The 63498-nt window shown below is 56.7% G+C and overlaps 2 protein-coding genes across 2 annotated transcripts; both read right to left on the reverse strand.

Moving 5' to 3' along the window:
- Positions 1-6253: 6253 nt before the first annotated feature.
- On the reverse strand, positions 6254-54958 carry LOC119094240 (histone-lysine N-methyltransferase 2A). The gene is made up of 27 exons (XM_037217315.1): positions 54232-54958; positions 53735-53896; positions 52197-53405; positions 51737-51902; positions 51147-51300; positions 50571-50726; positions 49996-50238; positions 42968-43129; positions 41858-42208; positions 41404-41650; positions 41168-41265; positions 40910-41020; positions 40397-40576; positions 39115-39303; positions 38750-39021; positions 38470-38590; positions 37915-38253; positions 37447-37752; positions 36832-36936; positions 34792-35067; positions 28643-28783; positions 26721-26876; positions 26281-26459; positions 14203-14376; positions 13361-13523; positions 9262-9408; positions 6254-7363 (listed from the first exon to the last, which is right to left on the reverse strand). The coding sequence occupies exons 1-27, from the start codon at positions 54776-54778 to the stop codon at positions 7190-7192; spliced, it is 6528 nt and encodes a 2175-aa protein (XP_037073210.1). The 5' UTR covers positions 54779-54958; the 3' UTR covers positions 6254-7189.
- LOC119093121 (uncharacterized) lies at positions 45319-47972 on the reverse strand. The gene is made up of 2 exons (XM_037216025.1): positions 47848-47972; positions 45319-47546 (listed from the first exon to the last, which is right to left on the reverse strand). The coding sequence occupies exons 1-2, from the start codon at positions 47953-47955 to the stop codon at positions 46512-46514; spliced, it is 1143 nt and encodes a 380-aa protein (XP_037071920.1). The 5' UTR covers positions 47956-47972; the 3' UTR covers positions 45319-46511.
- Positions 54959-63498: the final 8540 nt, after the last annotated feature.

Raw genomic sequence — 63498 nt, forward strand, 5'->3', positions numbered from 1 at the left:
GCTCATTCACTTTTGTAATTCGCTGAAATGCAGACATCTCATAATTCTCGACATTGTTCCGCTACTCGTAGATAAAAATAGTATGCGGTTTCCTGCACTACGCATGAAAGCAATATGCACTTTAGCAACAAAATCTCCCTAAAATAGTTGGCTTGATCCTTACCCTAAGCTGTGCACTATATAAACTTCTATCATGCATGTCCGTGTCATAGCAAAAAAAAAAAACAACAAAAACACATCGTGAAATCCCGTCACGCGTGGGAAAGAGGGTGGTCTTCATAGCGACCCGCCTGCTTTATCCACCACAGTTCTCACTGTCTGCGATGCCCATTACGGTACAACTGTACGAAATAAAGTTACAATAATTTGCTCATAAATGCGTACTCATCCAGCCCTTGATATGATGGCATTGCTTCAAAGCTCGGCAAGTTCTCACCGCAGGGTGATTCTCAGTCTAAATGGCCTGCTCCTTCGCCCCTGCATGGCCGTGCGCCGGCTCCTCTGTGATCACCACTGATGTCTTGTCACGACGGGCCAGAGCATCGTTTGGCTTTCCTTCAGTTCCGGAGTGAATGTATACGCGGGCAAATTACCTGCTTTAGTGAAACCCGATGGATGCCTGGTGAAGTACGGAGTAGCTCTTCATAACAGATCTCCCTTATATAGCAGAATTTTGCAGGGGTTGAGGTAAATGGTCACCATTTACTACGTGCAACCGGATTCGAGGTAAGAGCTTAAGAATTTACTCCAACCGCCACAACTGTACGCCATTCTCTCTTTATGGACCTGGTTACATCTTTACACCGCCTTGTTTGAGGCCACTGCCCCCCCCCCCCCCTCCCCCGGATTACCTGTAGGCAAGTAGATGATCCAGTGCTCACCCTGAATCATGCCCACGGTTCTTTAAAATACACGCATTCTTTAGGAATGATTTTGAATGTTCTGAGCTCCCACGCCACGGTGTTCGTGCGTACATGAGGTATTGCCACTAGTATCTGACGAACCATGAAAAGCGGCGCAGATGTGCACCAAGCGACACCAAGGCGAGAGCATCACAAGTGATCACAAGGCGCAGATTGTGTGCGGCTTTCCCAGGCATACCGATATTACATGGGACACCGATTCTCACGCACTTCTGAATGTGTAACACGTATAACGATTACGGCCTCAGCAACTCTTGAAACACACTCTCAAAACACCTGCTCCATCCACGAACCACTTCCACAGCGCACAAAATGGCGACCTAAAACGGGACGACGCAGTTTTTGGGCGGCGAGCTTACCCCTGAGCCGCGGGTAGGCTTTAGATAGCGCGGTTTAACGATCCAGTGAGCGTGGATGCAGGCGACATTTTATCGTTGCCTATGCTCATCCACGCGCGGTTCGGACAGATGCTCTTCCGAGGGGAGAGAACCAAGCACGCGCCCGCGGTCCTGGATTAAAGCGGTTGTGAAGCGGTTTCACTGAAACAAGCACCACACTCTCTTAAAATCAATATGCCCGAGGAGTAATTAAACACAATTTTTCTCCCGAAAAGATCCATAGACATCATTGAATAGCCGTTACTGAGCGGTAAACCATGATGAAAATCCTTGGCGAGCGAGTAAATAATGCATTACACAGCAGCGATAAGCAAATTTGAGGACATACTCGTAAATCTGCTTCATTATATATGTTGACCTGTCGGGACGCCCCCGATCGTTCAGGAGCTCACCGCACTGGTCGTGGGTTCTTCTCGTTCGCTCGCAGGTCATCGCACTGTGGATTACAGCCGCTTCGTTGACCTGCCGTGGCACCCCCGATCGCTGGACCGCTCAGTTGCCGTCCCTATTGCACTTGGGCTACCCATTTTATCGAATGGCCCACGCTATTGAAGGGACCTACATGTCATTCGGTAGAGGCACTCTCCGCCATTCCGGGGGCCTGCATATTGGTCTTGGGCTCTTCCGACGAGGTCAGGATCTTATTCAGTCACCGCAAGTCCGACATATCGGAAGTGCTGACTATACGGAATATACGGAAGTACTGGCTATACTGGCATATACGGAAGTGCTACGCCCGTTGGTGAGCACAGTCCTGGCTGGATTGTCTTCCACGCATGTTCGAGATCTACACAATGACGGTTTCTCTTGGAGCCTCAGCCGTAGGGAGTAGCAGGCGCACATGTCCGGATGAATTCTTACATGTACTCGAAATAATAATACGCGTCAGCCACCTCATTTATGCCATTCCGTTGCTTATTGAACTTGTGCCACTCGTCATGCTTAGGCATGACGGTCTTAGCGCACTTTGAATGCCAGCAAATTTTGCACCACTTCATTGCATTTACAACCAAAACAAACCCTGCATCAGTCATGAGCCATCAGCTGATATATCTACTTCAGGCTAGCCGTCGAAACCCCGGTATCAAGCGTCGTGCTTAATTTCGATGGTAATTTATGGGCAAATGTACCACATCTTGTACCTTCTCCGAAGTGATTAACCATAAAATGGCAGAATCTACCACGAGCTGGAGAAAGTATTCGCACACATTCACGTACATACTGAAGTACCGATAATATTTTGACGGAGAGGGACTGAAACTAGAGAAGCCTTCAATGATGTTGCGTGCCCACCGCCCCCCCCCCCCCTTCCCCACCGCTCGATGAAATCCTGGTTCCAGCACTGGAGGAACAACGCCCTTTTAATTCTAAACACCCCGGGACATTATCCGTTTCACCTAAGAATGCGTCGCTCATTTTTAAAGTTTTAGTGCAACTACATGTCTCACATCGAAGTGTCTTTTTATGGGGCGCATCAAATGAATCAGATGTGACCATTAGAGCAGAGTTTAGCCGTTGTAATATTTGTTGTAATATTTGCCATTTGCAACGACTGTACTCACCACATGAAACATACTGAGGCTCCCAAGTGCCAGCGACACAAAAGCTTTTTTAGCACACGATAGTTTTCCACGGGATGTCACCATTGTGAAACACAACTAGTCGTTTACTTTATCGTACGCATCAGTCAAATAAGGAAATTATGCGTAGCATTACATATAATTCGCATTTTTATTTGCCTTTATCAGGCCGTGTCGTTAGATTATCTTATTGTACAAAAGAAATGATGAAAGACGTTATCGAGAGAGAGAGAGAGAGAGAGAGAGAGAGAGAGAGAGAGAGAGAGAGAGAGAGAGAGAGAGAGAGAGAGAGAGAGAGAGAGAGAAGAGAGAGAGAGAGAGAGAGAGAGAGAGAGAGAAGAGAGAGAGAGAGAGAGAGGAGGAGAGAGAGAGAGAGAGAGAGAGAGAGAGAGAGATGAGAGAGAAGAGAGAGAGAGAGAGAGGAGAGAGAGAGAGAGAGAGAGGAGAGAGAGAGAGAGAGGAGAGCGAGAGAGAGAGGAAGAGAGAGAGGAGAGAAGAGAGAGAGAGAGAGAGAGAGAGAGAGAGAGGAGAGAGAGAGAGAGAGAGAGAGAGAGAGAGGAGAGAGAGAGAGAGGAGAGAGCGAGAGATGAGAGAGAGAGCGAGAGAGAGAGAGAGAGAGAGAGGAGAGGAGAGAGAGAGAGAGAGAGAGAGAGAGAGAGAGAGAGATATCTTATGTGCACGATATAATATATATATATATATATATATATATATATATATATATATATATATATATATATATATATATATATATATGTTAATAGGTGGGGCCCGCCAAGAACATAGGGTCATCCTTTCAAATAGGAAATGCGACACAATGTGCAGGGCTCTGGACGATCGAGTGCGCCCGAGCAGGTTAGCACATCGGGCCCCCATGAAGAGCGTAGGGCCCTCCATTTAAACAGGAAGTACCCAAGATCCAATGTACAGGGTTCTCAAATGATCCAGTGTGCCCGAGCAGGTTAACAAATAGGGCTCCCAAGGAGAGGAGCGTGGGCGCTCCATTCGAACGGGAAGCACCGAAGACCCTATGTAAGTTGCTCCGGAATGATAGAATGTGCTCAAGCAGCTTATCAGAAAGGGCCCGATGAGAGCGCAGAGCCTTCCATTGAAATAAGAAGTACTCATAATCCAGTACGGAGGGCCCCGAAAGATGGAGTATATCCGAGCAGATCATCAGGTGACCCAGGCAGGAGTGTGTGGCTCTAAATTCAAACACTGAGACCCAATATATAGGGTCCCTGACAAGTGCGTAGAGTCCTCAGTTCAGATAGGAAGTACCCAAGACACAATGTTGAGGGTCACGGATATCCGAGTGTGCCCGAGCAGGTTAACAGATGGGGCCCCAGCCAAGAGTGTAGGGCCTTCCGTTCAAGTACGAAATACCCACGACACGATGTAGAGGGCCCCGAATAATCGAGTGCGCAAGTTAGGGCAGACAGGGCCCCTGAAAAGAGCGGAGGGCCTTCCATTCAAAAAGGGGGTACCCAAAACCAGGTGTAGAGATCCCCACGATCGAATGGGCCCGAGCATCTTATCAGAAGGGGCCCCGAGAAGAGCGTAAGGCCCTCTGTTTCAATGAGAAGTACACAAAGCCCGATGACGACGGCACCCGACAAATGGGGTGTACCCGAACAGGTTATCGGATGACCCCGATAGGAGCAGAGGACTCCAAAATTCAAACATCAAGAACCAATGGCAGGGCCCCCCGAGCAATCCAGTGTGGCGAAGGAGACGAACAGAGGGGCCCCCGACAAGTGTGTAGAGCCCCATTCAAATAACACGTGCCCAAGGCCCAATGTAGAGGGCCCCCAAAGGATTGAATGTGGCCGAGCAGGTCATCAGATAGACCCCAAAGGAGCGTACGGCCCCTCATTCAGAAAAGAAGTATCCAAGGCCCAATGTGAAGGGTCCCCGAACGCCTGAATGTGCCCAAGCAGGCCATCAGATGGGCCCCCGACAAGAGTGACAGATGGGCCCCTCGGAGCCAATGGGCTCCTTCGGGACCCAGGTGGGGGGGGGGGGGGGGCATGGCCCGTGGCTCCCCTCTGCATCCGCCCCTGATTATATTCTTATTGTCAACTTGTCTGTTAACAAAAACCATTTTCGTAGTTACTCTTGGTTGTCCAATGAGATGTTTCATTTGTATGGTCGATGTATGCTTCGCCTGCTCGCCCCCTGGAGGCCACGCGGGCGTTTACTCCTAAGGGTGTAACATTTTCGGCACAAGTTCTGCAACGAGTTAGGAATCCGACGCCAATAATTTGCAATGGCTGGAGGGTCGATAGCTGATAACACTGGCAGATAACGTCGGTAAGAGCCGGCCGCTGGAGATAAATGTTGGTAAGAACCGGCCACCGGAGAACGGACAAATGACGTCAGTGAGGACCGGCCATTGGGGACCAGACAAACAATGTCGGAAGAGCCGGCCGTTGGGGACCAGGCAAATAACGTCGGAAGAGCCGGCCGTTGGGGACCAGGCACATAACGTCGGAAGAACCGGCCGCTGGGGACCAGGCAAATAACGTCGGTAAGAGCCGGCCGCTGGAGATCAATGTCGGTAAGAACCGGCCACCGGAGAACGGACAAATGACATCAGTGAGAACCGGCCGTTGGGAACCAGGCACATAACGTCGGTAAGAGCCTGGCCGTTGGGGACCAGGCAAATAATGCCGGTAAGAGCCGGCCGTTGGGAACCAAGCACATAAGGACCGGCCGTTAGGGACCAGACAAATAACGTCGGTAAGAGCCGGCCGTTGGGGACCAGGCAAATAACGTCCGTAAGAGCCGGCCGTTGAGGACCAGGCAAATAACGTCGGTTAGAACCGGCCGTTGGGGACCCGACAAATAACGTCGGAAAGAGCCGGCCGTTGAGGACCGGGCAAATAACGTCGGTAAGAGCCGGCCGTTAGAGATTTGCGGAGAATCGCAGCGAATAGCAGCCTTGTCGGGGGGAACCCGTCCGAGAACTGCAGCGCATGGAAGCCTCGGTCCCGAGGGTCCTTCGTTTGTAGTGTTTACTCAGGTTCCGTGCAAAAGTGAGGCAGATATCTGTCCTTTTGGAGCAGAGCGTTGTCGTGAAGAGTCCAAACGATATGTTGCGATGAGCAGGCACCGTCGGCCTAAACCTGTGAGTGGACTGGTTTGAGTTCGAAGTGATTCAGATACGTCTCTCTCCATTTTACTGAGCTGTGCGTGGGCGTGACAAGTGGCGTCCACACAGAACGCCCCTTCGTCTGCTAAAAGCGCACCACTACCGCGCAGCAGCTATTTGGAGCCGCTTGCATACCTCCGGTGCTGCTTCTTACACCACTATAATGCCGTTGCAAAACGCAGGCCATCAAACAGCGTCGGTTTGTCTTACCTACGGTATCACATTTTATTCAGGTCTCCCTTGGAAAGGCACGGACGCGCTCGCCTCGTTCTCGCTGCCCCACCCGGCTGAGTATACGCCTGGACGGCCGGCCGCAACAGCAGCACTAGCAGCTACTTGACGAAAGACAGCTCCGGCAGCTCCAGCCCACAGACACTGCCCGGGAGCGCGTGCCGCGCCGCCCACACCGGGCGCCAGCTCGCCACGCGTGCATGGCGGGTCTACTCTATTCGGCGCGTGGTCGCGCAGCCAGCGCCGGGCCGCTAGCCGCAGCCCGGCGCTGGAAGGTGGCGCACGCACCGGGCCGGCGCAGCACGGCCCCGGCCAAAAGCCACCTCCGGATCGGCCACGCAGCTTCGCACGCACGCAGCACTAAATGGGCGTCTAAAAACGGGGACACGGTGCGTGGACGACTAAACGAGCCGTAAAATTCATTTTCGCCAGACGCACGAACAATCACAGCGCGCGCGCCATAATCAGTTTCCGGATTTGCTTACCCATATAATTCGTCTAAACTCTGGGGCAACGCGTCGCCCTCGCCGGCGCACGCGACCTATCACCAAGCGTCTCTCGAGTCATGCGTAACACTACACACGCCTTTCACGGCAATCACGCCCGGCGCAGTCTACGGAGGCGCGCCGATCGGCCAGCCTCACGTACCGGCCCGCTCACGTCGTGCGGTCACAGACGCGGCGCCCTCCCGCGCGACACCGCGCGCACACACAGTCACACCACAGAGGCGAAGCGGCAGAAAGCACGGACTTGTAAAAATCACAGAGAGGTGGGGCCGGCGCGACGGCGGCGGCGGCGGCAGGCGCCGCGCGCTCGGCCGGCCCGCACCGCGCGCGCGCGACAGGTACGGTACCCTGGCGGCGCCCGGGCCGCCCTCACAGCCGGACCGCGGCCGCCACGCGCTCAGTTCAGATACTTGCGGCAGCGCCGCGCGCCGCACGTGCACGGGATCTTGTCCTCCTCGATGGGAAACTTGTAGTCGTAGGTGAGCTCCTCGCCGCGGCTGATCTTGCGCAGCGCGAAGATGATGATGTGTTTCTTGCCGAGGATATCCACCACCCGCGAATAGCAGTTGGGCTGTGGAGTGGTTGGCAAGTCAGGCCACCAGCACACGAGACCCAGACTAAATACACTCGCAGCGTTATTGACGGCACGCTTTAAATACCAGCGTCTCTCGCATGGACTTCTGCTCCCAACCACTAACACAGCTCCTGGCATTACACCACCGGTTCCCTCAGTGCCAGCGGCGGCGACATCTCCGACGCGCTGCCGCGGCCACGGCGACACATTTCTGGTCGACGGGGTAGTTACGAGAAACGTTCTGAACACGACACAAAGGGGCACCCTTTGAATGTGACCAGGATGGGGAAGTTTATTTCCAGATTTTGTGGCCAGCGTAACTCGCTGGAGCGCTGACGTCGCGACCACAAGAGCACTTCGTCTAGCATGTCTCAACAACAGTGAGCGCCGTCTGACTAATAGAAATACATCGACTGTTGCGGTTGGTAGTAATTGCGGCTTTACGGCGCCACGGTTGCAGGGTCATATAACGCCAATAACATATGTCCTAATCAAAGCTAACCGAAAATTTCAAAGTGACCTTTCGTGTGCCGGGAACGATCTGGGTGGTGTATACATAGGGCAGAAGTTAACGCGCGACAGACATTTAAGGAGATGTTCGATGGTCATTGCTGAGTTAACCAGAGAGCGTGAGAGACGGCGCAGTGGAGCCGAAGTACCGCAGACGTTCAACATGCAATGCGGGACAAGAAACGAGCGCATGCCTCACACTAAGCGTTGCATTTTACTGGCGGTACAGGGGCGGTTCATCGCGACACAGAAGGTGGCTTTGGTGGCTAAGCATGTCTGATCCAAATTGGCTGTTTCAACCCTCCCATCACGTCCTACGGATGACATTGGGTTCAATCGACGATTGATTGATTATTGGGGTTTTCGGGCGCGTTGACTGCTGGGGTCATTTTGCGCCCACGTCATCTGAGATGGCTTTGGGGTCAGAATAGACACTGTCAAGCATAGCCTTTTGCGACGACCCCCTGACAACCCCAAATGACCAATTACAGCTCAACGAAACGTTTTCTGTCTTGGCCTGTTGCCTGGGCACCCAAAAATATTTACCAAGCCATGCAATGTCGAACCCGACGGCCTGTGCCAGCCTAATCCTGCCACGCCCATTTACCAGCTGGCCGGCATCAAAGAGACAAATATTGAGGGCTGCGTCCAGAGAGCAAAATTCCCCTAACCTGCCGGCCAGGCCGTCAGGCGTCGACGCCTTGTGAACTGAGCTGCAGGGGAGGCGCTGCAGACTGAATCCAAGACAAAACGGCACACCCTGCTATGACAATACCGGGCCAGGATGCCAATGACGCCTTTGCGTCTAACGCCTTTGATTACAGCTACAGCGTCCATACAGCTTCATTATCCCATTAAGCAGCAATGTATGCTGCCGTGAACGAATGATACTCCGAAGCGCACCTAGCCACGATTCTGACAGGTGGGGCCCACAGTCTGTCCGAGTACTGAAGAAAAAAAAAACAGACGACTGAAGCCACTGACCCCGCTAACCAAGCGGCACGAGCCTTTTGAGCCATTTCTCCTTTCATCACAGCATGGTCGAGTCTGCTCGCCGTTGAAAGGAACCAGGCCGCCCGGAGGCGAGCCCGCCTCCACATCCGGCGGGGCGTGCTCGCCTCGCCGGCAACTTATAACCGGCTCCTTATCAGCCTTACTCAGGCAGCCGACGGGTCCGTGTCACGACACCCGCCGCCTGGGACTGCCCGCCGTGCGGCGAGACCGCCAGTCGTGCGGCGGGACTGCCGGCCGTGCGGCGGGACTGTCGACCGTGCGGCGGGACTATCGGCCGTGCGGCGGGACTGCCAGCCGTCCGGGACTGCCGGCAGTGCGGTGGGAATGGCCGCCGAGCCGTCGCTCGGGCGGGGACGTTGGCTGCCACTCACGTTGCAGGAGTGGTTAATGAAGCGAGCGGCGTTGCCCTTCATCGTGGCGTCCACCACGAAGTCGTCGTCAATCTTGAACATGTAGCAGCCGATGCCACGCGACGAGTAGTAGCGCTCGCGAATGTCGGTTAGGCTGGACCGGATCACCTGTCATAAGAGACGGCAGGGTCAGGCTGGAGCTGGCAGATCCTGCAGAACACCAGTACATCAAAACACTAGATCGGAGCACATTCTTGGAATACGCCAGTTGCTCTGCAGCGGTCGCCACAGGCTCTGGCGCCCGGAGGAGGGCTCCGTGATGGCGGCGCGCATGTGCGTGATATATGGGGCAAGGGCGCGGTTATTCAGCGTCGACTCCACGCAGTCGACTCAGTGCACTGCTGAACGGTGGACTATCAACTGGTCGAAAGCCTGCAGTGGCCAGACGCCTCGAAACATCTGTTGGCATCGATCAGACGGAGGAGTGGCTCCTCTCCTACTGATTAACGAGAGGTTGGGATCGGCTAAGCCGATCGGCGCAGCGCTCATCGAGCGACGAGGCTGAATCAAGCAGAACACAGGATTGTTCCGCGAAAAATGGGCGGGGAGTTGATGCCGTACGATTCACTCCAACCCAGACGCATGGCGGAAACATGGAGAACAAAAACCATTCAGGAGACCGGTGACATGGCTTCCCGAAATTCGACGGTCCTCCATTTTTTTTTTTTGCAAGTTCTCACTGCGTGATACATGGTTTGAACCAGACTAGGCTTCTTCAGCAACAATGTGGACAAAGCCTGCAATAAACAACCGCCGAGAAAAGCCAAAGACGAATCATCGAATTCTCCATCTTGTTGAATTGCAAAGGCATTTTCAGTGCCAAGCTAGAGATTATGTTGAGGGCTATTGTGTAAAAACTAGGCAACAGAACAAGATGAAACGAGAGGAGTCCCTCTCTTTCTGAGCGGACGATACGAGGAAATCCTTCCACTTCCTTCCGCCGTCTTTGCACTAAGTATCCTTCCGCCGAGATAAGCACACAGCCGTCTGTCGGTGCAGTAGCGTGACCGTAACAGTTCGGTCGGCCGAGCCTGACGACCTCAAGAGGACGCGCTCAGGTCTGGCTGGAGGGACGGGGGAGGGCAGGGGGAGGGAGCGGCACGAGCTGAATCGGTCGCCGGGCGGCTGCTGCACGGCAGCGCTAGGTGCCGCCGCTGCCTACAGAACTACCAGCCCCCTGAAAACAAGTCACCTGCGGTGTCGCCACAATGCAGTGTCATTATAGCCTGATGACAGCACAGCTATTTCAGACCGATTATTTCCGATGGCGGTTGGTTTCATTACACGCATGATGCAGACAAGCTTCGGTAGTCATTCAATGGAGTGTCACCTTTATGTTGGCGGCTCACCAGCACAAGCATGTATTTCCAGAGGTGCATCCGATGTAAACCACTAGTTCTGTTTTCTCTAAGGTCAAGCCACCCCCTTAAAAAATACTTCGCTTGTTCCAAAGATTCCGTACGCACCGATCGACAGGTTTTTCGTTGGATTTAATTTAATTACGATGACATCAATTTATAACAGCAGCCACATGCGTTCTATAATGCGGCTGCTTATTTAGAGTCGAAAGCGCATCTCATTATCGTAGGGTCATTCAAATTCAGCCCAATACTCAGCGCGCGTCACATTACACAAGCAATAAATGGTCTTAAGGCTTTCGCTTTGATGTTAAACGCATACGTCCGAAATGTTCGTAACTAAGGGTTGAATTCGTGATGAAACATTTCGTAGTGAATTGTATGACATACAACAGCTTAATTCAATCAAAATGCAGTACTCAAATTTGTATGAATAAATTAATCTGATAGACCAAGGCTTGAATGTCAACTCCTGAACTATCAGCTACCTCTTCCCGTTCCGCTGCCACGTAGAGGAACGACCTTTGATGCATGACTGCCTACGTTTATGAAAATGTCGGACGGGAAAAACAGTCTCGGAAATGCGGGGGGGGGGGACATGAAGGACAGAACAGGGACAGCGTCGACCGTGAGAGGAAGCGACCCCAGTCAGGTTCTCTCGCTCCACCGTTTCCGCTGAGTCGTTGGCGCAGGCCCGCCGACTACAGTGATTGATGCGCCGGAGTCCCGCTCGCGCGAGCGCGTTGGCCTCCTCCGCCGCAGCTGCTCCTGCTCCCAACCAACGCCGCGACGCGACCAGGCGCCCGGGAGGCCACACCTCACACCATTTTGCGACGCCGCTTCCACGATTCAGCAACATGGCGTTGAGAATGCAACGCAACACACACGTCCGTCTTCACAATTCCCGCCTACCGTAAAGCGTTCTTTCAGCATCTTAAGCCTTGCGCTGTAACCTTTTCCAACCTGCCTTCTAGCACGACGACCGCCACAAAACCTATTCGATTACCGCCTAATCTGCTTTGCCGCTGAGGTCTATCGCAAGCTGTTGCCCTTGAATGCCAACTGAAGAGGTGAGCCGTACTGCACGCCGCACTGTGTTTTGTATGGTCAAAGTCGCCAAAGCACACTCTTCTCTTAAAGCTCACCGACATTCTCCGCCACGTTCCACTACGTCAGACAGCCAGTAGTTACGGCGCAGTTGCTCTTTGTAAAGGCTTCGTTCGCGGCCGGCATATATGAAATGGGACGACGCTTTAGAAAACCTGCGTTGTGGGTCTTTAGCTATTATAAGATGCACGTGGTGCCAGTTTCCGACTGCATTTAAAAAATGGTACGAATGAAGACGCATCACCGTGTCGTTTTCGGGCAAACGACCCCATCAAAGCGGGAATCATCACGGAAGTCTGTTGAGACCGGACCGTCCCCAGCAGATGGACTCCGCCGTGTGCGACTACGGCCAGGCCCAGCTCGCACCATCAGCTAGTCAGCACGTGTGGAGCGGCGTCGCTGCGCCGCCGGCGGGCAGGCCGCCGGCGTCGGCTGATCGGCCGCGCCCAGTGACCGGCGCCACTCCGCCCAGCCAGACAAACCCGATTAGCGGCCGACGCCGCGGCCCGGCTCGGTGCCCATCGATGTCACGGTTACGCACAGCAGATACGGCGCGGGCGTCGGAGCGCCCGGTCCGCGCGCTGAGTGGACCACGCACAGGCTCAACGACTCGGCAGGCCGGCAGCCAGCCGCGGCGGCCAGCGGACATGACGGGCCGACGGCCATCTCCAGCGGCCGGCAGTCAGCCGCGGCGGACAGCGGACACGACGGGCCGACGGCCATCTCCAGCGGCCGGCCGTCTTTGCCGCCAGCCACGCCGGCCGTGCGTATCATTAGCGATAGAAGTGCAACAGACGAGAGGACGCCACCTAGGCGCATACATATCCAGATACCCGGCGGCGCGCGCCCGGCAGCCCTCACCGCAACCGGCAGGAGAACCAATGCCGCACTTGGCAACGTACATGATGCCTCCGTCTACAGGCAAGCTGCTGCGCAGCGAACAAGGGCGTTACCATAGTTTGTGAGCCCATTATTATAGTAAGCCATGACCTGCGGGCTTCTGGATTGACGCCACGTCGGGCGGGTTTGGAAATACCAACTCCACTTTTCATTTATCCTTATGCTTTTCAACATCACTAATTTTCCTTTCCACTCCGTCTATGGACATGCGGGCTAGGATATGGTGGATGTATCAACCGTTTATGTTGTGTCACTCAGCGCTCTTTTTCAGATTCAGTCCCAATCTTTTCCTGGGATGGATTTCAGGGATCACGGGCAACGCCAAACAGGCGCTGTTTACGAGCCTTGCCTGCGCTCTCCCTCCCCCATACACACCCCCGATGGCGAAATTCCAGGTCACCGGCAGAATTTGACGTCGAAAGTTTGCCGTACCGCACTACTCAGCACGATTAGGCCCCCCCCCCCCCTGGTGTTACCTGCCATTCAGCGGCGGCCGCCACCACCGGATGCAAGCCGTCCCAGGCAGGTGCAAATAGCGAGCGCTGAAAGCAAACTAACCCAACCACCCCGCAACGAGTGGCTGAATCCGACAACAGGCGGTCTAACCGAGAAACATGGACATCTCGCCCACCTCTCGCCTCTCTCCATCCTCTCACCCGGCCTTCCCCGCCGGTTCCCCTCGTCCCTGGTCTCACCTGGCCAGCGTACTCGATCACCATCTGACCGGCTTCCACTGTGCGCTTGCAGAAGAGGCCGCGGCCCGAGATGCTCGAGCGGTAGACGCCGACCAGGTCCCGGGTGGACTCGCACAGCTGGCGGTAGCGCATGGCCATGGGCAGCTCCAGGCTGCTGCCGCGCCTGCCGCACCGACGGGCCGACCGGGTCAACGTCATGCCGCACACACCCACACCGCCAGATGCTAGCTGACGCGCGGCCGCCCACATGCCGCCCGGCAGACGCACGCCAGTGCAGCAACACGGCAGTTGTACACAATCATAATACGGAAATCAGTTGGTTTAAATGCGCCACCAGGGCTAAGTGCCGCTGACATTTCTCCAGCAGCAGAACACGAAACAACTTACTTGCAAGCGCGTAACGCGACGGTGGATACAACCATGTTCAGATCTCGAAAAAAGCCACGGATTACCATATCGCGCAGTGTCTGGGTGCGGACGGCTGAGGGTGCGGGCGGGGATTACCATATCGTGCAGTGTCCGGGTGCGGGCGGCTGAGGGTGCGGGCGGCTGAGGGTGCGGGCGGCTGAGGCAGCGGGCGGCTGAGGCAGCGGGCGGCTGAGGCAGCGGGCGGCTGAGGGTGCAGGCGACTGAGGCAGCGGGCGGCTGAGGGTGCGGGTGGCTGAGGCAGCGGGCGGCTGAGGGTGCGGGTGGCTGAGGCAGCGGGCGGCTGAGGGTGCGGGTGGCTGAGGCAGCGGGCGGCTGAAGGTGCGGGCGGCTGAGGGTGCGGGCGGCTGAGGCAGCGGGCGGCTGAAGGTGCGGGCGGCTGAGGGTGCGGGCGGCTGAGGGTGCGGGCGGCGCACCTGGACAGCTTGGTGGGCGGCGGCGGCTGGCTGGCGCCGCTCGGCTCCGGCAGCTGCCGGTGCTTGGACGCCAACCACGAGAACATGTCGATCGGCTTGCGCTGCTTGAAGCCCTCGGCGCGCGCGCAGCCGAACGGGTTCTCTCGCAGCGGGCCGAACTCCGGTTTGTGGAACCTGTGACAGGAATGAGGCGCCGTCACACGAGGCTCGGACACACGGTCACACCAGGCGACGTCACACGAGGCTCGGACACACGGTCACACCAGGAGACGTCACAAAACCGCACTTGCCCCGGACATACGGCGACACGAGGCCCGAACATGCGGTCACACGAGGCTACGACACACGGTCACACAAGCCCCGGACACAAGTTCACACGAGGCCCGTTCACACCGTCACACCAGGCCTGAACGGTAGGCAGCGGGCGCCCGCCTGCAGCGGGTAACGCAGGCCGCGCAACCAGGCCGCCAACACTCGATATACGTCAATATATACATAGTCAGTTGATGGATGTCGATAGGCGCACGAGTCCATACCCGACAACCTCGACATCATTTTGGATTTGGCACTGTTCTCTGTCAAAAATCAGCCGTGCAAGCGCCCCAGGGGACTTGACACGCGTCCGGGTGGACGGTTCGATACCCTTCGCTCGGGTGCGGGGTCGATTTGACCCCATGAAATCTCAAATTAAGAAAGCTAGACACCAAATTCACAGTGTGTATTAGCCTGTACGTGAACTCACTTTGGTCAACGTTTGAGGTTCCTAGGTCGTGGCCTTCGGGTCAAATAAGGTTAAACGAGGTTACACTCCATGTCGGCGTCCAAAAAGCCTCCAGAACCCAGGCATCCGTTCTCAGCAAAATGTCACGTGCTCATTTAAGGTCAGTGATCTTGTCTGAACTTTCGGAGGTCATGGTAACCAATGCTGTACAACTGTTTCGAGTTCTGCATTTAAATAAGTGACAAAGATTACACTTGACGGCACGTTCCTAAAACAAAACGTTGAACTCGATCATTATAGTTCAGTGACCTATTCCGCCGTTGTATAAGTCAATGGAAGATGTATATTGCAGTTCCTATTATAAATAAATTTAAAATGAACACCAAAAACTACCCCATACAGTAATAAAATAGGTTGGTTTACTACCCCTACAGCAATAAAATAGATTGGTTTTGACCTTGGTCCGAGCTTCACACCTAGCCCTATCTCCATACTGGGATTTGTTCATTTAACTGTTTTATTGCCTGAGAAAGTATCTAAGAGATGTATAACCTCGCCAAAAACTTCGTTGTAGCATCAGATTGAACGGTTTCCTGGAAGTAAACTCCGCTGAATCCATGGAGTGACTGAACTGCCGTAGGTCAGCGTCCTTACAAGGTACATCTAAATTTTTAACACCAAACGATCCGCTATTCAATTTCTAGCTATCCGAAATTTGGCGCGACTACGCCGCGCCCTTCGGAAACCATTCCAGAAAAACCTTTGGGGGGGGGGGGGACTGACCCGCCACCCGACCTTGTTCAAGGAATATACCACATCTTTTCGGACTTCTTATTCTTTGTTAGAAAGGATGCGTCCGATTTAATCGCTAACACCAGTTAACTCAAAATCCTGAATAATTCAAAATTTCGATTTTAAATGGTCACGCCGAAGGGAGGAATCTCATTGCCCACACCGCTTATCACTATGAGGGTAACACATTTCATTTGCCTTGCCTTTCCAACGTATGTGCTGTGTAATGCTTACACCATGCTGCGCCAAAATGTTTGAGTAGTAAATGCACGAAAGGTTGAAACATTAACAAAAAACGAACATGGCGTAATTATCTCGCGAACTCTGGCGCTCACCCCAGTGTCTCTTTTCGTAACGCAATTTGGCTTTGGGAACGAGAGTACCACATGATCCATGACGCAATGATGCGCGCACAATAATTGTCATCACAACGGTGGTCGTGACAGCAGGGAAGAAGCGTAGTGCTGTTACAAAGCGCAATTCGGGCTATACAATAATTTACTGTCATTGGACGTAACCGGTCCTGAGTTTTCTCTGAAGCATGTGCTACAGCGTGTTCATGTTTCACCAGAGCATTCACTCAGCGAACTCTTCCTGTCCACGCGGGTTTACACAGACCTGGGCCACCCATCGTTACCGTCACACTGCAAGGACAGAACATGATTTGGTTTGGGAGAGGGAGGGGTAGGGGTGTGGCGTGCCGACCGTTTGGTGACATGGCGCCCACGGAAGGGCGGCCGTGTCAGACGGTTCTGCGGAGTGAACCCGACTCGGAGCTGACGGGGAGGGTCTGGCCGCCGCCCACGGAGTGCCGGCCCTCACGTCTCTCCCAGCTCCGATCACATGCTGACAGACCGCGACGACGCCCCGGGGCGGATCGGTCGCCGGCCGCGGCGATGTCGGAAAGCATAATGGAACACTAGTGGAAAAGGAAAATAAATGATGGAACTCTGCATTCCATGCTAGATAGGAAAGCACATTCAATGGCCTTGAAACCAAATTGCGTTTAGGCCTAGTATATGCATTTTCACAGCAGGTTATATACATATTTCGGCAGTTCGTGCGTTGAGGAACTTTACTACCAAGTGTTCCGATCCCATCCTACCGAAAGCTATGACATTATGTCATAATGCTATGACGTCCGAAGGCTGGAGATAAGGAACTCACCGAATAGACATGAAAATGCTTTGCACATACACTAATAGTTGCATTGTCGCCCTGGTTATTGTTTACGCTTATTTCCATGGTTTCATTGTTTCAGCGACAAACGAGTCGTACGGATCAGCCGAGGGCCCGGATCCAAAGAACTGGATAAGCGTAAGATACCTCTCATTCGCGGATCCGCAGAGACGGGCAGGTCGTGCAGGCCACCAAAAACCACCCACATATGCGAGCCACATTGCCGCAGGCGACGACAAAAAGCCTCGGCCGATCGGCCATTTTCAACTCGCTCCCAAATGTTGGTCGCTGTGGCCTACAAAATGATACATTTCTCCCGGAGTGTTATGAAGGTGGAGATCATATTACGTAGTAAAGAAACATTTCGATCATTCATTAAAAACTGCGGGATGATTTGTAATGGGGTCGGCCAGCCTGGTTGTCTCGATTGGGCTCAAAAGCGACGTACGCTTTCCTTCCTTGGGACAGAGGTCCCCCGACAAAAACACATAGACGGGCTGTCGCTTGTGCGGTGGGAGACGCCCGCTGTCAACCAGGCCGGGGCCAAAGATATCTCCGAGCCATCTGTCGTCTCCCCCCCCCCCCCCCCCCACACGCAGCCGTCACGGAGCCGCATGTGGCGGCGCACACCGCGGCCTACAGCACAGCCGTCCGTGCCTACGCGAACGTCACTTACACGCGCGCATAATTCATGCGCGTAGTTCACAACATGGTAAAGCGTTGTTCGCAGTGCTTACGCACGTGAAAACACGACCCCCCAAATAAGTACAAACTAATGCTTGGCCACGAGTAAGTTCGGAGGATGAAATGGTCCTGATGCCGACCAGTTTGAAATGCTGTCGCCTCAGCTGCTCAGCCCTTGAGGCAACCACTGGATGTCGTACCCTGTGGTTTTTAGCAACAAAAAGGTACCATGGTTTTGGTTTAAAATCTCCAAACTAAATTCACGCACGCTTTTTGGTGACAAAAGACATTCCTGCACCCTTGCAATACTAACTAAATGCTAAGTTAACTTAGCCATCCCTCTAATAAATCCACATGGGAAATATGAAACTTGCACCCGTAAAAAACTGCCAAACACGAATGGAACGAGGGCCGAGATGTAAAGGACGCAATGTCCCAACGACAACACCAATACCTTTTGAAGGGGATGATGATGATGATGATTGGGGTTTTAGGGCGCGTCGACTTCTAGGGTCATTTTGCGCCCATAACAGCTAAGTGTTTAGCGTGGTGTGTAAATGGCTGTGAATCCCACATTTCTCAAAAATGAAAACAGCTGTCCGGTGCCAAGCATGCGAGAATCGTCACCAATAAGGTCTGAAAAGGTAAGACCTGACGCATCTCGTCCGAGGTAAAGTGCCCGCTCTTCTCTGAACTGTGGGCAAGAGTGAATAACGTGGCGAACCGTAAGTGGCGCGTCACAGCGAGGACATTTAGGGTGTTCTTCACCGCACAAAAGGTAGCTATGTGTTGCGTGCGTGTGGCCAATTCGTAATCTGCTGAGGGTTACTTCTTCGCGTCTCAACTTACGTGAGCTTGAAGACCATGGACCCAGTGGTGGCTTGATCATCTTTAACTTATTGTTTACAATGGCGTCCCAGCAGCGTTGCCATTTCCCCTTCACAAAGGTCGCGATTGCAGGGCTAAAGTCCCTTGCCGGCAAGGGCAAAGAACGGGTGCAAGGTGCACGCGCTGCCCGTTTTGCGGCCGTTACCAACACGCTCGTTACCTGCGATACCCACATGACTGGGGAGATAATGGGCGGTAGTGCTGATTAAAGCGTGCCTCAATTTGTGCACCGGCCAAGCGCACTCGAGCGCCAGACACGCGTAGCGGATTCGGGGTGTTCATAACCACTAGTGTTAGACCGCGGCGACCAAAGCAAAGCAACCACTAATTGCAACAATTTGTTCGCTGCGATGTGCGTACAGCACATCGACGCTCATCACCTGACAGGTAGCGTGCGTCGTGAAACGACCATCATCACACATTGCACACTGCCAGAGTGCGACCCTCCCCATCGCCCCGCACCCAACGGCCTGCTGGACGGGCGCAGACGCACACAGAACCGCCGGGGATATATACGACACATCACAGGACGCACGTGGCCCGCCCCACATGTCAAGCGCATTTTCCCGCAACTGGTGCCCCACAGGAACCCGATAGCAGATATCCGTTCGTTGGTCATTACGGACTCGACAACCCACGCAGCTGCCCGAGTGGACGCCGAACGCCGATACTGTAGGCTTCTGCGCCGGGCTGCAGCGCTGCGACGGCACGACGTATGCCCCTGATCACCGGTCGTCAGTGCTCGTCAGGTCCACGACCAGAGCGAGCAGTGTCACGACAGGACAGACAGCTGAATCGACAGGACAATTGGCGCTGTCACCCGACCTCAGCCAATCTGGCCGCGTCGTAGGTCACCGAAGCGCGCTGCGGGGCCGGCGTGCTGGCAGCCCTGATCAGTAGCAGGGGTATCGCCGCTCCACGCGCCGACCGCTGGTCAGCCCCCGGGTGACAGCACGCCCCGCTGCAGAGACACACCGACCGGCCCCCGCGTCATCAGCCACCGCGCCGACGTGTTCCGTTCCAGGCGCGCCCTGGCAGAGCGTCCGCTCCTCTCCCGGCCGTCGGCCTGCTGCGCGCCGCTCACACGGCACACTAGCATACTAGCAGACTGCACGTGTCCCTGGCGTCACGTAGCGTGTGCTTGCTGTTGCCCAGACGTGGAATGGCGCGCTTCGTTTCGGTGCCGTCACGCGGCGCGTTCTGTTTCGCGGGCACGCTGACTGATGACTAAAAGGATGAAATCCTCTTGTTTTGTATTTACCCCACCACGTTCTGCTGCAGGCGTATAATCGCGCTCTGTTCTTTATTTGCACTACGATTCATCTGCATGGAATCGAAGAACAGCCGGAGCAGAACCGTCGAGCCCACAGCAAACATGTTTGCCGTGAAACTGTCTGTGGGAGGAGTTCTTCCCTGACGGAGATGTTTCTCCAATAGGAACGATACAACTGCTGCACAATGCAATGCATTCAGTGGCTCGCAAGAAGCTTGCGGCGGCCCAGAGCACACTTACACAAATGCAAACTCTCCCTCATTGTTACTAGCAAAGCTAGTAAACGTAGCACCACAGGAAATACCACCCAAATAACAACACCGTACGACAAACAACAAACGAACGACAACGCCACGGGCATTAATGTACATGTGTACCATGTGCATTAATTAAAGCTTTCTCCATGGCAAAAGGAAGCAAATTCTGAAACCCATGAAAATTGGCCCCACGTTATATAATGCGGCCCTAACTATCAACCACTGGCTTTTCCGGATCCACCCCTGGTGCACGTCATACAGAGACCTCCGCGGATGTAGCCCGATGCGCTTTCAAATGAGTCTGAGCAATGCACTGGAAAGGCCGTCTTTCATGGCGATTAAACAGGCGGACGTTCACTGATGTAGTTCCCGCAAGCCCATTTCCGAATTGCAGTCGCTGAAATTGGATGTCTGCCGGTCTGGCCATGCCTGAATGCATAAAATAATATATATCATCGACACACATTCCTGCCCACCAGATTGTTGGTTTTCCCATATGTCACGACGCATTTGTTTTATGTCACTGCGAAGCCAAGTCGCCTAGATCGAGACCGGCCTTGACCCGGCTTGCTCAGTTTCTTCTTTGGTATTACCGCAATTTTAAGTTTCTCGCGTTGATCCAAAAGCGAGGGTTCCATTCTGTTCAAATAGCCATGGTGCAGATGTCCCGCCCGATCAAACAACTCGCTTGCAAATACCGTGGAACTTCTTCAGCACAGCTGTTAAAGAGTCGCGTTTCCCGTCACTGAAACTGCGTGAATCTGCCATCAGTCGTCGGTAATAAGTACAGCTTGTAGACGATCCACACGCTGCCGGGCCAGGTTACAGAAGCCGAAAATTGGGTCACGTTTCAAGTAAGATTGATGATGCACGGCGATGTTGGGAGCGCATTGGCTACCGGGACTACATCGCGCTCACAGCTCCGGTCAGAGTCGCCCCGCCCCGCTTATGGTCACGCTCCAAATAGTCTTTCGACATGAGTCACTTTACATCGTCCGCAGCGCAGGAGCATAGCTCAGATGTGGGGTTGGCCCTCCTTCGTAAGACACCCAAAATGAAAGCGCAATGCTCGAATCTAGCGTGGAAGCTTCACGTTCAGGTGACGTGGTGATCTGAAGGGGTCAAATTCTGGTGCAAAATGAGCTATACGCGATGATATCTGCATTGAGTCCCAACGCGCTCTATTTTGTGGGTGTCAGGGCAACTTGTGTTGAGTTATTTCGCGCATGGAAACAGCGATTACCACACACAACTTAAAGTCACCTGCGGAATACATTGAGTGAAGCTACAGAAGAAATTTTACGTCGACTTTACCAATTCGCATCCGATTTTTCTTTTCCCTCTGGGGTGAATACTCCAATATGCTGACTGGTTTACGAAAACAACGCGTCTACGACAATGCGCCACTTACGTCCGCGTCGGATTACAGCTTCACATTAACAACAGGTGACTGAGCCCCGCCGACAGAGAAGATAGTAGCGGACGAGGCAGGCTCACATTCAGGAGTTCAGTGAGGTTTACGTGAAAAACTCCTGAAGTACCACGTGACTCGCACTGAACTTTTCGGCGGTAAGCATCAAACATTTCTGCACGTTACGTACAATGTTGATCCTATCTTTCAAAAGTCAACAATGATGGCCTCTTTGATCAGGTGAAGTTGGCCACATTTGACGTTCAAGCAGCGTTCCAAAACTCATCCAGTATGAAATGCAGTATGCAAGTACTATCAGAACTCTGGCTATCCAGGGCCTCCGATTTTTTTACTATTTTTTATAAATTTGGTCCGAATCCTTTGAATGGATGGATTTTTGGGATCAGCGCTCACGCTAAGCAGTGCTTGTTGTGTGAGCCCTGACCCCCACCATCCGACCGCGCAATTCCAGGCAACAGCAGAATTTAGTGGCGAAAGCTTTACGTGCCGCAATGCTCGGCACGGTCCGTCCCGCCCTCTGACGTCAACTGACCTATAGCGCGACCGCTGCCACCGGCCGCAGGCCATACCTGCCAAGGGCAAATAGCGAGCGCCCTAAAGCGACTCGAACCCATCCCGCCACGGGTGGGTGGGTCGAAATGCAGGCGCCCTAACCAACTGAGCCACCGGGACGGACGGACACGGACAAATTCGTTCTCGAAATTCGAAATCCACCGAATTCGTTGGCTGATAATCCGTTACCCTTTAATCCCAACCATTTTGAGCCCTTTTTGACATTTTACACCATAAAACACTTACATTTAACATTTTTAACATTAAATCAATCTAAATTCAGCCGCCCCGAATTTCCCGAAGCCGACGCATCTAGGTGCTGGGTTGACCACCGCCTGCTTTCATGCTGATTGGCCGGTCTTGAGCACGGAGGGGAGCAACAGGCAGAAAACCCCGAGCCGGGTAAGATAGTACGGAAAAATATCGGTATACCTGCCACCAAGCCTGCCACTCAAGTGGCCAAATACTGAAACACTGAGCTGAAACGTCTAAGAACATGCGTATGTGTGCCGCCAAATGTGCGCTCCGCGACTTCCACGAATTGATTTTCAGCATCCGTTCATGTTACTATTTAATGCAATTATACAAGATGCGATTAAGTCGGACCTTCTTCGGATCAAGCGACGTTGAATACGTACTACGCAGAAATCTTACTGGAGTAAATGTCTTACCTCCCGTGGTCTGATCTGACATATTTTCTGAGACGCTGCCTGTCTGACATCTGATCCCGCTTGACGAGTGTTGTCATGCACCGTTTGTCTCGTCTTCGCACCATACTCAATTCTCGAGACAATAGGGTGGGGCCTTCGCACGCACGGCTTGGCCCATATGGGCCGATGTGGCACATCCCAGGTCTCACCAACTGATAGGATGTAACACTTACCTGAATCAGGGTGCCAAAGGCCATACAATATCGATTCTCCCCTGCCATGACACGCATCGCTGCGATGTACAATACGCCTTCGTTCGCAAGCGTGACCCCGCTGACCTGTTCCGACCCGCCAGATGCAGCCGACATCACCAAACACCGGTGTTCGCTGACGCCTACGCTGATGCAGCTTTACGCGCCATTCGATGCTGCTTTCCAATTAGCGCCAGTATCTAGTCTTCGAGACCGCGGGGGGGGGGGGGGGGGCAGCATGCGTCACTGCCTGGGGAAGCATCAGGAAACTGAGGACACTCCCATCCAATGAGTTTGAGTGCGACACTAACTTATCCAGTGAGTGGCACCGGCGAACAGCGCCACTGTTATGAGGTTCCGTTATGAGAACCCGGCTATTCTCCATGCCGCATTCTTGATGATCTGACAGACATACGCAGTATCAGTACCAACAGACTCATCTTCCCATTGCTGGAAGCCCCAGGCGTAAGATTCCCTGTAACGGACTCGGGACAGAAGCAATCGCCACTGGCGGACGTCATAAGCCGTACATACTGCCCTATTCAGACGCGGCGGAGCCTCTCGGAAACTTTTTGCACTCACGGCAGAAAATCAACACCGGCACTGGATGGGGCAATCAATGTAAGTCCAACCCGAGGCTGCCGGCATTGATTACTGAACTGGGTGTTTCTTCCATAAAACGCCGGCTGATGTGTTCTTGAGAACAAAGGTAAAGGCACAGCCACTTCAGCTTAGCGTGTTTAGCGGATTGTTGGATTTAAGCTGGTCAAGCATTCACCCTCGTCCGCAGGTATCACAACGCATGAATAGCCCTTATACTAGTTTCAGATCACGGTCCAAAAAATATGGGCCGAAAAGAGCTCATGTTTCCAAAGGAGACTGCTCTTAGTCATTGGTAAATCGTTGACACCAATTAGCTTACGGTTGGCACACCCTCATCTCGCAAGCCCAAAAAGCGCAATTTGTAGCTCCGCTTTACAAAACTGGCCACCGCCCAGTATACAACTTTGGGAACAGTTCACGGGACATTTGTCAGGATCCCTTCCTGCCAAGGTTAAAAGCAGGCGACGCCATATAGCCTCAGCAGCTGAGTGCGTCGCAAAGCCCTACAGCCATTGCTAGGACCACTGTTAGGGACCGGGCCGCTCCCCGCCGGGACCGGGCCGCTCCTCCGCCGGGACCGGGCCGCTCCCCCGCCGGGACCGGGCCGCTCCCCCGCCGGGACCGGGCCGCTCTCCGCCGGGACCGGGCCGCTCTCCGCCGGGACCGGGCCGCTCCCCGCCGGGACCGGGCCGCTCCCCGCCGGGACCGGGCCGCTCCCCGCCGGGACCGGGCCGCTCCCCGCCGGGACCGGGCCGCTCCCCGCCGGGACCGGGCCGCTCCCCGCCGGGACCGGGCCGCTCCCCCGCCGGGACCGGGCCGCTCCCCCGCCGGGACCGGGCCGCTCCCCGCCGGGACCGGGCCGCTCCCCGCCGGGACCGGGCCGCCGCTCCGGCGGTCCCCCGGAGGCCGTGCCACACAGCCGCGGCGTCGGCGAGCGGACGGCGCGCCGGTGGTCGGAGACGACCTACTGGTACGGGAGGCATCAAACGCCTCGCCAAGGAGCCGGGTGTTCATGATTAAAAAACCTTAGTTCGTCGAATGATCTGCCTTGAGTTGCCTTGCTGTATTAATCGTGAACGTCCTCTTTTGCTAGCCTTCACTGGATTGGGCTTGCTCATTAGATTTCAGATTTCTTAGCGTTTCGCAGACAACGGCCGAGATTACAGGCAATATCGTTTGTTATTTAAATACGGCTTGGTCCCGCTACATTGAGTGCAGCCGGGCATTAAACGTCGCCGTCGCTTATCTCCCTCCGAAATGTTTACACGAAACGCCTGCTGCCGATATGCTCCGCTGCAACGAACAGCCGCTGTGCAACTGCCCGTTCTCTCCAGAGTTCAGAGGCATTTTCCAACAACTGCTCAAAGGCAAGCTTTAAAAAATACCTGGAGGTAGCCTTGTTATGGGAACCGTACTACGATAGCTATAACCATGCAGTATAGCGAATGCACATCTTTTCGCTTCTTTCCGTGCAATTGCTACATTTAAATGTCTAGCAAGGCATACAAAACAATGACAGACTAACCAGCGCTCAACGAAGGCAGCCGGTTGTTTCAGCACGCTTCAGCCACATTTGGCTAAGCTGAGTAATGTTCACCGGCGCGGGAGTTCCATAGTGAAATGACAGGGCTATCTTCAGCATATCACGGGCTATTATATTTTAGAGGTCATGGGTGGAGGCATACCTTGTTCGCATGACCAATACACAGGAAACGAAGACAGAGCACAGGAAAATGACGTGCGCTTCACGTGTGTTTGGGTTTGCAAACACTTCACAGAATACCACGCGCGATACAGCGAGGACTGACGGATTTGGCCGTCCGTAGATGATCCCCAGCAGTTATTCGAAGTTACACGTCGTTCTCCGCAGCGGGAGAAGGCGATCAATTTCACACCACCAAAGTCGTTCCAGTCGAAAGCATCGGTGGTATAATCCAGTAAAATTCACCGTTATTTGTAAGTACCGGGTTGTTTTCCTGGCCTCCGAGATCTTACGTTCTCAGCTATGTGGGACTCCGTGCCTTTTATCATCACGAGCAAATCTGAATTTGAGCTTAGTCATAAAATGACCGTGGTTGTAGAAGATATGAGGTTTATGAAAGCAGCCAATAATAAAAATAAACAGGTTGTAAAAGTACGCTCTGAAAATCGTTCTGAAACCACGAGCTTCCCGATTGTGCGCTTCACGACCAGTGGGGGAGCGGCGCGGCGTAGTCGGCCGGGCAGATGGACGGCATGAGGGGGGAAGGGGCGGCGGCCCATTCGAGCGCGGCACACCCACCAGCCGGCTGGGCAGCTTGACGGCGTGAGGGGGGGGGGGGGGGGCGTCGGCCCATCCGGGCGCGGCACACCCACCAGCCGGCTGGGCGGCTTGACGGCGTGAGGGGGGGGGGGGGGGGGGGCGTCGGCCCATCCGGGCGCGGCACACCCACCAGCCGACCCGTCGATCGCCATCCGTTCCGCAGTCACCCCAACGGACGACACATGACATGCAATTGTGCGTCGATCCGTGAGCACTGCTCGTTTGAGCCAAGTAAAAACCCCAGCTGACAACATCGACTAGCAATTGTGGGTTCACCACGCGTCTCGCAATGCCGCGGTCCCCAGCTGTTGACGTGGTGACTGGCCCTTCGCATGGCAAAAGCCCTCGCCTACTACATCGGCTACCCTCACAGCACGCCGCTGCGCCGCCGCCGGGCAGGTCGCCGTCAACGGCTGGCCAGTTACCCTGGCGCTCGAGCCGGCGGCGGCCGCTGCGTGCCGTCTGGTCACCGACACGGGGCCGGCGCGGCTCACCTGAAGCTGTGCTTGGTGCAGTCCTCGGCGCCAGGCATCTGCTCCAGCAGGAACTGGATGGCGTCGTGTGTGAGGCCCAGCATCTGCTGGCCCGACACCGAGCGAGCGTTGTAGGTGAGCGGCTTCATCTTCATGCCGGTGCGCGCGTCCTGCACCGCCTCGAACACGCGCCGCCATACCTGTCGTAGGCAGCAGAGCGGACATGTCAGTGTGCTATCATTTCGGTACGCCAGAGCAAAAATAGTGCCGCAAGCAAGAGTAAACGTCAAACAAATTTTCCTCAAATGAGACCATGGTATCCTCACTGCCCACAATATGGCATGAACTCATTGCATTATCTGGCACTAAACCCGCTGAGCTCAAGCTTCCAATCACGTAACTCGGCAGCGATGTTATTGAATCGACCACTGCTGGGCGCTTTGTTCGGCAGAGCGCCTGACCTCGGCGATGTCAGGCGAGCGGAACTGGAGGCCGTCGGCCGAGGTGACCTCGTACACAACGGCCGGGTCGCCGGCGTCGGCCGGCTCGTCAGGCCGCGCCCGGTTCTCCTTGTCGGCGTCGTCCAGATCGGGGTCGCGATCCCCGCGCACCTCCACCTGAGGCAGCGGCGCGTGCCGTTAACCGCACGGCGGCGGCGCGCGCGGAGCCGGCCCGGTCGGCCATCCCACGCTCACATGGCGAGAGACGGAGCGGAGCCAGCGATGGCACAGGCGAACATGGTGAGAGGAAGGGCAGAGCCAGCGATGGCACAGGCGAGAGACAATGGCGTAGAGGACTTCGCCACGGCCCTAACATCTCCCTTGACCTTAGAGTTGCTGAGCCGATGACCGTATATCAGACTGGCTTTCGCCAATGTCAGCCACGATTGGTTGCCGAGTTCCAGCACACAATCTGCAATGCCGGGCGTTGACGTCCATGTAATTGCCACTCAGACCGTTAGTGACGGCACTGGAGGACGGTGTCCTCGTCGACATAGCAGCACCTTCCCAAAAACACTAACATGGTACGCATTCCATCCTGACTTTGGCAAACCTCTGTCGGCTTCCAACATGCTTAAACAGAGTCTACAAAAACCTTTCAAACTGCATTTTTCAACATCAGATGAAATGTCTAATTCCAGCACCCTTTCCACCCGTATAAATCCGGCTGAACGAAAACAACGGGTGTCGTAAACAATATCGGACAGGGATTCCTTCAAATGTTACGTAATACCAGGATCCTGTAAACATACATGTCTCGATGAACAGAAAACCTTACACGTAAATCGTACGTAAGATCAATGCCCTGTATAACCTCCCATACCAAACATCCGCCCCGCTGTTCAGCTAATCTCCTTCACATCATGCGTACGACGGATTTTAGACCGCAGCCGACCAGGACGCAGCTGATGTCAGATGGCAGCTATACTTGATTATAGTGCGCGACCAGTCCTAAGAGACCTGCTCCCAAACATGCATCCCGCGCGCACCCCAATATCAACGCGGCGAGCCTACTCGTCTCAACGCAGGTCACCAGGGACCTCCGTTCCGCGAAACACCATCAGACAGGCCGTGTTTACACACTCCGAGCCGTCCGCCGGTCGTTTCCCGGTCCGGGCGGGTGCGGGTGCAGGTGCAGGTGCAGGTGCAGGTGCAGGTGCAGGTGCAGGTGCAGTGGTGCAGGTGCAGGTGTGGGTGTGGGTGTGGGTGTGGGTGTGGGTGTGGGTGTGGGTGTGGTGTGGGTTTGGGTGAGGGTGCGGGTGCGGGTGCATGTGTGGGTGTACATGTGGGTGAGGGTGCGGGTGTGGGTGTGGGTGCAGGTGTGTGGGTACAGGTGTGGGTGTGGGTGTGGGTGTGGGTGTGGGTGTGGGTGTGCGTATGCGTGTGCGTGTGCGTGATGATGATTTGGGCTTTGGGCGCACAGACTGCGTTGGTCATATGGCGCCCATAACCTAATTTTCATTAAACAGACGCGTGAAAAAGCAAGGAGACAAGGTTACGTCCGATACATGGCATGGAATTGTATGCCTTCAAGATAACTAAAAATGTGCCCGTCATTTACTAAACTCGAGTCGTCTCCCAACAGAGCATAGAGCGTCTGGCGCACGGACCCTGATCCAAAATGGCGCATGCGTTCCGATGCGAGGTGGGCACAATCTATCAGGACATGTCGTACGGTGTAATGGTCCCCGCAGCGAGGACATCGCGGTTGGTCTTCCCCACATAACAAGCAGCGGTGAGTTGCGTATGTGTGTCCTATTCTAAGGCTGTGCGTTTGCGTGCGTGTATGTGTGGGTGTGAGTGCAGGTGCAAGTGCTGGGCGGGTGCGAATGCCGGCATGGTTGCGGGCACGATGTCGTTGCGGGGGGGGGGGAGGGGCTCACCTCGGCGTCGGCCCGCTGCTGGCGCGGCACCACCAGCACGTCGCTGCCCAGCGAGCCAACGCGCGCCGTGATCTTGACCGAACGCAGGGCGCCGCCCGGGCTGGCCGGCTCGCCGGCCGGGCTTCGCACAATCTCCCGCACCTGCGCCGCGAAGAGAGGGTTGTCACGGATACAGCAGTAAGGCGGGAGACATCACGGATACAGCAGCGGGGCGGGAGTCGTCACGGATACAGCAGTAAGGCGGGAGTCGTCACGAACACAGCAGCAGGACGGAAGTCTTCATGGATACAGCAGCGGGACGGGAGTCGTCACGGATACAGCAGTGGGGCGAGAGTCGTCACGGATACAGCAGCGGGGCGGCAGTCGTCACGGATACAGCAGCGGGGCGGGAGTCGTCACGGATACAGCAGCGGGACGGGAGTCGTCACGGATACAGCAGCGGGGCGGCAGTCGTCATGGATACAGCAGCGGGACGGGAGTCGTCACGGATACAGCAGCGGGGCGGCAGTCGTCATGGATACAGCAGCGGGACGGGAGTCGTCACGGATACAGCAGCGGGACGGGAGTCGTCACGGATACAGCAGCGGGACGGGAGTCGTCACGGATACAGCAGCGGGACGGGAGTCGTCACGGATACAGCAGCGGGGCGGCAGTCGTCATGGATACAGCAGCGGGACGGGAGGTGTCACGGATACAGCAGCGGGACGGGAGCTGTCACGGATACAGCAGCGGGGCGGGAGTTGTCACGGATACAGCAGCGCGGCGGGAGTCGTCACGGATACAGCAGCGGGGCGGGAGTCGTCACGGATACAGCAGCGGGGCGGAAGTTGTCACGGATACAGCAGCAGTCGACATGGATACAGCAGCGGGACGGGGAGCTGTCACGGCTACAGCAGCGGGACCGGGAGCTGTCACGGATACAGCAGCGGGGCGAGAGTCGTCACGGATACAGCAGCGGGGCGGGAGTCGTCACTGATACAGCAGCGGGGCGGGAGTCGTCACGGATACAGCAACGGGGCGGGAGTCGTCACGGATACAGCAGCGGGGCGGCAGTCGTCAAGGATACAGCAGCGGGACGGGAGGTGTCACGGATACAGCAGCGGGACGGGAGCTGTCACGGATACAGCAGCGGGGCGGGAGTTGTCACGGATACAGCAGCGAGGCGGGAGTCGTCACGGATACAGCAGCGGGGGCGGGAGTCGTCACGGATACAGCACGGGGCGGGAGTTGTCACGGATACAGCAGCAGTCGACATGGATACAGCAGCGGGACGGGAGTTGTCACGGCTACAGCAGCGGGACGGGAGCTGCCACGGATACAGCAGCGGGGCGAGAGTCGTCACGGATACAGCAGCGGGGCGGGAGTCGTCACGGATACAGCAGCGGGGCGGGAGCTGTCACGGATACAGCAGCGGGGCGAGAGTCGTCACGGATACAGCAGCGGGACGGGAGCTGTCACGGCTACAGCAGCGGGACGGGAGCTGTCACGGATACAGCAGCGGGGCGAGAGTCGTCACGGATACAGCAGCGGGGCGGGAGTCGTCACGGATACAGCAGCGGGGCGGGAGTCGTCACGGATACAGCAGCGGGGCGGGAGTCGTCACGGATACAGCAGCGAGGCGGGAGTCGTCACGGATACAGCAGCGGGGCGGCAAACGTCAGCGACACTGGAGCGGAACAATGGACGTCTGGCGCAGGTGGACACCACTGGATACGGGTCGTACCATACGATAGTAGGGGCGCTTGCACGATGGAACTGAAGAAGCGAACTTTTATATGTACCGAACTCAGTCGCCCCCATAGGCATCACCGGCAAAATAAAAAGTGTCCAACATGGGCCTTTCTCATTATTACTAGCACGTAACACACACTATATACACGGTAGACGTTTCATTTTTTTTCGGCATCTTGGCGGGCCAGTCTAGATCACACGCTTTCTGTCAGACACCCACCAAGACCACCTTCCTACAGGCTTCAGCGATGCATTACAAGCCACAACCCAGTCATTGCTACAGATAATTGCTTGAAACTAGATACAGACATCCTGCATAACCGTATCTAGGAAACCTTTGTTGTTTTCATGACTTGCAGTCTGGGACCAAAAATGCTGAGTGACCATCTTTTTTGTTGTTAGTTGGAGGTCAATATTTCAACACGCAATATTGAAACAACACGACAGGGATATGAATGATAGTCTAATTGGCTCATGTTTCCCGCTTAGATATCAAATATACTCTTTCGTTTCTGTGTCAATTCGTCTACGGCTATGCGCTTTTGTAAAAAAGGCAAACATGACATCGCTCTGACGTCACTCACGCTTGATCTATTTTGGTCGCATGGTTGTCACTGTGACACAAGGCAAAAACTCATCAGCTGACAGATACCATAAATTTCACAGCGACATCTCAAGCCCTTTTGATTTGTCGCGTATATTGAACATGGAGGGGGATTTGACATCTACCCGGTCAGTGTTGGGTTCAGGCAAGCTGGTAAGAAGTCACGTGACGCGTCGTCTATGACGCTGGCCACGACAGCCGACAGTGGAACACCACCAACCCTGTCTAGAGGAGCTCCACTTACAGGACGGGATGGCAGCTACGTGACCACACAGTCGAAGCACCCTGACAAGAAACTCAAATAACCCTGTAACAGCGGGGGAACGCTTCGGCGGGGCGCCCTGATCTCACACGCGTGTGGCGGTTCCATAAGAAAATGGCGAGACACCAACCCATGTGCCCGTGCACGCCACAAGCGTGCGGCTTCGTCGGAATGACTGCTGCTGAGGTAAAGTCACATGACTCCTCGATCCGTGTCGGTGAAGTCACGTGACGGCGCCTCCCGCTCACCATTCAGCATGCAAGCAACGCGGCAACGCGGAGGAACCATTGGGAAGGCCGACGCCTGGACGGCACACCACGCCAGACCGGACGGGGAAAATGGCCATCGCCTTGCGTGCCGAACTTCCCACGTCCCGTGACCAACGTCGGCGCAAAGTTAGGGTGTGACCTCAGAGGGCGATGGCCGCTACGTTGCCAGACGTCAAACAACACACCGATGATGGCGAGCACCTAACGCGTCACGGGAAACGTGAGTGGCTCGGTCCGTACGTGCTATTCACCTTCCCTGGTGATCAAGTCTCCTCCCCCATTGCAAAATGGCCAGCAAGAAACGCCGAATGAGAAAACTGTCATTTTTTGTTAACACCGGCAGCTAGCTAGGCATCTGGTTTGTGATGACTTCATGACTCATAACTAACGTGGCATCCCATAGTTGGTTTTGCTTTTGAATTCAGAGTGAAAATTTAATCCAAAACGTTTTTTAAATAAAATCAAATAAATTCGTATTTGCACCGATATTCCAAGAGCGCAACGAACTTTCCAACGTGTTGGTTAACTTCCCCACCTGTGCCGGGCCGAATCTCAACACTTCTTTCCTTTGCAGCTAACCATAATCCGATGGGACAAACAACAACTTCAAACTACAGCTTTTGTGACACATTTAGCGCCTCTAAGACGGTACAATCGTGGCCCCATGATTAAAGGTATTATCCCATTATATTTTTACTTTTCAGTTGTTGTTAGATCTGACGTGTAAGATTTAAAAAGCAATACCAGTTTTCTTGTAGTCCTTTGGAGTAGTTCAGAGCTTTGATTTGAAGGAGCCGATACAGCTGCAGAGATCAAATTTGACAACCTGGTGACCACTGTGAAAGCAATGCATTTCATTTGCCTTGCTTTTCCCAACGTGTGTTCTGTAATGCCTGCCACACATTGATGTGTCCAATCTGTGTGCAATACAAGTTGTGAAAGCTTGGAACTGTTTTGACACGACATGCGATAGTGAAGCCATTGTGCCGCGAATTCAATGCAACGTTACACTAGACGCGTTTTCGATCTCTCCCCCGCTGACCACAGAGGGCGTTTTCTTCTTGGGAATGGGAGTATCACATGATCCATGACGCACTGGTCCAAACTTCAACCAATGCATCTTTCAGTAACGGGCTGTCGCCCGCTGGGCCAATCGCAAACGTTCTTACATCCGCGCCAGTAGAGGTGCGCACAGTACCTGTCATCGCAGCGGTGGCCGCGACCGCAGGGAAGAAGCGTAATCCTGTTACAAGGCGCTGTGACAGCGTAATTCGACTAGAAAACCATTAAAGATTGGTAACCTTATTATATATTGACGGTGCCACAGTAGCCGCAGGCAAGTGCTATCATCCGACTAGATGGTCTTGAGGCTTCACTAGAGCATGTTTTTGAAATGTGCCCCAAAGATGAGACACTCCCTTCATTGGAATTGTTTCGAATTGCTTCAATGGTTTCGGATTAGCCATGGGTTTCATCCACGCGCATACATTTTACAACAGCGCTTCCCAACCTCTCGACGGCGTTGGCTGGTCGCTACCTGCAGCTAATCGATCAATAGGCGGCAAGCCGGCCAGCCGAAAACCGCGGCGTTAGTACGGTCGACGATTCCCTTCAGTGCAATGGAACTAGGACACTGAATGAGATCCGGCCAGCGGTACCGCCGTTGACAATGACCAGGACCTGACGCATTACGCCCCTATCCAGAGCGCACCGGTGGCCAACTCAGGCAGAGCCGCCGCCAGCACGAGATCGATGCCAGACCTTCACAATCAGTGGACAGGCTTAGTGCGCTGGACGGGCAGTCCTTTGGGGCGCAACCAGAATAGCAGGGGGGCCGCGGCGCCGCCACCCGTCCCCTCGCCGGACGTTCCCCGGGACGTCGGCGATCGTTGCGGACAGCACGAACACGCCGCAACCGAGGCGTCCGCCCGTGGCGGCCGGTCGTGGTTCCATCAGCCGGCGGCGGGCCGGCGGCGGGCCGGCGGAGTCGCGGCCCGTCGCTCCACCTGGGCCGCCGGCCGGAGCACGCAGCTCGCAGCTCGACCGGAGCCCAATCGGTCCGGTCCAGTCCCGCCGGCCGGAGCACGCAGCCCGCAGCTCGACCGGACCCCGATCGGTCCGCTCCAGCCCCGCCGGCCGGAGCACGCAGCCTGCAGCTCGACCGGAGAACGATCGGTCCGCTTCAGTCCCCCCGGACGGCTCCGGACGCTTTCGGCGGCGTCCGTCACGCTCGACGGGCACGTCATCAGCGGGCGGAGACACGCACGGGCAGGCGACGGCCCGCTCTGGGGCAGGCGCCACACGCTGGCGAGACCCGCACGCAACAGGCGACCCCGGCCGACGCCCGTCATGCCGCGTTAACGAGTCAGGCAGAAAGCCGTCAGTCCTTTGAGACCCCTCCTCCCAGCCGTGGCGACAGGCCTACGTGTCTGCCCTGTGAGACCCCTCCTCCCAGGTGTGGCGGACAGGCCCACGTGTCTGCCCTGTGAGACCCCCTCCTCCCAGGTGTGGCGGACAGGCCCACGTGTCTGCCCTGTGAGAACCCCCCCCCCCCTCCCGGCCGTGGCGACAGGCCCACGTGTCTGCCCTGTGAGACCCCCTCCTCCCAGGTGTGGCGGACAGGCCCACGTGTCTGCCCTGTGAGAACCCCCCCCCCCCCTCCCGGCCGTGGCGACAGGCCCACGTGTCTGCCCTGTGAGACCCCTCCTCCCAGGTGTGGCGGACAGGCCCACGTGTCTGCCCTGTGAGAACCCCCCCCCCCCCTCCCGGCCGTGGCGACAGGCCCACGTGTCTGCCCTGTGAGACCCCCTCCTCCCAGGTGTGGCGGACAGGCCCACGTGTCTGCCCTGTGAGATCCCTCCTCCCAGGTGTGGCTGACAGGCGGCGCAAATTAGGAGCATCGCGCACTGCTGCGTCGACCAATCACGCCAGCATTGCCAATTTCCTCAGGGATCGTTGTTGACGTACGTGCAGAATGTGCGCATAATTAATCTCCAATATTTCGCGCAGCTCTATGCGACTGAAAACAACTTCAACGACGCTCTCGCATGCGCCAGTAGAATAGCTTCAATCGTTACCTGGCCTAAGGTAGCCAACTCTTAGGCACAGTACCCTTGTCATACACATTCAGTGCATCAACGAAATGATTGAGAAGTCGTGTTACTTTGGGAACCCACTCCAGCACTCCAGCAACGCGCGAACATCGTCCTAACAGACTTGACATAGCCGCACCCGCATGCTGGTAACGCGTCCGACCACTCCGTCGCGTCCTGTGCCGTCCCACCTGAAATCCGTCGTCGGCGCGCTCCCGCCGCAGCTTGATACGGTAGGAGAGCTTGAGCGGGTCGTCCGGCTCGGCACCGGCCGGGCCGCTGCTGCTGACGGACGGCGCCGGCGACGGCGGCGCGGCCGTCTCGCGCGCCTCGCCGCCCGCCGCCCGCCCCGACGTCGAGTCCACGTCGAGCGGCACCAGCCGGCGCATCAGCTTGCCCTTCTCCTGCTGCAGCATCGGGTTGGTCTTCATGGCGTCGCGGTAGCTGTAGGTGGGGCGCGGCTTCACCTGGCGGGGGACGACCCCAGGTCAGAGGCGGAGAGCGCACGCGGCCGCCGCCGGTGGCCACATGGCGTCTGACGGCCATGACGAACGGCCATGAGCGGCAGCTCGTGACCACGACCACCGCTACACACGCTGCGCACTCGGAAACACAGCTCAGTAATTCCTGGGTATATTCCCTTAACCCGTAACCAATTTCAGGGGAGTCAACTGTAATCCGCAAAAGACCTCATATGGAAAAAATCTACACGATCTGTGGAATGGATCCCGACGTCTGCTGGCGGGGCGATGCGCCGTCCGTGACGGGCGTGCGTTACAAGACCGCTCCGAGACTGGGCCCGCGCCCACAGTCCTGGCATTCAACACCACGCGCTAAAGCATAATGGTGTGCTTACACGGGCGTTTCGCGCGCGTCGGACGCGCGCCAAAAGCAGGTGACGCTATGGTAAAAGTGTAGGGCGTAATATCCATCCGAGGGTGCTCAACTTGGGACCCATGACGGCCTACTCATCGCAAGGTAAGTCATGCCTATGGTACCAATGTCGGCGTTGTTCATTTTCAAATTTATGGCATGTGAGATAGCTGTAATCGATAAACAGCCGCTAGTGATCTACAAATACCGCAACAAACAACAATTGAATAGCGGATCGTTTGACACACAAAATTTAGATGTACCTTATAAGGTCGCTGACCTATGGCAGGTCAAAGTCAGCCCATGGCTTCAGCGAAGGCAATTTCTAGGGAATCGTCCAATCTGATACAATAACGGAGTGTTTGACGAAGCCATACATCTCTGAGATGCTTTCTTAGGCACAACAAATATTGAAGGAGCAAATTACGTTGACCTCAGGTCAGGTATGAAGGTCAGACCAAGGTAAACAACCAACCCGATTTATTCCTCCAGGGTTTGCTGTATGGGATAGCTTGTGGTGCTCATTTCAAATAGTTTGACAGCAGGAACCGCATTATACATCTTCCATCGATTTCTTCGACGTCAGAACAGGTCATTGACCTAAGACGACCCGGGCCGACACTTTGTTTTAGGAACATACAATACATACTCTAACACATGCACCTAGCGTAATCTTTGTCGTTTATTCAAATGCAAAACTCAGCAATCCCGTATGATCTTGGTCACGATGACCTTCAAAAGGTCAAACAAGGTCACTGACCTCAAATGGACTTGTGACCTTTTGCCTAGAAATAGCTGCCTAGGTTCTGAGGGCACTTGCGAGACCAATCTGGAATTTGACCTTGTTTGACTCTATTTGACCTTAAGGTCGTGACCTAGGAAGCTCAAACTTTGGCCTAAGTGAGTTTACGTACAGGTCAAGACACCCAGTAAATTTGGTGTTTTCAGCTTCCTTAGTTCCCGAGATCTCAGGGGGGAAAAACTGATTCCCCCCCCCCCCACACACACACGCGAGCGAAGAGTATCTATCCGGCGACCCGGGCGCGTGTTTAAAAAGGCTCAGCTCAACCAGTTCAGCAGCAGAATGAAGAAGCATGCAATTCTGAGGGTCAGTAGCCGTCGAAAAGCATGACGGACTCAGTTTCAGCACGTGACGCAGACAGATGCACGCTTCCTCCTAAGCTGACATAAATAAAGGCTCGAGCTGCTGCAGCCTGGGGCCGGGCGGCCAGGTGCTATGTCGTGCGTCCGATGCGCATGACAAAACGCATGCGTAAACAAACCATGCGGACACAGCCTCAGTCGGCTTGCAATGAGTGTCTGACGGCGGTGGAGGGGGTGCGCCAGCAGAGACTCACCTTCGCCACCTTCCTACAGTCGGAAGAGCCGGCCGGCGCCACCACCGTACTGGGCTTAACCAGGTACACGTGTCGGCTGCCGGCGACCGGCAGCTCGGGCGAGGGCGCCGGCTCGGGCGAGGCGGCGGCCGCCGGTGAGTCAGCGCTTTGTGGCCGGCTGCTGTCCACCTGACACGACTGCACCGGCGAACTGCGCCCGGCCGCGGCCGGCGGCGGCGGCGGGAGCGACGGCGGCGGCGGCAGCGCTGACGGAGGAGGCGGCGGTGGCGGTCGCGGCGGCAGCGGCAGCGGCTGCGGCAGGGGCGGCAGCGGCAGCGGCATCGCCGACGGTGGCGGTGGCGGTGGCAGCGGTGGTGGCGGTGGCGGCGGCGGCGGCGGCAGCGGTGGCAGTGCTGACGGCGGAGGCGGGGCCGGCACCGCGGGAGACGGAAGCGGCGCCGGCTGATGCGGCGGTAGTCCCAGCTCTATCGGCTCGGGCGCGGCGGCGACAACGCCGGCGCCCGGCGGCGGCGGCGCGGCCGGCCGCAGCCCGAACAGGCCGGCCGTCGGCTGCGGCGGTAGGCCGAGCGCGGCGCCGGCGCTGGTGGGGCCGCCGGCGCCGGCCGCCGACTGCACCATAGACGTGACGAGCCCGCCGGCCGGCGTCAGGCCGGCCATCGAGTACACGACCGGCTGCGGCAGCTGACCAGCCGCCGGCCCCAGCTCGAACGAGCCCAGGTGCTGCAGGTTGGCGCCCGGCGGCAGCGCCAGCTGCGGGTAGTTGAGTAGGAAGGGCGCCGGCTGTCCATACAGCACCGGCTCGTGCTGTGCCGGCAGTACGGTGTAGCTGACATTGCCTTGCACTATCACCACACCCTGCGGCTGCACCTGCGGCATTAGCATGTGGCCGGGGCTCACCAGCTGGTTACCGATCATGAGCAGCTGCGGCAGCGGCATGCCAACCGAGGTGGCGGCGGCCGGCGACGGCTGCGGCGCCGCCGTCGGGCCCGCGCGGCCCGGCGGCACCATCACGTACGGCGCGGCTGACTTCTTCTTGGGTGAGCGGCGGCGCGGTCGGGCAGGCGAGACGCGCGCCGGCGGCGCCGCCTCCTCCGCCTCCTGCTTGATCTCCAGCTTGGGCCGGTCCGGCTCGGGCGGCAGCGGGGCCGTGGTGGACGACACCTCGGCCTCGCCGGTGGCCGCCGGCTCCGGCACGGCCTCGCCTGGCTCGACAAAGGCGCGGCGCGGCTCGGCGACCTGCGCCGCGCCCTCGGCAGCCTCTTCCTCCGCCTCGCTGCTGCCCGAGCTGTCCACCTCGAAATCGCAGAGGTCCTGGTGCTTGAGCATGCTCTCGCGCGTGCGGTACATGCGCCGGCACTTAGGACACTTGCTGGGCAGGGCCTCGTCGTCCGACTCGTCGCCGGCGCCGTCGAGCTGCGACAGCTGTCGCACGGCGCCGGACTCGGCGTCGGCGCGCTGGTGAGCCGGCGCCAGCGGCGGCCAGCCGTCCGGCTTCTGCGCCGACCAGACGTCGTGGTGCCAGCTGGCCAGCGGCGGACACCACGACTGGTAGAGGCCGGTCGGGCAGAGCAGCGGCGCGGCGGCAGCAGCGGCGGCCGCGGCGGCGGCTGCGGCGCCAGTCCGTCGCCGACAGTGCACCTGCGCCGAGTAGGTGCGCAGCTCTGCCGGCCACGCCAGCTGGTCGCGCGGCTCCGGCATCACCGTGGCCACCGGCTTGAACGCCATCAGCTCCTCGTAACTGGCCTGCTCGGCCGAGAGGCTGCGACCGCGTCGGGCCGCCGGCCGGAAGGCGGACGGGTGCGGCTGGCCGGCCAGCGCGCCGCCGCCGAACGCGGCCGGGTACTCGGCGAACAGCGCGGCCGCGTCCGGCCCGTAGCCGGGCAGCCGCTCGGAGCGATGGCGCGCGCGCACCCCGTACGAGTCGGTGAACACGGGCAGAGACGACGACGGGGGCGGCGGTGGCGGCGGCGGCGGCGGCGACATCTGCAGGTGGCTGCTGCTCACCTGCTGCTCGGCCGGGCCCTGACCCAGCTGCTCCAGCGACTCGGCAATCTCAGCCACCTTCTCCGACTCGGTCTTGCCGTCGGCACCCGGCTCGCCGCGGCCGTCGGCGTCGCGAGCCGCGCCCATCGCCTCGGAGACGGCGCAGCAGGCGCCCGCCATGTCCGGGCCGGCGCACTCGGCGTCCATCTGGGCCGGGCCGTGGCCGCACGGGTCGGTCAGGCCGTCGGCGGCGACGGCGGCCGGGCTGGCGCGCGGCGATGCGGCGGCGGCCGCGGATACGCCGGCGGCCTCGCCCAGGTAGGTGGCACCCTCGCCTTCGCATAGCTCGTTCAGCATGAGCGTGAGGAAGTCGTTGTCGACGTTCTCCAGGATGGGGATGTTGAGGTTGGCCTCGGCCAGCAGAGTCTCCTCCTCCTCGACCACGGAGCGGCACACCTGGTTCAGCAGCGACTCTAGACACGCGCGCACCTGCAACACCGGCCACGCGGCGTCAGCTGCCGCCACAGCAGCGCCCCGTTAGGTCACACACCAGACAGCCGCCCCGCGCAACGCCCATGACTGCACAAGGTCTTCAAGATCACGACGGCCTACCACGGATCACTCGACACAGCCTCAATTAACGGGCGCCACCTACCGGGTGGCACTAGCATGCTTGTCTTCAAGATCAATGAACCCATACTACATGGAGCTGCCTTCTAACGTGTTAAACTAAAAACCAGAGGCAAACTGCACACCCTACACAACAAAATCCACAACCCAAATGTTTGAGCATGCTCAGCAGCTTCCGTCGAGAATGCCTGGACCCCCCACGTTCCGCTTCGGCCCTGGCCGGCAGCCGGCGCACCTGCTGGTCATGGTCCTCGGCGGGGCGGGGCCAGGCCGGCTCAGCGGCCGCGCCACCTGGCTCGGCCGCCGGCTCGAAGGCGAAGCGCGCCGCCGAGCGGCAGCGCGCCAGCTCGGCCGGCCCGCTGCGCACGGCCACAGCGCGCCGCCACTCCTCCAGCTCCTGCAGAGAGCGCTCCACCTGCGCACGCCGGCCGACGGGTCACGCGCCGCCGGCCAGACGCCGTCCCCTCACCCCGCCCATCCCACCCGCGCGCCCGTATACAATGGCCGCTCAGCACCCAACGGCGCGGGGGAATTAACAGCCGTGGACTACGATCACCGGCCAACGCAGCTGAGCGGGCCGTTCAATCGCTTACTGCCGACATCATACTCAGTGCTCGCTAAGGATAACCTGTTGTGTAAACGCTGGCCCCAGCCCCAGTGGCAAGAACCAAGGGGTAATAATGTCTGAGTTGTCGGCGCGAATAATGGTTCACAAGTCGTTATCATGAGAGATGGCCGAGCGACACGGCACGGCATGGCCCATTCTTCTTGCCGAGGGACACGATCAGTTTTAGCGAAACCAGTGCATGACGACGATATACGTCCGTACGCACCATCAAGCGAACACCGCTATGCATCCGCGTATGGGCGCCAGCTCAGAAAGGAAAATCCCAGCGCTGCGTCCCGAGCGTACCACCCCAGCGCTGCGTCCGCACACCGGCGGCGGACGTACCTGTTCGCGGTCCAGCGAGTGGTCTACCACGCAGTGGACGTCCGACGGCGGCGGCGGCCCCGTGCTGACCGTCCGCACGGTGTAGACGGTGCGCCGCCGCGGGTTGATGGTGGACCAGTACACGCGCGAGCAGCTCATGCCCACCGGCAGCAGGTACCGCGAGGACGACGACGACACCACCTGCGGAGCACGGCCGGGGCAGGCGTCAGACACTGGGCATGCGCGCGGTCCGACGCAGAAACAGTCGACAGCTTGCTCTCAGCGGATGTCGTGGGCACGCGGATGCTCACATCGCTCCCTTAACTGCAGCCCGCGGCCTTCACGGCTGGCACCTGACGGCTTCAGCGCAGCGTGGCACGGTTCCAATACGCGAGGCAACTTCGTTAAGAGAGACTGAACGGGCAGTTCGCAGCGAAGTCCCTGAGCCACCGTCGACATCGCAGTCAGCGAACAGCGGCGGCACACGAGTCTCCAGTGCAGAGTGACGCGCTGACGCGGCGCCGCCGCACGTACCCGCTCGCCGAACGAGTGGATGGTGAGGCTGCCCACCACAGCGGTGACGGTGTCCAGGGCCGCCGCCGCCGGCCGCCGGCGCAGCGCCTCCGGCTCGATGAATACGCGCCGCTGCACGGGGTCGGCGCGGCCGGCTTCCTCGTCGGCCGCCTCGGGCCGGTGCTCCTGGCAGCAGGGCGGCGCGCCGAAGTGCCAGCCGGCGTCGGCGGCGCACGGCAGGTGGGCGGTGCGCGCGCAGCCGCGTCGACCGCAGCCCACCGTCGCGCCACGCTCCAGGCAGACCACGCAGCGCGTCTGGCGGCCGCGGTGCAGCGCGGCGCGCACGGCTCGCAGCGAGCCGTCCACCTCCTCGAACACTTCGCTCGAGTGCAGCAGGCAGCCGGCGTGCAGCCACTGGCCGGCGCCGGCCCACAGCAGCCGGCCGGCCACGCCCGCCTCGCCGCCGCGCGCGCACAGGCCGCACCGGCGCCCGTCCGCCAGCCGGCCGGCCTCGCGCGCGCGCAGCGCTTGGTAGTGCCGGTTGCAGAGGTCGATCAGCGGCCGGAACTGCTCGTGGCTGCCGGCGGCAGCCGCCAGCCGCTTCAGCGGCGTGCGCGGGTACTTGGTGGGCGAGGCGCGCGCGCGCACCTCGGTGGGGCTAGTCATGAGGGCGGGCGTCGGGCCGGCGGCGGCGCCGGCCGCGTACGGGTGGTCCGGATGCGCCACGCCCGGCTTGATGGGGGTCACGGCGCGGCCATCGTACTGGAACCAGGGGAACGCGTCCGTCATGGCGCGCTGGTATGCGGCGCGCGCGCGCCCCTCGCCCTCCGCCTCGGCCAGCACCGCCTGCAGCAGCCGATGGAAGGCACGCACGCTGGCCACGTCCCCGCGCCGCACCTGGCTGCGCAGCTGACGCAGACGCGCAGCTGTCGGCGGCTCCGCCTCCGCCGCCGGCGCTGTCGCCTGGCCGTCGCCGGTCTCGGCGGCGGTCGTAGTGACGGCGGCGGCGGGCGCGCCGGTCTCGGCGGCGCCCGTGGCGCGGCGACTGAGGCAGGACCATACGGCGCGGATCACAGCCGAGCAGCCGCTCTCGAACTCATCGCGCACGGCGCGCCGCCACGAGATGTCGGCCACGAAGGAGCGCCGCTGCTCAGGCGCGAGCCCGGTGTGGCAGACGCCCGGCGCCGGCGGCTCAGGCAGGCACCGGTCGCACAGGTACGACACCGACTCCGGCAGGAAGCTGAGGATCTGGTACATCTCCTCGGAGAGGTTCTCGCAGTGCGCGTGCACCCAGGTGTGGCACGACTCGCACTCCATCATCTGTAAGCAGCGGCCAGGTGTGAGCTCACGCGTGAGGCGAGGTGTTCCGGCCAGCACCTCAGCTTGGGCGAACATTTTACGCATTACATCCAGGCACGTTCTGCGTATCCCCAAAACTCTTATTTACCATTGTATGTAGCAATGGCCGACAGTGATGCATAATTTCACTGCACGCGTCGGCGTCAACTACTTACAGTTCAGGCAGCACAGACAATTTAAAAACATGGCTCCAAAGCCATCAGCGCTTCACCGAAATCCTGACTCCAAAACCACACATCAAACATCGGCGCCTCACTGAGATCATGGCTCCAAAACAACACATCAACATCGGTGCTTCACCGAAGCCACTCCTGTACGTCACTCCAGATACTCGTTGCTCTCACTCCTATAGCTGAAAAAGCTCCGCTTTCTCACGCACTCCACAGCACATCTAAAAAACTGCCCCCCGAAAATGTAAGAGGAGGAGGAATAGGCGAAGAGAATGCCGAGGAGAAACAGAGAATCGACCGCTCCGGGATGGGCATTTTCACCGCCGCTCAGACCTCGCCGGTAGGGCTCGCGGGCCCACCGGAGGCGCCCCGTCGCCGCGGCGCTGGTGGGCGCCGCCGCTCAGACCTCGCCGGTGGGGCTCGCGGGCCCACCGGAGGCGCCCTGTCGCCACGGCGCTGGCGGGCGGCGCTGCTCAGACCTCGCCGGTGAGGCTCGCGGGCCCACCGGAGGCGCCCCGTCGCCGCAGCGCTGGCGGGCGGCGCCGCTCACCTTGGTGTCGTAGTCGTCGTCCTCGTAGCAGCCACCGCAGAGCGGGCAGTAGTTGCCGCGCTGGTGTAGCTGGAAGCAGTTACGACAGAGCGGCAGGTTGCCCACGTACTGGTGGATCTCGGTCTTCTGGCAGCTCCGGCAGCGCGTGCAGCGCACGCACGTCTGTCGGCAGGGCCCCACGGCTCGCTCAGCGGTGGGGTCACACGCCGCTCGCAGCGTGGCGACTGACCGGCAACGGCACGGGACGCGTCTTCTGCCACGCACTCACCGTCGCGTGTTGTCCTAGCCGTGCACCGAACGACGCGCGCCTGCACGTGGCCCCTGGATGGCGAGGCCTCTCGATGACGTGGTCGCTACGTTGGACGTTGGCGTAGCCTTTCGCCCTGTCCGCCCCGGGGCAATCTAGGGCACCTTAGTGGGATAAGCTCCGCGGGACGCCGGCCTGGGCGTCCTTGATATCTATAATCCGTGCATCTACACCGTGCTTGGTTCTAAGCTCGGTCGGAGTTGGCTAAGAAATTGGGCAAATATCAAGTTAAGTCAACGTGGTATTGAATTGTATTGCTATTTAGGCCTAAGGCACAGTAGAACCACTTGTCCTAGAAGAAGCACCGATGACCGGATTCAAATAAAAAATTAAGAAACAACAGAACTGCTTTTACAGACAGCTTTTGCATGCACAACAAATCGAACAACGTCGTATTATCCACCATTGCGGGACACATGTGTGCAGATTCTGTTCCGAGTGAATCGATTTTAACGGAGCCGATTTACAATTTGCGCCATACATCCCTGACGATTATGATGATTGGGGTTTTAGGGCGCGCCGACTTCTGAGATCCTTCTGCACCCATACCTCCCTGATCCAGATAGAAATCGGCTTACAGTTATGCTCTGCAGCTTTAAGTTCTAATCCTGAATCATCGAATCATCATGATTGGATCTAATCATCTACTCAAGCATCAATCCCATTCGCTAGATTGGAAACGAAATCGACTACGATGGGGCGGAATTCCGCACAAGACAACACACAGTCTCTTTTTTGCCACGGCTAGAATCCGAGTATCTTTCTCCATTCCACCGTATTTCATTCCCAGACATTCCATCCATTGGCGAGACGCGTGTGGCAGAGTGGTATGATGACGAGACCCCTACTCGAGTGGGTGCGTAGCGACGTCCGGGTTCGGCAACGGTATGTGGCGATGTCGGGGCTGCGGGTTCGGAGCGATATGTGGTGATGTCGGGGCTGCGGGTTCGGAGCGGACATGTGGTGATGTCGGGGCTGCGAGTTCGGAGCGGATATGTGGCGATGTCGGGGCTGCGAGTTCGGAGCGGACATGTGGCGATGTCGGGGCTGCGAGTTCGGAGCGGACATGTGGCGATGTCGGGGCTGCGGGTTCGGAGCGGACATGTGGCGATGTCGGGGTTGCGGGTTCGGAGCGGACATGTGGCGATGTCGGGGCTGCGGGTTCGGAGCGGACATGTGGTGATGTCGGGGCTGCGGGTTCGTATCCCCGCGCTCACCAGACTGTGTCTTGGTGAACGCGTGCCATCAGAACCTGGACAGGCATTTATTTGATGGCCACAAGTAAAATAATAAATACACGTACCCATCCGCTCGAAAGAGGCGCAAAATTTGCGAACAATTGTCGCTGGCGAAGCATACATTTGCCTTAGATTCGCAAGAGCATGCTGCGCGCGTCACTTACTTCCCGCTTATCACAAAATGGTAGTAAAAATAAGCACACCGGCAAAACTGATGGCACAGAACTTCGCGAGAATCGGTCTCAAGAGCCCACTTTTTTCCCAGTACCCCGAACGTTTTCACCCTTCAAAAGCGAATGTAAAAATTGACGAAACTGCATGCGCTGCAGAGCGCCACCAACGGCATTATTTCCGCTGTCCCCAAACCATAGCAAAGGGGGCAAGAGACCCATCTTCAAGAACACGGTCAGACCAACCATTAAGCTGAGCGAAGCAGCGTTGAACACCAATGTGCATGACTGGCCTGCGGTTGTTATTACGAAAGCCGCACCAGGTCTGCCGAAACGCAGAAATCTTTTATCTATCGGACTCTAATGACCATCATTATCTCTCGGCACCAGCAAAGGAGCAAACAATAATGCTTGCTGTACATGCATGCATATACATTCACTGTCGGTTCCCTGTTCCCCGGGCTTCTGACGGACGGGCAGGCGACGTAACGCGTCACACCGGCTACACTCGTCGGTCTCCGTCTCCCCTCCCCTCCCCCCCCCCCCCCCCCCCCCGCCTGGCTCCTGCAAGTCTCCCCGAAAGTCAGAGGCAGCAATGGCTACATACCGATCATTCCGACAGCGATATTGCCGCTACAAAATCATGAACTAAAACTTATCGCCGCCACGGACCGAACAGCCGCATATTGCGTAGAGCCAGTCCACTTGGTTTGCGCAAGTTGGCCAGCAGCGGAGATGCCTGAAGGCGCCCCAGGAACCAGGTACAGCTGATCATCCATCTCAGTCCGCCCAGAAACTCGCCGACACGACATGGCAATGTTGCGCTCATCGATCCAACAGTTTGGGTACCATATATAATCCTAGAAAAGAGTGGCGGTCAGCCGCTGCGTGCCCCAAGTGGCCGAAGGGTTCAGGCCCATCTCACGGTAGGCCACCATTTGAAAATCCAAAACCAGTTGGGATTCAGCCCACCGAAAAAACGCTGCTTCGGTGTCCAAGCTAAAAAAGCAGGCACGATTCTAGTGAAATCGATAACCATTTTGTCCACGCGTTTCTAATAAATAACATGAAATTGAATGCCAGAACGAAAGGAACATGCCAAATACACGGAAAGGAATTACATGACAAGGCTGGGAGGGAAGATGCACGACGAAGATGCTGGGAGGGAAGATGCACGATGCCGGACGTGGGGCGCTGTCGTACAGCGCACCCACAAAAAAAACAAGATAATGAAAAAGCCGAAAGACGTCCAGTTAAACTCAGAGCGGGTGAGTGACGCGCAATTGGACCGCACATTCCGAAGTAATCACCAGAAGTATTTGCTGCGACAGCACTAGTCAAGACTAACGTAAGTCACCCAGCATACCTCCCGCAAGAACATTCAAAACCTTCCCGGGTCTCCAGAACACACAGCTTACCGAACTTTCTGTAGCGTTCAGACATTCCACTCACCAGCTTCCTGAACCACTCGAACACGCAACTTTCAAGCTTCTTAAATCATTCAGGCACGCACACTGATGTAAAGCTCCGCCGACGGCTCGGGTGAGGGACACCGGGGGAGAGGAGGAGGAGGCGGGGCGGTGTCGATCGCCCGGGGTCGAGACACAACCGTCGTCACATCGTCAGCAAACTTTATTAAAAGACGCGCCAAAACGACGCCGTGCTGCACTCGGCCAGGAGGGAACACAGGGAACGCTAAGGGGAGGGGGCTGGCTTGACTACAATGATCTGGGGTGGTGATGAGTGCCGGCCGGCACGGCCATACCCGGCGCGCCGCACCGGCTGACTAACGCGGCGCGCCGCACTTGCAGGCGGCAGGGAGTGCGCGCTCAGCTGCCGCGGTCGCGACGTCGCGACGCGCCCGTGTGGTACGTCTTGGCGTACGGGTCACCGGCGGCCGGCTGCTCGGTTGGCGTGCGCCGAGACGCCTTGGCGGCGGCCGGCGAGTCGGGGACCACGTCCACGCACTGCGCCAGCAGGAAGGCGTCGCCCTCCTCGGAGCCGGCGCCGGCCGCGTCGCCGTTCTCAGCCGGCGGGCTCAGCGCCACGTCCGAGCCGTCTGACGTGACATCCACCAGGCCGGTGCCGCTCGCGCCACTGAGATCCTGCCCCTGCTCGAGGCCTGCCTCTACCGTCACCTCTTCCTTCCAGAGATCGTCCAGCAGTTCCTGCTTCAGCTGGCGTTCGGCCGGCCTGAACGGATCCGGCTCGTCGTCCACGCTCGCCTCCGCCTGCACCGCGGCGGGAACATTCCACATTTCCACGGCCGCCTCCACATTCATTTCGGCGGTGGCCCCTGTCCCGGCGCGCGCCGTGTGTCTACGCGCCGCTTTCAGCGCGCGTCGGCCAGCCTGCAGAAGGCGGACAGCTGCCGGCCGACGCGCACCGCGCAGTCCCATCAGCTGGCGATAGGTGGCGCCGCCGGCAGCGCCGCTGCGCGAGGTCACGTATTGCCGGCCGTACGGATCGGTCGGTGCACCGGCTGGCCTGCGGGCCCCGGCCGGGCGGGCTGTCGCAGGCCAGGCCGGCGGCGGGCCGTGACCCGCCGCCGGCTCCGCCTCGGACACGTCCTCCCCCGGCTCCAGCTCCAGCGCCGACTTCAGCTCCGGTTTCGGTTCCAGTTCTGGCTCCGCCCCGGACACGTCCTCCTCCGGCTCCAGCTCCAGCTCCGAGTGCGGCCCCGGTTTCTGTTCTAGTTCCGGCTCCGCCTCGGACACGTCCTCCTCCGGCTCCGGCTCGCTGTCCGTCGACGAGGCGCGCTCCAGGTCGTCCATCGGCCGAGATGTCGGCGTTCGCGGCGCCGCAGCGTGGGAATGTTGAAGCTCTCTGTACGTAGCACTGTCCGCCGGCAAACGACGGCCCGCCTGCGAAGGACAATGTCGCGGTGCATCAGTCGCCTGGCAAAATAACACCGCGGACAAAAAGTTCTTTGAAAGCAGCCCTCCGCAACTTATCAGGTTAGCTCCCGACAATTTCCCAGAACAGACGATAGGCTGTAAACTAACAGGTACTAAGTCAATGGTCTACGGAATTTCACAGCAATAACAGCACCGTACGAAGTTCCCCAGCACACTTTACCACGCCGAACACTTCAGCTGCATCTGAACAGCGCAACCAAACGTCCGCCCAGCCGCGACGCCACTGCCAGCCGGCGAGTGCACTCACCTTCAGCTGCTCTATGAGGAGGAGGTCGTCAGGCCGCGGGTACTTCCTGGGGCGACCCTTGCGCGTGGGCAGCAGGCGGCGCCAGCGCTCCCAGTCCTGCTCGGTCATGCCGTCCGGCAGGCGCCGCTGCGAGGCCGGCAGCGAGGTGCTGACGCGGCGGGCCGGCCGCTCGTCGGCGGCGCGCCGATGCGGCGGCCGCTGAGGCCGCGCGCCGCCCAGCGCGAACGGGCGCGTCGGCGGCGCGTACCCGAGCGCCTCCAGCTCAGCGTCCACCGTCTCCCAGAGGTAGTCAACCACGGAGAGCACGGCGGCGGCGGCGTCCTCGCCGCCCGCGTCGTCGCTCTCCTCGCGGTACTCCACCAACGGGCCGTACTCGAGTCCGATGCGCTCCAGCTCGGGGCCCGCCATCACGGGCGCGTTCATGCCGGCGTAGAGGATGTCGAGCGCCTCGGCCTGGCCCACCAGTCGGTACTCCAGCGGCAGACAGTACAGTTCGGGCAGCGGCGCTGGCGGCGCGGACGACGACCCGTTCTTGCCAGCCGCAGGCGGCTGCGCGGCGGCGGCGACGGCGGCGGCAAGAGTTCGGTCGCGCGCGATCCGCCAGCGGCACTTTTTCGGCGAGCGTCCCCAGTGCATTTTCTTGCGTCGCTTCCTGCGCTTGCGGTGCTCGGCCGGCCTGGCGGCGCCGTCCGACTCGTCGTCGACGATATCGATCATGTCGAGCAGCGGGTCGGCCGGCAGCGCGGCGTCCACGTCACAAGCCCGAAAGCCGACGAAGCGCTCGTCGGCGAGCGGCGAGCCACGCAGCTGGTGCGGGTTGAAGCCAGCGAACGGCCGCTCTCCGGTCGCCGACCCCGAGTCCTCGGACGGGCACGGCGAGCCGGGCCGGGCGGTGGAGGCTGACGGCCGACCGGCGCCGCCCAGCAGCTCCTCCCAGCCGAGGCGCATCGGTGGGCTGGCTGGCCGGCGCCACGGCACGGGCGAGCGCCGGCCGGCCGCCGGGTCCTCCACCTTGGGCAGGTCGGTGCACCAGGCGCACGCCAGCGGCTGCAGCCGCGCCGCCTCCACCTCCTCACGCTCGCACGCGCCCGCCGACACCGCGTGCGGCCCGACCGGCGCGAACGGCCAGCCGGCCATCTGGCGGCGGAGCAGGAGGCAGGCGGCGTCAGACGGCGCGCCGCGCAGCCACAGCCGCCGCCCCGGCCCGGCCACCTGTCCGATGTGTGTGTGTGTGTGTTTGAGCGCGCGCGCCGCGCGGGGCGGGGCGGGGTGGGGTGGACGGAGAGGAGCCAGGACAGGATCTGCAGTCAATTTAGTGCGTCCCTAGGCCTGCGGCCCCCGTGGGTTCCGTCGACCTGTTGACGGTCGCAGACACACATGGGACAGTTAGCCGCCGGGGCGGCAGACTGTAAGTCGCAGCATTCACGCGCACACACCGACAGCCACGCACACAGTCAGTCAGCAATATGACGACAGCCGGCAAACAGCACTGCCGTGCCGTGCTTGACCAGCAACTACCGGCGCCACAGCCGCTAGCAGCTACGGTACTTTGGTCCCCGCCCAACCAGCCATGACATGACCCCAGCCATCCAAATCGAGAATATTAAAAGAAAAACAAAGCTGTTCATGATCTCGGGCCTTGCACGTACTTGCAGCCAAAACTGCTAACGGAGTATCCGAACTTGTGTTGCATTTAGTATGCGGGGTGTTGCCTGCCGACTCCCCGGCTGTGCAAGCGTCCGCACCTACTGGCGTGTTGTAGCGACCACTCGCTAGCGCCCTTTTCGAGTAGCTCAGGTCTCTTCCATGCTGCACAAATCACGCCGTATCTGACCAACCTACATTACTAACGGTGACATCATGCCGTTAAAGACCTGCCTCCCTTCCCCTCTCTCCCTACACCGGTTGTCAAAATTCATATTTTTCGTTGAAAATGACACCCTTCAAGGGCGGATCTAGGCCTCAGTTTTGGACCTTTTCGTAATTTCAGATATACACCATTTTCCCTGAATGCGCCTTGCCGAGCTTCGGCGAAGACATTTCGGTATCCTGACACCTTTCCGCGCGGCGACTTTGACATACTGTGCCGGCCCGTCCGGCATCTGCCGCACCGAGGGCGCGGCCGTCGGCGGCGGCGGCGGTACTCACCCAGGGCTGGTCGGCGCGGCCGGGCGCGGCGCAGGCGTGCGGTCCCAGGCAGGCCAGGTGGTAGGTCTCGTTGCACTGGTGACAGCGGTGGAGCGGGTCGTCGGGCGGCGCGGCGCCGCACACGCAGCACACCTGACACCGCCGACACACCCAGTTCTCCTGGTGCAGCGCAGAGCGCGGCACGTCGCCCTCCTCCAGGCAGAACGGGTGGTACGGCTCGCAGCACGAGTTGCAGTACAGCATCTGGTGACGGACACAGCGGCGTCACACCTCCTCCTGCTTAAAGTAACCGGGCTTGGCGTCTCGACGTCGCGCGTCGGGTTTCGCGCGTCGCTTGCAGCCCATAGCTTCAAAAGCCTAACACAGTTCATCACGAGGCAGTGGCAGCGCGGCGACACCAGCGTCAACATCGCGAGGCGGCATTCCCGCACCATGGGGCGTTGCCAAACGCCACAGCAGCCGCAGCGACCCCAACACTCCAACACCCGCCGCCTGCAGAGCAGCGCGCGCTGCTCCAGTGCAGGCGGCGCCTCGCTCCCGCGGCGCGGCCGAGCCCGGCCTGGTGCACCTCTCACCTCCTCCTTGCCGGCGCTGGCGCAGACGAAGCAGAGGACGGGCACGCCGGGCGGCTGGGCGGCCAGCACGGCCAGGCCGCTCTCCCACAGCTCGGCTGGGTCGCGCGGACTCCAGTGGTCCAGCTGCACCAGCGGCGACGGACGCCGCAGCCGCGCCTGCCGTCACACGACGCCCAGCTCGTGACCCCTGCTCTCCTAGCGACCGGTGACACATCACCCAGCGCATCTGACACATGCCCTGAAGGTCAAGTTGAGGGTTTGTGACCTTTTTCCGTTGCGTCTAGACCTGCCTTCAATTTGGCACATACGCCACAGCGTGGCGACGGGTAACATAAGCGAAGACATTCCCTAGGGTGTTACGAGTCCACGTGATCACTGCGCGAGAGGACCACCTAGCGCGTTCATCTCTGGTTCAAATGTTTGCAGAGTACCGGCCCCCATAGGCAGAAGAGACGGCGGGGATATCAGCCTCAATCGGGCCGAACATGTGACATGATACCCGTTTCACACGGGAAAGGAAATTGACACGGGTGCCAGCTTCACCTGGCGCCGGGCGGAGGTCGGTGCCGGGCTCACCTGGGCGGGCGTGGTGCCGGGGGTGTCCGCCTCGGTGGGTCGCTCTTCAGAGGCGGCGGCGGCGGTGGCGGCCTCGGAGGGGGCTGGGTCGTCCTCCTCGCCCAGCTTCAGCACGTTGACACCGGGCAGCAGGGGCTTCTTGCATACCCGCCGACTGGCGGCACACAGGAGCGGAGTGGCGTGAGTCGGTGAAGGGGCGCGCCGCGCTCGCTCGCCTGGACCCCAGCCGCGGAAAGCACGCGCACCGACAGCCAATAGCGGACTAAGCCAGTCACCGATTACTACGCAGCTGCAGATGAACGCTATCAAATCTCCCAACGAAGGTGATCTAAGGCACACATTGCAGCTCCACGCAAACTTTAGTTGGGGAGGGGTTACACGACGACGCCGGACAAACCCTGTAGCGTGCAAATCCTCCGCATATGGAACTATATAATGAAAACATTAACTTCAAGTTACAAACATATTTACTTCCGATAAAACAAGTTATGTATCGTCCCATGCTGTCATATTTCTTATGCATCTGGCACGACAAAAATGATGTTTGCTCTTCAAGCCTGCCCCCAGTGAGGACTCATGCGGAGACTCACGCGCATGACTTCTTGAGGCGGCCTGGTCCACCGTATTTTATCATGTCTTTGCAAAAGACGCATTTGGTGCAGTTCTTAGCCCTGCAGCCCAAGCAGGTGCCACAGCGGGACTTCCGTATCCGTTCTTTGCCGCGAGACTGCTGCAGGTGTTTGTACTTGTGCAAAACTGTAACACAAATGAGGAGTCGTGAACGCGTACGTCGCTGCGACAACCATATGCCCGCTGGTGCTACTGGTGCATACGCGGCACCAACCACCAGGCCTTTTCAACATACCTCCAGCTGCACACTCATTCAGAACAGCAAATTTCGCGTTCCATGTTTCGCGACAGGTCCGCTGCTCAGATTCGCCCGTCTTCAATCAGAACAAACCGGCAAGTCAAAGGGCGCTAAACGCACCAACCCCGCTGCGGCTGAACCCGGACGGCCGCGTGACTCCGCTCCCCGCGCGGCGCGCCTACCTTTCAGCTTCATCAGGACGTTGCGCGAGCTGGGCTTATCGTCGGCGCCGGCGTGGCGCCGCTTCTTCAGCTTTTTCACGGTGACGCCGTGACGTCGCACGGTGGCCCAGCCGTCCCGAGCAGCCGCCGTCGCCTGCGTGCGGTTCTCCTTGCCGGCCGACGGTGGCGGCGGCGGCGACGGCTCTGCCGGCTCGGCCGCCGACGCCAGCGGGTCGCCGAACGTGGCGCGCGGCTGGCCCAGCACCAGCGACGCGCTGCGGCACACCAGCTTGACGCGAGGCCCGCGTTTCACGAAGCTGTCGCGCACCACCAGATCGGAGCGCACGTGGCCCGGGCCCAGGCGCACCAACTCAGCGCCGGCCGGCTCGGGGCTGGCGGCAGCCGCTGCCGCAGGCGGTGGCGCCGGCGGCGGCGGCCCGTCCATGAAGAACGACTTGGCCTTGCGCGTGATGTCGGTGGTGCGCAGGTACGCCTGCAGCTCGACCACAGACTTGAATCGCGTGCCGTCCGGCGCACACACGACACGGTCCAGCCGGCCGCCCTTGCGCACGAACTCGCGGCGCTTCCAGCCGCCGCCCAGAGGGATGGACGTGACGGCCTTGCGGCTGTGCGCGCCCGGCGCCGGCGGCCGGTCGCCGCTCCGGCCGCCGGCCCGTGCCAACGCCGCGGCCGGGGTCGAAACCGGAACTGCAGCCGCCACTGGGGTGGAGGCCGGGGTCGAGGTCGATGTCGAGGTAGGTGGTGTGACTGGTGCCGTGGTCGATGTCGGGGCCGATGTTGACGCCGGCGCCAAGACCGTTGTCGATGTCGTCGCCGGAGCAGCGGTCGCTGCGGCTGCTGCCACCGCCGGCCGACTAAGCTCCTCAAAGCCGACGGGGTCGGGCGAGGAGGTCCCGCCCCAGGCCTTGTCGCGGCAGGGGGTGGGCGGAGCGGCGGGCGGGGCGGCGGGCGCCGGCGCCGGTGCCAGCGCGGCAGCCGGCCGCAGCGGCCCGTACTCGCAACAGCCCGTCTCCAACCGACGCTTACGGCTGAACAGCGGCACGCCGGCCTGCTGTGCTCGCGGCAGGCTCGAGCGCAGACGGTTGTGGCGCTCCTCCGAGAAGTTGAGCGCGTTCAAGCACGCCTTGAGCCAGCAGACGTCGCAGCGACTGTCGGGCGGTGGCGGCGGCTGCTCCTGTTCTGCCTCGTCCCGAAGCACGCGGCACGCGTCTGCCAGGCGGAGGCACACAGTCACGTATGCAGACCAACGCGCTTATGATTCTTTTCCGAATTACATGAAGAAAATATTCCATAACACGTTATCTCGCCATATACTTGTGGTTCAATGCGGGCACAAAGCTGCAAACGATGATGAAAAAAGGGTGGCAAGAGCATTACTTCCTTATGCACCATACGACTGCTTGTTTCTACACATTTGCATTTTAACGCCACAGGAAAACCAGCGAGTCAGGTTGAGCACATCATTGAAAATAGTGAAGTACAGAATATGCATCAAGTGAGGGGCACACATCCCACAAAGAGAAAAGCAGCATCCATACCTTTGTCGTCGAGGCATTTGGGGGCGGGCGCATTCTGTTTCAGCATCTTGAGGACGAACTTGATGCAGTGCAGGCAGATCCAGCTGCCAAACTTGTAGCACAAGCTGGGCACGGCTACGTAGCGGCGCGATCCACACGGGCCGCACGTTACGTAGCCGCCACCTGTCGGGCCCAGGCCGGGGTCAGAGGTCAGGTCGGGGATACCCACACAGCCGCCCAGACGGCATACAGGAAACGCACCCCGAGCTTACCGACTGCAGAGGTCAATGCGTGCGACGCTTTCACTGGTGACTGAGCGCAGAAACAATAACGGTGCTCTGCTCTTGCTAGTTTTTTTTCAAACAAAGCAAATGGCATTTAATGGTACAACCACACAGGAAAAGCAAAAAGTCTGACACATTGCCTCGACAAGCTGCGCAGGACAAATAGAGCTTCGAGTTCAAGGCCCACGACGCGCCCACTGGGTGAGACCAGGCCGCCGCGTCCAGTGTGCTCACCCGAGGTGGGCGCGGCGGGCGAGCCGCCCGAGCCGGCCGCGGCCGCCGCGTCCTCGGCCGGCTCGGCCGGAGCCTCCTCCTGCTCGCTGAGGTAGGTGAGGTCGCGGCCGTCGCGCAGCCGCTTCAGCACGCGGTTGTTGAGCTGAAGGCGCGGCTGGCGCAGCAGGTGGCGGCCGGGCGCGGCGGCAGCCTCCTCCTCGCGGCCGCGCACCTTCAGCCGGCCGTCCCACTGGGCGCGCAGCATGGCCTCGATGTCGGATTGGGCGGCCGGCGGCGGCTCGGCGGCCGGCGGCGGAGCCACGGCCGCGCCGCGCCCCGGCGCCGCCGCCATGCTGTCCGCATACTCCACCACCGTCTTGATGACGCCCTCGTCCAGCTCCTGGTCAGAGGTGGGCGAGAGGGCGCGGGCTGCGCGCGGCGGCCGCGCCGGCACTTGCGCCGGTGCAGGTTCTGGCGCCAGCGCCGACGCAGGTGGACCGCTACCCAGCAGCGCGTTGTCCTCCACGAAGCGACGGCTGGGCCGGACCACGCGCGAGGAGCGTGTCATCACCAGGCCTGGCACCGGCGCCGGCGCCGGGGTCGGAGCTGAGGTGGTAGTCGGAGTCGGCGCGGGGCTGGTCGCCGCCGGCGCGCCGCCCGAGCGGGTGCGGCCGGCGACCTCTGGCGGTCGCGGCCCGTGGCTGCCTGGGGCCGGCGCACGCCGCGTCCGGCCGCCACCGGCCGGCGTCTCCGGTCCGCTGCTGGCCGAGGAGGGTGCCGGGCTGGCCGACTGGCTGGCAGGAGCGCGTGCGCCGGCCGCCGCCGTCACTGGCCGGCTCGGCGCCGGAGGTGGCGGCGTGCGCCTGCGCGGCGGCGCGCGTCTGCCGACCGCTGCCATCCGACGCCTCCGAGCCGGCCTCACTGCTCGTCCGCGACACGTCGCCGCGAGTCCTGCCGCGCTTCGGCGGCACTTCACTCCCACTGAAAGACTGGGCGGCCGGCGACTGGCGGCCGGGCGGCGCGCGCCTGTCGCGGCGTGCGCGCCCGTCCGGCTCCGGGTCGCCGGTCAGCGCGCCGGCGGCCGCCAGCGCCGGCTCCTCCCGTCCGCCGCCCTCATTCGGGTCTGGCTGGCCGGGCGGCGCACTGAAAGCCCGCAGGCGCTTTGACACAGCATACACTGACTCGCCGAGACAGGACGACAGGCGGCGCAGACTCTCCGGGTTCTGGAACGGTGGGACGACGGTCATTGTCAAGCCCTGTAATGTATTTATTACGTCTCATTCCATACATATAGCTTGATGTCTGATTCCAATCAATGGGTTACAAGTAACACGATAAAAACGAAGTTGCAGCCGTGATGAAAACACGTCAAGAACTTGAGAAAGGCCCATAAAGTCAAACAAACCCCTCTTTTCCTACATTGGCAAAGTTTAGACATGAGCGCAGCACAGCTCAGGGAAGTCATAGCTGTCAGCGGCAGGTAGTTCCAAGATGAGGCCGCACGGTGCGAAAACGTCCTACGCCACATCCTACGTCCACGTCCTACGTCAGTCGGGAAGCGGGCGGCTTCAAAGCGTCCGCCACCGCCGTACTCGTGATGCGCCAGCCTAGAGACATTACGACCGGCGACATGTAATCTCGAACCCGCGCCCCCAAGACGATTCCGGCCGCGAAATTTATATATATATATATATATATATATATATATATATATATATATATAGCACCTATTATACTGCACTAGTTTTATACGGTTGCACTTTATGACTAAGTTGGACATATACTCATATCAGGACAGGTACGGTTGATGGCAACTTCCAGCATATTCACGGACGGCGAGGGGGTCGAGGGGGCAAGGGGGTCAAGGTAACTTCGAAACAATCATGGATCGATGCCGCGCCACTACAGTATGGTCCCGTCGACACACGATGGGCGTGGACACGCGAAACACGCTAAGCGCCCCAAAGAGTGTGACTCGCTTCGTGGGCGTGTTGGTTGAGTGAGACAAACTTTTGGAAGCATACGAAATGGGCGCACCAACAGCGTCCACACGCACTTGCTTCGAATTCCCCCAAAAGTTGGCTAGCACTTACATCTGTTTGAAATGCACAGGAAGGCGTAAAACTTTGAAGGTGGGCAGTGATGAAATAACACTCCTTGCTCTGGCACCCTACTCCGGAAATATGCATCACAGGAAACATATTTCACATGGTATTGCTGAGGGTAGCAACATATACAACCCACGTTCAGCATCTCCACATCCACATGCACACACGACGCCCAGCCAAACATTTCACGCCAACTTGCAAAGTTGTCAGACTTGAACCGCATCCTTGAGGGCTATGACTGCAATTTAGTTACACACCATGTAGCTCATGTTTCTCCATCCTGTAAACCCTGTAGTTTTTCCTCGTGCTGTGAGGCTGGTGTACAATGTCATTATTTTGTAGTATACATCATATTATTTACAACAAATTTATCAAATTAGATATCAAAATAAGAGTTACCTTTAAAAAATGCTATGGTAATATAGTCCTTTTGTAATCCTTTTTGTAAACAAAAAATACAATCCTTTTGCATTAGCTTGTGATAGCTACATAGTGTTTTGCATAAGTTTTTCATAATTGTTGCATACCATGTAACTTAGGTTTTTTGGGAAGGCGTTTTTGACGGGAGGCTGAACCATTTCCGAATTCAACTGCAGACAATTGTATAAAAATAAGACTGGAATTGGTAAACAATGTTTCAGACTGCAATCGTTGCTGTGTAAGCTTTGCAACCACTCAGAGTAGCATTTACTAATACATGATATTAGTGGAAACTAGTTCATTACCGATAAGTTCCGATACTGATAACAATAATGGTTGCAGTTGGCGGCACCTCACTCCAAGGACTGAACCAACTTTTGAATTGTCCCCCCCCCCCCCATGGTCTTCTTGTCCGACGTCATAGCCCAAGCATGGTGGCAAGAATGGCTTTATAATTTTATGGATTTTGATAACCTTATTCTCACTTTTGTAGAATTTTACTTTAGGACAACATCCAGCATCTACATGGACTCTGTTAGACCTGATGACTAGCATTTGACATTGAATCTGCCATTGAGCACAAACAAAGCTCAAATATATCTGATTATATCAAAGCATAGTTTTCTGTTACCCTAGAGAGGGTCAGGGCTCATAAAATATGCAGTTTCATTACAGCTCTGAACTCAAAAATTGATCCAATTGAAAAGCTAGGACCAAATCATAAAATCATAAAATCATCAGGCATGAAGGAAGCCCAAACCAGTCTTTCCAAGAATACCACTTATCAATCAGGCTGATCACAAATGACTCCCTCCTGGCATGAAGAATCTACAGAAAACCTCCAATGCATAATGCCACACTTTTGCATTCAAGCACTGAAAAATACATAGTGTAAGCAGGAAGCAAGAGCAGCTTTCTGACCAAGCGCATGCCACCATCGTTTCACAAGATGGCCCAAAACTATTCCAGAATGCCTTTTGGACAGGCATTTCTCCAATTATGAATATGACAAATAAAACCATAAGTCTCTTGACAAAACCAGGACTATTTTGTCATGCCAGTTTCCCTCACAACACCCAAGTAAGTTGTTACAAAATGACTTTCTGCACACTATTATGCATTTTTTAACAATTCGATAGCACAGGGTAAACTAGAGGTGAACAGTATCTGCTACAGATGGAGCACCACAAAATCACAATGTGGAGCCAGTTGCTCCCTGCCTGAAATTGCTCCATGAATCAAAAGTGTCACACCATAGCTACCAAATATGGCTATCCAAATATTATAAAAAGGCAGACTCGAAGTGAAAATGTAACATGCGGCACTGCTAGACACAGCCTGTCATACCCTCTGCTGTCATGTGGCCATCAGCATAGCTGCTGCTATCACAGACCATCCATCCCATCAACCATCTTAGTCAAGGGAAATAATGAATGCCCAAAGTAACTAGAACTTACCCTTACATGGGTGTATGTGAATTGGAAGCGAGGTGCTCCAATGAACTGAATTACTGGTATGGATTAACCACCCAAAGAAATACCCATATTACCCAGGTGTTACTGTTTTGGATTTTCCAAAGCAAACTGTCACTGCACTTAGGCCCATAGATGGACAACACTCCAAGGGGATGCACCAGCATCCTTACCAAGGCAGATGTTGATGTGAGCAGAACCCATTTTTCCATGTTAAGAAGCAAACAGCACAATGTGTTTTACAATTTGATGCAGATCAGATAGGGTATGTAGTTTCACAAATATTGAATCTAGCACTTTCCTAGGTTTCTGGGTTCCAAGGAATGATATTGGAATACACACCAAATCCCAAGGGATCCATGGGCACCCAGTGCACCCATCTCACAGCAGGCCTGACTACATGCATGGGTGTAACCATTTGGGGGCAGGGGTAAACATCTCCACAATTTTCCCAGTGTGTGACACTTCTCTCCCAGACTGTGGCCCCAAAATGCCTGTGCTTTATCCTTCCTCATGACAAAGTACCACTATCATACCTAATAGGATGTAACCCCGACATTTCAATTCATCACCTCAATCCTGATTTATTTACCACAACCCTCAAATATCAGAAACATATTGGATATCAATATTTACTCCTGCTACAGTATTTCTGGCAAGGAGCACAATGCCTGTTGTTTCCACTTATTCAAGCCCAGCCAATCTGCATCATGCCAGACAGAAACTGCATGTGGGCATCTCAGGCTTGATGAATAGGTATGTTGAATGCCAGGTTCCACAATAAAAACTGACTGGGTTCTACCAACATGTGTGTGCAGAAGACATAAGAGTACCAAAACCTGGTAGCATACATGCATATCTACATTCTGCACACCCAACTGGAAAACTTTTGGAATACTGCAGAATCATAGCAACACCCATAACTTTTATGTCAATGCACTTCTAACAAGCAACACTGCTGTTGCAGGCTGCATACACATGAAACCCATGGGGCCAAAAGATCTATTGACATTGGCCTGTGCTAGCCCACGATGAAGCATTTGCTGGACACTGCTCCTCGATGTTTGTCTGATGCAATCTTAAACCTTTCATGCATGTGCCCGTGCCAGCTCAACCTAGTACTGACCATCTCCACACTTCCAACCCGTCCAGTTCTCTGATGAGGTCATTCAGTGACACTGGAGGTCTAATTGATGATTGATAAGTAGGAGGGGAGTAAGCCATCTATTAACTGCTTCTTTCTGTATAACCCTGCTGGCTTAACAGAAATGTTCCACATATGAAGATAATAAATCAATCATCAGATGACAAAACAAGCCATCTTATGACTATTCATATACAATGAAGTAGAAAGTGATGCTCAAAGAAATTGTTCAAGAAAATGCTAAAATAATTTGTCTGGTAAATGTGCGCCACCACATGTCATCATTTGTATGATGGAATGTTTGGATGACACTGAGGTGCTGCCAAACTAGTTGTGCAAAACTGTCATTCTTGCAGTCACATGCAGTACTTGACATCACCAAGCACGTTCAAATGTCCTTTTATTTGTGCCAGTAGATGATGATGATATTTGGGGTTTTAGGGTGCATCAAATGCTGTAGGTCATGTAGCACCCATAACTATTAATTTAGCAGAGATGTCAATCAGAAAAGTGCATCAATCAGGTCATCCTATAAAGCCTTGATAATCAGCCCTAGCCTCATGAAGAAAAGATTATTGGGAAATCTATAGCGCAAAAAACTGGAGCATCTTACCAAACCCAAACTCCACGGCATTCGAAGAATCCCCTAAAAAGTCACATAGCGTACGACTCTGGACGTAGTGTCCGAAAAACTGCATTCTTGTTGTAGTAAGGTGGTGGCAAGCGACCAGTACCTGATGCATGGTCAGCGGATCAGAGCATCGACCGCAGTATGGTCCGTCGCCAGCCAATAGCAGGTGACAGTGCGTAGCATGTGTGACCTATGTGTAACCGGCAAAGGGCAACTTCTTCCACCCTATTGTTCCGAAAGCACGACTGCCACAGAGAGGTGCCATAGCAATTGTTACAAGTGGTTGAATATGCAGGTGTGACATATCACTGGCAATGAAACTTGTACAAAAAATTAAAACCCTTACCATGTCCCAATGGTGCATCAATTACACTACCCAGTGCTGTTCAGATGTTACCAGTCCCAAGGTTTCACTTGACTGTTTTCAAAATGCCCCCCCCCCCCTTCCCCCGGGTGGGACACTCCCTTTAATTCCAGCCTACTACGGCTAGCCAGAACACCACACATCAACATAACCCAGTGCTTGTAATGGCCTCTTCATAATCTGCTCTCAGCATGATATGATTCCCCATGCTGCTTCCAACATCATTTTTATATGGCATTGCACCATGAGTATCACTTCTCACCAGGGGAGCTACTTCCCTTGCTTTTTTGACATCACAAAAGAACAAAAAAGAGAAAGAAAGTCAAAGCCAAAGCCTCATATAGCCATCTCCGGGGAACTTCACCAACTTATACATAATTTGCTTACTTTTGTACCTGATATTTAGTCAACATACCACCAACACTCAACATGCCTGACCACATACATTTCATCTTTGTTTGTTTTAGTCATATTAGAACAGTCTGCCTCTGCCCCCTGTCTCCTCCCTCAAGAAGAGGACATCATTTATTCAATTTTGAATGTACTACTTAAATTTATTTTGATGGCAGCATGTGGCTGAAATATCAGAAGTTTATTAGATTATTTGAACTGATAGACAAATAATTTGAAGTATGTGTAGCATGATGGCCAATGTCATAGTGGAAATGCCCAATCAATGCCAGGTTTATGGACCTTTAAATTGGTAATGCATTTCCCAAACCTTACTGAACCAGCCTAGATATTGGGCAGTCCATACCTGACACAGCTGCTATGGGACCAGATATGGCAGTAAATCTAGAAATATCAGCTAACATACCTTTTATTTCCATGGAGCAGCATACTGACAACCTGTATGATTGTGCAAACATTTTGCGTACCTTGGACCAGGCCCAGATTTTCAGTGGATTATTTTGAAATCTGAAATAACACCCACTCAACATGCTAGATCACATGCACATCATCCTGTCACCCCAGTTACATTAGAACAGTTTCCTCTGCCCCCTGGCCCCTCCTTTCATAAAGTATGTATCATTGGATTAGCTCACCACAAAAGCTTTGCAGGTATAGGTAGACATAGGTAAGTGCCTTATGTTACTGAAGATTAATGTATACAAACCATCATCTTTCTGGCAATAAATACTGTAACTGATAATAAAACATGCAACCATTCAGTCTTACATCAAAACTGAAATCATTATGATAGCCAACATCTGAGCTCACCAGACACAACTGAGGATCCTCAGGCATCATTGCTGTAACATCAAAGCCTGCAATTTATCTGCACAAATGCCCAGATAATAAGAACAGGAAAAATAGTCAGAATCTTATCTAACCTAACTAAGCTAACCTAATCCCACCACTGTCATTCTGATAAACCTCCCCACCCAATCCCCTGCAACCAATTATGCCATCAGCATCCAATGTCATATTTCATGTCACATTTCCCCATAAGACATCATATTTAGCTCCCATGTTGACCAATCAATGAAAAGTACTCTTAAATTTGAACAGAAAGATCAACCACTGGTTGATCTATCAGGATGGCTTTGACATCAGGATGTTTGACATCAGGATGTCAAATGATAGTATTTCACCATCATTATGACTGATCAACATTTAACACATCTGCCCATGTTATCATAATCATGATATTTGCCAAATAAGATGTCTTTATCATCTTCTGATTTCATGATTACCTAAGATGTCTGATGTTTTAAAAGCAATAGCTAATGAATAATTTGAAATTATCATGAAAGATACCAATTTAGATCAAGACCACCATGCCTTTCAATCTGGTGCCTTCCATCGACCTTTATTTTGCAAATACACTAAATGAGGGCCCTTCCTCCAAACATCTACCTCCTGCAGACTATGAAATGATGCATATTACTAACATTTTATCAAAATGTATATCAGTGCCTAAAGGGTGATCAGGACATGTATCCACTGGTTTAAACCCTCATCCAGACCCCTCCATCAAAATCACATTGTCCCATGTTTACAAACCAGTTTGCACTGTATCACAATTACATCATTCTGCAACCGTGCCAGTCCCTACCCTCGAGCAAAAAATGTGGAGGACCAAATGCCACCAAAATGCAAGCTTACCATACACTGATACTTCATGTCCACACATACTATTCTCTATACACATAGATTGAGCCCCCAAAATTTGCATTCCTTTCAAGGCAAAAAATCCTTTAAGCCTATGTCTTTCTGTCAGCAATTATGCCTAACACAACAAAATTGCAATACATGAATAACGACGGCAAAAAACAACCGGAATTTCACCTAAACTAAGGCATATGGCAACCTGAAAACCACGCTAATGCATTTGTGGCGCACATAGTACTCACCTTTGAGGAACTGGAGAACAAAACCCCGAAACTCTTGGAGGTACGGATTGCTAATGCCGCTTCTTTTCTGGCCACTAGCGAACATTCACTGAATTGATCATGCGGCAGCCATACTCGTTTCCTGGATCCATTTTGCTGAGATGATTTTCCAGGAAAACGTGCCCTCGCCATTACGTTCCCACCGCCATCTTGTATAGACTCGCCATCCGCACAATGGTTTTAACGTTGGTTCAAAAAGACCGCTGGGTGCGCTAAAATATGGCCAAGATTAACCGGTCGTAAATGCTAAGCAACGTGTCTTCTAAGCGTAAAGATAAACATCAGCATGGAATTGCTCACAACCATCATTGCCCACATATGTCGACCGAAACTTGAATTATGATTATGGTGCTGTATTTGATCATCGAATGAATAACAGCTGAAAAAACTGTTTTCCTCTGCTAAAATATGGCGTTGCCAACTGGACAAACCTCACAACACTTAATCTTCGCACAAGATCTATACGTTTTCACACACCCACGCCCACTCCCACAAACGCGCACGCACGCACGCGCGCACGCACGCACGCGACACACGCGTACGTAAATATGTAGATATATACATGTATTAAGTATATTTGTGTGTGTGCACATATGCATATGTTTGCATGTATGCATGTATCATCCTGCCAGGTTATCACGACTGGTCACAATGCAAAGTGCTTTGACATCTTTATGGCAAGGCCTTTGCTGTATTTCAGTACAAAGCGGCGTCTTATTTAAACGTGCTAGCGCGTGAACCACACGAGTCAAC

Source organism: Pollicipes pollicipes, unplaced genomic scaffold (assembly GCF_011947565.3).
Source record: "Pollicipes pollicipes isolate AB1234 unplaced genomic scaffold, Ppol_2.1 Scaffold_4002;HRSCAF=4701_pilon_pilon_pilon, whole genome shotgun sequence".
NCBI classification, from domain to species: domain Eukaryota; kingdom Metazoa; phylum Arthropoda; class Thecostraca; order Pollicipedomorpha; family Pollicipedidae; genus Pollicipes; species Pollicipes pollicipes.

Bases quoted from the DNA above. Each gene is read 5' to 3' on its own strand.
- LOC119094240 (XM_037217315.1), bottom strand. From the start codon at position 54,778: ATGACACGCTCCTCGCGCGTGGTCCGGCCCAGCCGTCGCTTCGTGGAG. The intron at 38,254-38,469 runs GTGCACTGTCGG...GCCGTGCGACAG, and splicing joins TGCGCACCTACTCGGCGCAG to CTGTCGCAGCTCGACGGCGC. The intron at 26,460-26,720 runs GTCAGGCGCTCT...TGCCTACGACAG, and splicing joins GCTCGCCTGACATCGCCGAG to GTATGGCGGCGCGTGTTCGA.
- LOC119093121 (XM_037216025.1), bottom strand. From the start codon at position 47,955: ATGACCGAGCAGGACTGGGAGCGCTGGCGCCGCCTGCTGCCCACGCGC. The intron at 47,547-47,847 runs GTGAGTGCACTC...TGTCCTTCGCAG, and splicing joins TCCTCATAGAGCAGCTGAAG to GCGGGCCGTCGTTTGCCGGC.